General features: G+C 38.2%; 2 protein-coding genes and 1 pseudogene across 5 annotated transcripts; 2 read left to right on the top strand and 1 right to left on the bottom strand.

Moving 5' to 3' along the window:
* Positions 1 to 24,238: 24,238 nt before the first annotated feature.
* c6h4orf33 (chromosome 6 C4orf33 homolog) lies at positions 24,239 to 29,736 on the bottom strand. 3 transcript variants are annotated; one of them, XM_006790593.3, is made up of 6 exons: positions 29,629 to 29,736; positions 28,914 to 29,107; positions 26,595 to 26,655; positions 26,444 to 26,495; positions 26,163 to 26,362; positions 24,239 to 24,750 (listed from the first exon to the last, which is right to left on the bottom strand). In XM_006790593.3, the coding sequence occupies exons 2-6, from the start codon at positions 29,092 to 29,094 to the stop codon at positions 24,654 to 24,656; spliced, it is 591 nt and encodes a 196-aa protein (XP_006790656.1). In that variant the 5' UTR covers positions 29,095 to 29,107; positions 29,629 to 29,736; the 3' UTR covers positions 24,239 to 24,653. The 3 variants fall into 3 exon arrangements, with proteins under 3 accessions (XP_006790656.1, XP_006790655.1, XP_006790654.2); XM_006790592.3 differs by lacking the exon at positions 29,629 to 29,736 and adding an exon at positions 29,434 to 29,612; XM_006790591.3 differs by lacking the exon at positions 29,629 to 29,736 and adding an exon at positions 29,188 to 29,387.
* Positions 29,737 to 29,754: 18 nt separating this feature from the next.
* Positions 29,755 to 47,191, top strand: sclt1 (sodium channel and clathrin linker 1). The gene is made up of 22 exons (XM_006790589.3): positions 29,755 to 29,843; positions 30,253 to 30,300; positions 30,533 to 30,600; positions 32,684 to 32,736; positions 32,885 to 32,957; positions 33,223 to 33,278; positions 33,674 to 33,809; positions 35,649 to 35,771; positions 35,960 to 36,025; positions 36,755 to 36,825; positions 37,297 to 37,387; positions 38,757 to 38,848; positions 39,055 to 39,232; positions 39,385 to 39,483; positions 42,223 to 42,294; positions 42,431 to 42,505; positions 42,647 to 42,789; positions 42,876 to 43,068; positions 43,500 to 43,696; positions 46,122 to 46,200; positions 46,779 to 46,874; positions 47,043 to 47,191. Exons 2-22 carry the CDS (start codon positions 30,267 to 30,269, stop codon positions 47,100 to 47,102), a joined length of 2,055 nt encoding a protein of 684 aa, XP_006790652.2. The 5' UTR covers positions 29,755 to 29,843; positions 30,253 to 30,266; the 3' UTR covers positions 47,103 to 47,191.
* Positions 47,192 to 69,527: 22,336 nt separating this feature from the next.
* Positions 69,528 to 71,646, top strand: LOC148102602 (uncharacterized; annotated as a pseudogene). The gene is made up of 5 exons (XR_015719199.1): positions 69,528 to 70,129; positions 70,409 to 70,478; positions 70,686 to 70,709; positions 70,891 to 71,058; positions 71,158 to 71,646. The product of XR_015719199.1 is annotated as an uncharacterized LOC148102602 (transcript).
* The last annotated feature ends 443 nt before the right edge of the window (positions 71,647 to 72,089 follow it).

Here is a 72,089-nt window from a genome sequence, read left to right as displayed (position 1 = left end):
TATATTTTTACTTACTAAGCCCTCCCATCTTCCAGCCTTACACACAGTTCTCGCAGAAGTTTACTTTTGCAAAGACAGTCACAGCTGACCGTTTTCCTGCAGTTATCTAACTGGGCAGCTACAGTCAGAGTCATGGTTTTGTGAGTGTATGACATGTGTGTATTTGAATGTTACCATCATCAGACATGCATCATGTTGTGCGTGTGGCCTGGTGTGTTCATCGATACATAAACGGAAACACAGTCACACTGAGATGTGAAATGTTTTGTCTCCATGGTGTTCTCCTCAGGGTGCGTGCGTGTGCGTGTTTGTGCTTATGCACACATCTATGACTGACTGTGTGTGTATGTGTGTTATTTATGCTATTTTATTTGCACTCTTCTGCTCTGTACATAATTGCCTGGAAGGGGTTCTGGCACAAAATTAAAATTCACTTTTAAAACCTCCCACTAATGCAATGTCACTCAGTTTGTGCACATGTAATATCAAAATAAGATGCCAAAGTGCACCAAAAGAAAAAAAAGAGAAAGAAAACAGAGGCATGAAAAGCGTGTACCCATACACTGGACTGTAAATCTTCACCTTTAAAGCATCCATTTAACCCAGAGTGTAATAAATCACAAAGTAGTTTTATTGCCACCATCTCCACTCTTCTTCTGCACATATCTGCCTGTCCATCACAGTGTAGCATAAACTCAGCAATATTCAGACTGCTGTTCGACAATTTGAGCCCTCACATTTGTGCTCCCTAAATTCCTTGGGGAAAGAGAAAATAAAAACAAGGAGCAAAAACAAGAGAAGCAACAGACTAAGGGAGACAGGGAGTGAAGGAGAGGCAAGTTTGAGGCTGAGTCACTGACTGACAACCAAGCACTGAATGAATGATCAATAAATGAATCAGTTTGGGGGCAAAGTGTAAGCATGTGACGGACAGAGAAACTGACTGAGAAATAAACAAGCTATTCATACTGAATTCAGAGGATCTTTGGCATGCTCCATATGAATAAATAAAGAGATATGTTTTGTGCATCAAAAAGTCAAGGTAAAGTTAGGTGTCTCACACTTAACGAAAGAAAACATACTATAGGTGCAAGGAAAGACTATTCAATCATTTATTCCTATACTTAGTACATAACATTCTCCATTACACTTTTCCCAGCATATATTTCCATTTGTAAATCATATTAATTATAATGCGTCTAGCTCTTTTGCTTTTTGATGCCCACTAAACATTTACTTCTTAGGAATTATTGGTTACATTTGACCAATAATTCCCAAATTTCTCCTACACATGTATACGTTGTTTTTGTGTTCTCGCCAAGGTAGATAACATTTGATAGAAAAACAGACAAAAGCAGACTCGCCAGCAAAGCTAATTTTCTTATATTTGGACTGTGCAAGAAAACCCACTTGAGAGCAGATAACCAAGTAACCTTGACACCAGACTAACAAGCAGTGTTTCACTGCCCTCTTTGGTTTAAAGTTTCAGACCTCTTTCACCTCCCCTACAGTTTTCCAACTTATGTTGGAAACTGGTGGGCCTCACTTTAAAACTTTCTGACAATTTAATTCACACAGTTCACACAGCAATTTAGCCCAGTGGATTTGCCGGATTTTAACAAGTTTTACACAAGACAACAGTTTTTAACAAGCAACAAGACACAAACTGAACAGATTACACATAGAATGTTCTGCAAAAACAAAAGAATCCCATTGCAGATGCCGACTGTACACATAACATTGTTTTGCTTTTGGGTTTTTTTATCTTCATCTGTGTTATATAATTTTATTCCATTCATTCTATTCCATATAGACCTGTGAGACAAACTCTTTATCGTACCCCTGACAAATTAAGCAGAGTTCTTCAACCAAAATCAAAGTGGTGGTGCTCTTAAATGAAAGCGTTAAAAGGTGTTAAAACTTTTACTTAGAACATTCAGGCTAAAAGCACTCTACATGCCAGTAGCAACACTTGGAGGTTCAGTATGTTTTTGTTAATTGTGTTTTTCTTTTGCTGTACCTGTTAATGCAGAATAAAACATGTATCATTCAGCTAAGAATGTCTAAGCTAGACACATTATGTAATTCCCTCAACAGACACACCCAACCACAAACTGAAAAATCAACTAAAAAGTTTCTAGCGAACAGGCCTTCGAAGCAAAAAGCATGTTTACTATAAATTTGATGTAATGTTTCTTATCGACAGACCTTACAGAAATCTGTGCTGCTGAATGAGTGGAAATTTGGGGTAAAAAGGGAAAATATTAGTAACACAACTTGTTTCACTTCATTAAAAGAAATGTGAAAAAAATCGGTGTATTTATTGATATGATATAAAGCAGATCTAACGTGGTAACACAGTTGTATCTGCTAAGCAGCACCAAGTACTTCTGTTGTTCTGTTGCACTGCTAAATTTTGTGTGCCTATATACAGTATCTCCTGATCAGCCTTACTCTGCACTGTTATCAGTGGGGACAGCTTCTTGCTTATGTGCTCGGCTTAGAAGTTATATATTGTTCTATTGTTGTATCATCAATGCAGTAGTCAATGATTGTTCATCAACTCCTTGGTTGGAGACAGTTGAAAACGGGGAAGTAAAAACTTTTTTTTTAGCTGACAACGGACCAGATCTCTTTCACAGAGCTGCGTGGGTGTGACATTTACACTACTAGGATGCTGGTGATGTCAACAAACAGCACACTAAAAGAATTTCGAATCCTGGTTCACACACTGAAAGGTGAGAGAAAGCGACAGATAAAGGGAGTGCGGGTGGATGTGTATGAAAAGAATAAAAAAACATGACAAGGTGTGAGGGACATTGCAAAAGAGTCTGGGACAGGCAGCAAAAATGTGGTGACAGCTGGAATGTCAAACTGACAGCCTGAGGTCTGCGTATGTCACTGTGTATGTTTTTGTGTGAGTGCAACCGAGCATACATGCATGTCAGGGGTGGAAACTAAATCATATTCATACACAGTTACAAGAAGTATGATTCTCTCATACTTTAAAATCATATTTTTTTCCAACAGTTACGCTTTAAATGAATATCTGGTTTCAACTCTTTCTACAAGGAAACTAAGAAAAAAGACTCTTTTACATAAATTCCTGCATTCATTAAATGTCATCACAAATAATTAATAGAAGACCAAGAACACCTTCAAATTATTGAATCATTTTTTAGCTGTCTTAATTATTTTTTTCTACTGCAGATATGTCTAGACTATTAAGACTAATCAGCCTTCAGACAATTTCACTGTGCTGTTAGATATAATAGTACCTGTGAAGTTATAAACTTATTACACCGGTCAGGGAGCAAATCTCTGTTTTTAGTAAGTATTCGAGATATTCAATACATATGTGTGTGTGTGTGTGTGTGTGTGTGTGTGTGTGTGTAGGTGTGTGTGTGTGTATGTGTGTGTGTGTGTGTGTGCATGCAAAGGGATCAGTAAACTGTAATTGTTTTACATGTTTCAGCAGAATTTCTTCTCTGAATAACTGAAGTGTGCCTCAACTCACCTCATTATCTAGCTGCCACTTGTAGCTGTGTCTACTGATGTCAGCTGATTCCCTTTTAGGTATTAGTGCCAGTATTTCATAAATATTTTTTACTGATGAACCAGGATGAAACAGAAATTTTTGTTACTTTCAGGGTCTTAGAAAGAGAAACTGACCAGCATTTGAAATTCTCTCCTTTATACTGAGCACGCAGACAAGATATCTAACTTGCCAGTAAAAGCCTGTTAAATCTAAGGGTTGAGGAGGGATGAAATAGATGTAGTACTACACACCAACAGCTTTTCCAGTGCAACGGAAAAAAAAGTTGTTACTAGGTCAACTAACACTAATGCTGTGCACTCACCAGGACTGGCATGCATCATGGGATTATTAGCGACCTTGTGATTCACATGTGCTGCTGAAGAATGTCAGACTATGCAAGAGACTGGTCTGGTTATAAAAGCTTTAACCTGTTGAATGTCCACAGCAGTGAGTGACATCTTTGCCCACAGAGCCATTTATCTAGAACATTAGCAGGAAGGTCTGAAATCACATGGTGCACATGTGCACTTACAAATGTGGGGTTATAGGCTTTTAGCTTACATTAGAGGAAAAAAAATTCCCAAGAAAAGCAATGGGTTTGGCAGAGCTTGGTAAGGGTGCAAATAATAGGCCTGTAGAGAGGAATTCAAACTGATTCCTTTAAGAAACATCCATCTAAAACAAACTAGACACACACTAACACAAGTTAATTTTCACAAGGAAATCTTCCCAACCAGGGTCTTCATAAAGCAATGAGTCCGACAAGGCCACGGTTAATAGTCATTTTAGAATAGCTAAGGGGGTTTGTTAGGCACAAGGCCAAGCCAAGGCCTCCTGAGAGATATTGCTTTTAAAATGGGTACTACATATACCTGGCAACATTTCATAAAATAATCATGCAGCAACAGAAAGAATTCAATAGATGAAGGATAACAAATAATTGCTTCTTTCCTATGTCAAGAAATGTAGCTCTTGAGATTTACAAGAACGTTAGCTGCGAGCAAAATACACAAGCACCAACAAAGTCAGTGGGAGCAGGAGTTTCACCTTTGCTATTTGTCACTTTAGTGCAAAAAACCCCTTTCAGCTCCATTTTAGTGACTGTTGTAAAATCAGCTGATCATTCTTAGCATGACCGGTGTCAGTGAGCCACTCAGTGCTCAGTGCTACTAATCTATCTGGTCATTGTAATTATAGCAGCTTTACAACAGCTGTAGAGGCAGCTCAGCCCACGGCCCAGAATTGTCTAGTTCATGGACCAACATTTTTTCCACAATCCTACCAGGAACTTTCTTGGCACAAATCATAAAGGTCCAAAAATTCATCATGCAATAAATATGGCCTCTCTAAAGGTCATAGTGTTATTTTTTTTTATTTAAACTCTATTTTCATTTAAAAAAGTACTTGTGTTTAATGTGTATATGGTAGGAAATTGCTCTTTCAAAATTATGGCAGCATACCCAGGGCTCTACAAGCATTTCACTTAAGAAATAAAAGTGAAATCTAGAAAGTGAATAGATTTTTTTGGCGCACCACTGCAAATATATTAGTGAAGCTCAGGGTATAAAAATTCAGGCAGTGACTTTAAGCCACTGCTGATAATCCCTGTTGCTAGTTAAAATGACAAACAGCAGGTCATGTCAGATCTTACTAACGCACTTCTTACTGAACTTAATGACAGGATAAAAAATGAAACTGTGCTGTTGTTAGGTTTGTGCTCTCTCTGCAAGCTAGCGGAGAAACAGGCTGTGACACAACATGACTGCTGTAATCACTCACAGCCCATCATAGTTTTATGAGCTAAAATGTATTGCTCTGTAAAAATCAGTACAAAGGGAGGAGATTCTTTTCTTCAAGCAAAAATAATCAGGTTATTCGTAAATTTAATACAAATATATTTAGGCTGCTTGATTTTTTTCAGTTTTGTGTTTTTTAGTTTTTTCGTCTATCCACTAAGCATTTCTTTAAGAATGACTTGATTTATAGTTTATCTCATTTTCACTTTGCAGGTTGGTGGCATGATGTCACCTTACAGAAAGAAGCTTTTTTTCTTTACTATTGTTGCTTATGAGAATAAAGTCAAAACTTCAAACTTGAAATGCTATTGTGAGGATAAAGTTAAAATACTAAATAAAATGCCTTGTGTAGAGGAGTTAGTGAAATTGTACTTCAGAAAAGGTTTTAGTAACAAAGAAATGATTCCTCTTTCATCACGTAAACACTGTGTGGTGATGAGTAGAAGAACTGCAACTGGACAGAATGAAAAACTACAAAGTTGGAATACTTGGCCAGATTTGTGCAAAATACAATAGCTGGCAATGGACTGGTTCAAGGATATCGATCGTACGCCCCCGTACAGTAAAGAGGCAGTTTAACAAGATGCAATAAGACAGCTGATGAAGTTGTTTCGCTAACTCAACTCATCTACACAAGTCATTTTTTCAGAGGGTTATCGCAGCCATGCTAGAGGTTTAACTTTAATCTCCACATTTTAACTTTATTCTCAAAATAATATTTTTAATTTGATCTCAAAAAGACATGTTGAGTTTAATCTTAAAATTTTGACTGTATTTTCAAAATGAACAATATTAATGATAACTAATGCGCCCCCAATACTCTGTCATAATACCTGAAATCAGGTTTGTTTGTTTGTTTGTGTCTTTTTTCATCATTTTTGACCACGGGGTTATCAAATGTTTTGAAATGACCCGAAATGTTGAAGCTCTGAGGGTACTGCTGTCAAAAATAGCAATTATACTCTTTTATTGATGAAAAAGTATGTCAGGAAACAGCAGTTTCCAAAGTGAATTTGTGAAAGGTGAGATGAGGTGAAAAGATCTTTAAAGTTAAAAGCTGAGATGGTACTGTAGCTGGCTTAAGAGGGAATAAGAGAAAAAGAAACATAAGCTATTCTTCTAGCCACTTAGCACTGCGTTATAGACAAAGGATTAAAGCAGAGCAAGAAGTTGAAATGTCAGGCTTGGGAAAAACGTGCTCACATTGAGTTTCACCACCATCCTTTTAATCACTGACTCTTGCAGTACTGTGTGGAGCTCTGCCAAGGTGTGTACGTACGAGTGCAGAGGTGCACTTGTGTGTTTATCATAAAAGAGAGAGGCACTTTAATGGAATCCCACATCCATCTCATAGCCGTTCCAAATTTAAATGAGACATTTTCCCTTCCTGCCTTTTAGCGATGAGGCATATTAATAAGCTGGGAAACGATGCTGAAAGGTTAGACAACTTTTTTTCATACAGAGGAGAAATGGTGTGTATTGTCTAAAGTGCTCGGAGGTTTTAAATGCGGGGTCTGTGTGTGGAGGTGGGGCAGAAGGACTCCAGACATTATTCACAGCTGTGTGAATCGAGGTAAAAGGTTGATCAAACACTATCTAGAGGTCCATTTCAGTGGTGACAGTTTTAGGAGTCCTTTCACATGCTTGAACAGTGGCCTCCAATCCAGTCACTTTATTCCTTCTTTCTCCCCTCTCATCTCCTCTGTTATTTTCATATCTATCTCGACCCTTTTTTTGTTGTTTTTGCTTGTCTCCTTTGCTTCTGTTCCTCTGCTTCTCTCAGTCATTATCAGAAGGTGACAGAATGGTTTCACAGCACAGCTCAGAAGCACTCTGCAAAAGGCCAAGAGCAACTTATTCCCTTTTAAGAGAATGCTTGTCATTTCTTAATCTCTCTTAATTTTTACGTTCCCTCATTTTCAGGTGGAGTCAGTGGCAGTGGAAAGAAGCAGCATTCTCTGATGTTGTTTTCGCTTTTCAACAGATTCTGTTATCACCTCGCCTCAGCATACTTGTCATTTCAAACTAGTGTGATTAAAAAGCTTCTGTATGAAGAGTAGTGCTCTTTGATCATTTTTACAGTGATGATCAAGTCTATTCATATACTGTCTGTGCACATCTGTGTTTGCATGTTCGTGTGCATTTACTATCAAAGACTCAAAGGTTAATAACAAATACAAGATGCCAACTCCAGTTAGGCAATTTATAGATCAATTTCTGTGATATGCTACGATTTTGTTTGAAATAAGCAGCTCCACTAATAGACTCGTTACCTTTTTTTTTTTAATTTAAAGAAGCTTTTATACATTTTTGAATTTGTGGCCATTTCAACCAGCAGAACCTTTTACAGTAAGACCTTATAAAATTACTATGACAAATGTGTTCACACTCATTGCCCATTACCACGGTTAGCCACAATGGAAGAAAAACATTTTATATTGAGGTTGCGTTTTCTAAAGGTAGTTTCAAAATTTACTCACAGGCTAGTTGTTGTGTTTGCCAGCCAGTAGATGTGATGATAAAGGGAAAAAATCGGTTATTGAAGTATTTTTTTTTTTTCAAGGAAACAGAGCCTTCTGCGTTAAGAAACGTGGCTGATAAGAGCAGTAAGGCTGAACTTAAATAGCGAAAAACTTTGGCTTTAAAAATCTGAAAGTTACCCCAGTGCTCCAGAAAGCTGGGAGCATAATGAATAGTGCAGCTTTAGGATTCACTGGAACAGTCGTAGGTATGCTCATAATCTAAATGTCATGCAGAATTTTCCAATTGAGAATCACTACTGCTGGAGATTTTCCTCAGTCGTTCTTTCAATTAATTCCATTGCATTCATCAACTTTGTTTCAATCTTCAGCAATTGGGAAAGGTATCCTCCCCTGAATAATTTTCAATGTTCAGATGGCAGGAGAAAAGAACAAATAATAAAGCAGTAATTTTTAGATCTCATACTGATACTTTGCACAAATGCCAGTTATGAGATGAAATCGTGACTGCTGCTTTCATTGAATCATCTGGCATTTATTCCAACAGTAACAGCCCAATGCTCATTCCCTCACTAATCCCACTGTGGTTTGGTGGTCACAAAACTCAAACTCATATCTGACTCCTAACTGGGTCAACAAAACTTTGATACATGCAAACGTTTTAAAAGTACTTTTAACAATACGACAATAAACTAACAATAAAGCATTATTTTTGCTCTCTTGCACAGCGTTACAAGAATACCATCTAGCACCGGTGGTATACAAGTCTTTTAGCAAATCAATATACAGTGACTTTAAACTTACTCATTAAACCTACCAATTACCTGTTGTTATTATTATAATTATTTATTTTGAATGATTTAAATGAATGATCTCCTTCTTGAGATTTGTCTCATTGCAGTGTGGTGAAAGGTTATGGGTGCTACAGCGGACATTTGCCCTGTCTGAGTTTGGGGATAAAGCTGTCTTAAGGACAGACTTGGTGCTGTTGTAGCAGGCCACTCATATTGGCTGGGATGAGGCAATACCTTAAAGCAGGTATATACACCATTCAATTTCCGGATGTCCCAGATGAAAGATCCCCAACATGAAAGAATCATTTGGTCAAAGAAAACTGGGCATTGTAACCATCCTGCAACCAAAGAAAGACAAAATTCTACCAATGAAATGGAACTGACAGCTGCTACCTTATTCTTTATCATGGGAGATCGTCTATAGAGTTCCAGACACCTAGAGCATTTAGCATCACCTGTGGTGGCAGGGCACGTGACAAAAACTGTAGTATCAGGCGGTCCATCCATGTCCACCTACTAACTCTCACATCAGCATCATTGGGGTCACAGTAAACAAGTGCTGATGTTCTCAAATTAGAACAGTATCGAAGTGTTTTTCTCTTGTTCCATTTTCATGCAGTAAAGATATATAATTAGTCCATTACATTTGCTAAGCTGCCATCGTGATAGTTTTAAACACACTTGCAATTACCATCTTTCTTTTTGTTAACCACCAGTTTCAATGTGGTAGAGCACAAATTGTCAACTTACCAACTCATTGCTAAGAAAGGCCTATTTTTGAATATAGCTAACCAATACACACACATTATCATATGCATTCTTAAATATTCAACCGACATTTGTAACAATTAGCAGCTGAAAATGTGTAAAACCAATTGTAATACTTCATTCATGCAGATTATATATGGAATCGGTAACAAACTGGAGAAATTGAGTAGAAGAGGGGTGAAGAGAAAAGCCGTGATGAGAGAAAGAGGAGCCGTAATGCTCTGCTAAGTGAAACTCCCATGCAAGAGACTTCTGCGAAGTCAAGTCAAGCATGTGCCCCTGCTTCATCGCTTATCCATTTATTCGAAAACTGGCGCATTTCAGATTTTTTAATAATTTCTTCCTCATGACATTATGAATAATTTTCTTTCTACATGATTTGACAGAATATTGAATATAAACAGAGTTCTGTGCTTGCTCTTGAAGAGACGCACGATAATCATCTCTAACTATTGATTTTTCACAGTTCAAAAATGCATTTTTTTTTCTTCTAAATCACGACTGTTCTTTATATAGTGCTTTTGCACATCCCTTCCTTCAGTAAAGACATAACTGCCTAATCTTTACTCGAGGCTTTAGATCACACTTGACATACTGTACAGAGAGACATAAACACAGGAGATAGCTAGTTGACAGAGTTAGCAGTTCCATGGGGTTTGGGTAGAATTTCGCAGGGTGCTTTGATTTAATTCTCAGGAGATAATATGACTGAGATTCAGCTCCAAAGACAACGAAAGAAGGGTGGAAAGAGGAAGCAAAAGCAAGAAGAGGGAGGTTAAATATATGTTGAGACAGCTTGTAAGATACAGAGACAAAGAAGAGATGGGACTGTGTATGTGGAGAGACTGACTCAGAGTGAGCTAGCCGAATTGTATGTCTTGAAATCGAAAAGGAAACTGACAGAGAGACTTATCTGAGTGAAGAGGATTTAATCACAGTCCCAGCAGTTAACCAATAACATCATCATCCTATTTCTCACTCTCTGTATCATTTCTTCTATCCAGCTCTGCAGTTTTCCCTGGACACAGACCATTGAGTACAGGCAGCTTCCCCTCCCTCACAGCTTCCCTCTTAATGGAAAACTAAAGGTGTTCTGGCTCATTCCACGTTCATCTGAGTCTAGCGCAGTAACTCTCCAAACGGAGCTCGTTATTCCATTATCACCGGCGTGTGTGTCCACGTATGCGTGTATGATTCCCTTACAAGTCCCAGAAGTGCTTTTTATTTGAGAACAAAGCCATCAGGTGTCACAGTGTGAGATTTCTTTACCATCTGAGTCACAAGGATGAGTCAGTCAAGGCAACGGAGCTGATTGGAAAGACACGTGTCAGACATCAGCTCTCCTGACCGAGTGTCTCATACACAGTCCCTCAGGCAAGCCCTTAAGTGCACTAAAATAAGGCTTCCACTTTAGAGGAATTCTCATGCCCACAGTGGAGGGGTAGCTTAAAAATAATTCAATTATATACAAGTGAGGAAAAATATTTAAAATGCAGGCAAAGGTGACTATTAGGAATAACAAAATCATAATTTTATCTCATTCTCAGCTTTGTGCCACAATTCTTGCTCATTCCTGATCCAGCTTCTCTAAGAGTGTAAGACATGTATCATGTAACAAGGCAGAATGACACAGCTCTACATCAATCACAGTTTGAATACATGTTGATTAAAGTTCCTGAGCATTTTAGCTAATAGCAAGAAAAGAAGAGGTACATGAAGTAAGATGCTTCTAAGACTGTTTCTTTTTTTCTCAGTGGCTTTTATTTTGATTCCAATTTGCGTGATCATAGCCAAGGACGTGAAATGTATAAGGTACTAAACTGTAAATATATGGTTTGCTCCGACACACAAACCAGTTCCTGACACCACAGGAAAAAATTCTAAGACATGTGTCAGATATCATGTATGCTACATTAATTTTGCTACTAGATTATATTAACTGAAAGTGCCGTCGTCTTATAGATGTTATTTTTCACTGGTAATGAGTAAAAGCATAAAAACTGTCATTTTGCCTTTTTTTTTTCTATTTCATACATACTTGTTTACAGGAGAAAAAAATGATTAAGATTATGACTCAGTTTTAATACTGAATATGGTATGTAAAAAAAATAATTGTGGAGTCATATAATGTAGCTATATTACCCCAAAGGACTTAAATTGAATTAATTAAAACAGCGTTAATACAATGTAACCATATGGTCATAATAGCACTAATGGGCTACAGCGATTATATGCTTAGGAGGAATTTAAGAATTAATCACATTAACTTTCTAAAGTAGGGCTAAGCAAATATTATAAAACACTGCACAAATTCTGCAGTATTGCTGAGAATCATTTATATATTACATTGGGCACCATTATGTATTATGCACTTTAAATTAGTTGGTGTCATTTATACTTAAAGCTACTAGTTTCTTAGTTCTGAAGTAAGAAAAACATTCATTTACGGGTTTACTTTCTAAGACAACAAGAAAATCCAACAAAAAAGTTGGATTAACCAAATCTGAACAGATATAAAATTAGATAAACTATAATTTGGTTAAAAATCCAATCCAAATACAGTCCGGATTGTATTGTTTTCCAGATACCTGAACCTACACATACTGCAATTCAGTTAAACATTAAATAAAAACTTCTAGAAGCGCACACCAGCAGAACAGCTATAAACTGTTGTGTCAGCATCTTCTATAGTTAGTTATTGGTATCAGACAAGCTGTACTGTATATGTTTGGGGGCAGAAAGGGCATGGATTTATCTGGGCATCAGCATTCTGTCATTTTACTTTATACCTCTTTCAGGTTGAAACCTGTCCATGTACCGGGTCATTCCTATATTTCAAGAGTCTAAACTTGGCACAATATTTTCCTAAATTATCCATTGGCTGTGGAGCTTGGAACAAAGAGTCCATTAATAATATTTTGAATAAGAACTAGAACTTTGCAAAGGTAAACAATCTTAAAGTGAACATGCCAACATGGCTGCTTTTTCTCTGGCGTCCCCCTCAAATAATTAGCTTCAACTCATTCTCTGTCTATAGCTCTGCATGTTGAGTTTTAACGAGGGTTCAAACTAGTATGAACCTGTCTGAAATAATATAAATATATAAGACCAGTTATACTTCACATATACCTACACTTTGCACTATATTGTAGTTTCGTTGCACTGTAACTGTGAGTGCATATACGCATATACATACCTGTACAAGGTACAGGTTTGCATTCTAAAATGTGATATGATTCCCCTCATCTCACAGTACCAAATCAGAAATTAGAGCAGTTGCAGTGGGTATATTGGTCATTGATCCAGGACCTATTTCAAGTAACCCTTTTATACACGGACATAGGCTGTCCATCACTTCAAAGGTTTATGGAAGCCTTCATTTAAAAAGTGGGTCAGTTCCAGATTGGCACATGGTACGGTCATCGACTCACAGCCTGGGCATGCAGCATGAAAACTAACTAGCAATGAAATACCTCATAGATGATGATTTATTAATTAATTTAAACATTTTTTCTTCTATAAGCCTTTTTTTTTAAGTAAGATTACACACCTCTTGTATATTTGTTCTGTTTCACTGTCTTTGGTACTATAATACATGTAAAAATTCAATGCTTTGTTGCTCTGTTAATATGTCCCATTATTGCTTTATAAGGACATCATAATTCCAGAATAATAAGGCAGTAATTTGCCGGCTCTGATCTTTAACCATTTAACACCAGAAGCTTGAAACAATTCTCACCAAAAAGACAGTGTTTTCAAAACATCATACTGCTTCAAGCTTTTCTTTTCTTTTGTATACAAGCAACACAGAACATTATTTCTTTCTGTCTTTTGTATCGTTGGTGGATTTGAGGCCAAACCACGAGCCTGAGGTGAATTTGACTCTCTAAAATGTTTTTTGTTCACAATAGTCCTTTGTGTAAACACTGAAATACAGTTTTGATTTCTTCAATTCAGCGTTAATATGTGTTTGGAGTGGTTGTGGTGAAACAATCCTGTTACGAGCCAGCCAAAACACATTGAATTATCTCCTTTTACAAGGTTGAGTTTATATAATATTCCCATTGCTTGGTACAGTTGAATTTATGGACTAAGAGAGACTATGCTCCTTTGTGTTCGGCTCGTCTTTTCTTCTGTCCTCTTCCACAAGCCGAGTCTGTTCATCTGGAGGAAGATGAAAGGGTGACTTTTGCTCATTGATATAAATAAATGGAGAGAGAGAAAGGGATGAGGCGAGCCCGTGTAGGAGGGGAGATATCCTTGGGGCAAAAGAAGGAGTAGGAGAGAGGGATGAGCCGACCACAGGGAGGAGAGGAGGTGGAGGGTGAGGGTGAGAGGGAGGTGGAAAATGACGAGAGGAGATATGCATAGAGAGGAGAGAGAAGGAAGAAAGGGCGATAGATGAGTGAAGGGATGCGATAGGCAGGAGAATGGAAAAAGAAGAGAAAAAAAGAGAAAAAGTAAGAAGAGAAACGAGTGATGATGGGAATGCACAAGAACACTCACTTTATGAAAATGAGATTTTCCACCACATGTGGTTACATCCTATCATCAAAGGTCCTACTGATTGACTGCGCATATACTTACACACAGTGTCTGTTCACAAATGTGCACATTTTGTTGCTGCCTACACACATGCATACAGTATACATTTATACGCAAACAGCGTTTGTGGGGATGCGTGAATCGCCTGTAAGCTTGTGTTGCTTCTTACAGTATGTGCGCGTGTGCAAGCAGTTGTAATCTCATCCACCTGTGTTTGGTGAAGTACATTTATAAGAAGCAGTTAACCTTTCTTTCTTGTCTAAAGCAATGGCATCGAGACATTTTATTAACTCTGGCATGTGATATATTACCACACTTCCCACAGTAAGATTACATTACCCCTCCCTCATTTCTCCTCTTATTCCTCTTTGCTGCCACTTCTCCTTATCTTTCCTCCGTTCTACTACTCTTCGCTCCTTCTCCTGTTTTTCCCCCCATTTCTTCTCCACAACAATATATTTATTTATATATTTACTCCCCCTTCCTACCTGATGGCATCCACCACAGTAATTACACTTAAGGGGACAGCAAGGAAAGAAATAATGGGCAGAGAAACACTCAGGGACAGAGGGAGAAGATCTCAACATAAGCCACTTTTTAAAGAAAGACAGAAGGAGACTGAGAAGAGACGTTCCTAAGGGAAACACAGTGTTGAGAGAGACAGAGGAAAAGAACAGGCTGAAAAGCGGGGAGACAAGAAATGGTTTTACTGGGGTTGGAGAGGATATAAACGGTTTTTTTTATCTTGCAATGGAGTCTTCTTTACCAAGTAGGCAATCCTACCTGGTTATCAGTGATGGCTGTATCATTATGCTCTCCAAGATACATATGGGTCTCTAATAATTGCAGCTTTCAGAAGAGATGTGTTGTGAACATAAGAATAGAGGAGTGACTTAAGCATATATATAGAGAGAGAGCTTTTACCTTTGCTACTATAGAAGTCATGTTCAATGTTCAGCATCACTGTTACCTAAACTAGGGCAGCGTCAATTTACAGGTAATGAGGTCTTAGAGGACCATGTGATAGATGAAAATCTATGAAAGGGTAGATGACAGCTTTGAGAAAAGGATAGACAGAAATCACTTTTGGTATAAATGAAAAAGCGTCTTCTCTTCAGTGTTTAAATAGCAGAGAAGACAGGTTTGTGAAAAAATAGCATGCATGAATATCTGAATAGTTCGTGATCATTAGTCTTCATCACTTCTGTGATGACTCTTTTAAGGCCAGAAATGTCATGTTTAAAGAAATAAAAGCAATGCAGTATATTCCCAGCTGTCAAGTATCCATGCAGGCTGCAATACCAAAATGTCTTTTCTCTTTTTTTTTGGCCTTGAGAGAGAGCGTTGAAATTCTTTTAATTTAAATGTAACCTCTTCAAAATACAGTAGTAATATTACATCGGACGTCTCACCAGGGGTAGTTGAAAAACTCTTATAAGAAACCAGAAATACATGTGAAGAAGTAAGAACATTTTGATCATTATGCACACTTTATTCCATAAACTTTTTTTATATATATTTTTAGACAGGCTTGCCTGTTTCAAGGTTTTAAAAGAATGAGAAAGATATGAGAAAGATCACAAAGCTTCCATGGCACACAGATGTTTATCCCAATCTGAGTAAGAACATTTCTGTGCCTCAAACGTCTGCTTATGGTATAAAATACGTGCTGAATAACTGTCAAAACAGACCTGCTTCTTGTGCCTTTTACACAAGAAGCCTAGCACACATTCACATGTGTCATACAATTGTAAGCTATAGAATGAAAATATAAATATATGACACCCAGCTCACCCCTGCAGGCGGTTTATCCTTCAAGCTCGGGTCCTCTACCAGAGGCCTGGGAGCTTGAGGGTCCTGCGCAGTATCTTAGCTGTTCCCAGGACTGCGCTCTTCTAGACAGCGAGTCACCACACCTAGTGCTCTGATTACTGCATATATATATATATATATATATATATATATATATATATATATATATATATATATATATATATATACTACTCTAATTATTATAAACTATAATAATTGCCCAATAATGTTCCCATGTAAATTAGTTGCTTTAAAGTCTTGTTGACCTTAATCAGAGTCATTGGAAATGGGTAACTAAAAAAGCACAGCTTACAATTATTTTAACTTGTAAAAGTAAAACTTCTTGGTGGTTTTTTTTTGGTTTTTTTTGGGTTTTTTTTGGGGGGGGGGGGGGGGGGGTCTGTTGATGTATAACTTACATTGTTATACTTTATTATAAAGAGGGGATGAATGCAAAGTCATGCAGAAGAATGGAAGATTTCCATCATCATGTGGAGCATAAAAGGGGACATAAAGCTATTGAAACTGCATCATAATTAATTGCTGGCAAGTTGCTTGCCTAGCTTAATTGTTGGGAGGAGCCGGCCTATCACATTCATTTAGCACACTCGATTTGGATAGGATTTGGTCCACTGAGAGGCCGCTGCTCAACAGTCCAGTCAGTCACCTTCATAGAGTCTGACACCAGACTGCTTTCCTCTAATTCAAACTTCACATGCAATCACTTTTCATTTTCTCATAAATCCTGTTAGATTTCACCTCCCTCTCTGTACTCCTATTAGGTGATTGTGTTTTAATTTGGAGCAACGAATGAACTATTAGCTGTCATTGACACGTTACCCATGTAATGCTGGAAAGGAGCACAGCAGCTGTGACAGTTTATCCTCGTTCACTCACTCACTGAGCCATATGCACACACACGCTCACTAGCAAAATTAAATGCACATACTTTTGGAAATTAGATTAGTTAAGCTGCCTAAGTCTGACTTGAGACAGACAGAAACACCTTAGAAACACAACACAGAGCAGATGAGGGAGGCTGGTTGCTCTTGTTTCTTATAGACATGTGCTAACACTCTGATCACTTATTCATGAGGTGGCTGAGAGTGAGGGAAACGAGAGAAAAGCAGTGAGTTGTTTTTTTGTGTGAGAAAAGACACAGTTAATTGCAGTTGCAGGAGATGTCAGAGCATTATCAGTGTCTGCTCTGGCATCAGAGTTGCGTGGCAGCCAGATAGAAGCCTTATCAGCAAGATAAAAAGTGAGAAGAGGGTGCGGACACAGGAAGAAGTGAGAGACCGCAACTGATGAAAGGGAAGAAGAAGAAAGAGAAGGAGGAGGAGGAGGAAGTAAAAAGTCAAGGGGAAAAGATGGAAATAAAAGAGGGGACAGTGAAGATTGGAAAATAAAAGAAATTCTAATTTTGTCTTATCTGTACAACTGGAAAGGTTTTATCTCTGAATTCACTCGTCAACATGCTGCTTCTGATCACCCCAGAAGTTTGACTGGTTGCCATGAAGCAAACATCAGCAATGATTTAAAATGATTATAATTAAAATACAAATAAAACCTCTTTATTCGCCTCTCCCCTATTCATTTATTTCTCCTTTGCTAAGCTCCAGTCTTCTTCACATTCCACCGTAGAACAAAGCTCAGATTTGACTTTTAGCATTTATATCCTATCTTCAACTCTTTCTCTCTAAGTTTGCCCTCTATTTCTCTCTCCAGCACAATTTCTTTGTCTTAGATGAGTTTTGTGTTCCTTTCATCTCTTTCCCATTTTTTTCTTTCTGTGCTGTTTATGCTTTTTCTCTTTCAACTCCCTTACTTTAGGTTATTCTGTACCACCTCTTTGTATATCCTCGCTCCCTCTACTGCACTTCAGCTTGTAGTACTCCAATCAAATTCTGATCACATCTTTATATCAAAGATGCCAACCCTCCAGGAGGCACTGCTTTCATGTGATGAAACTTGCTTATAATCCTTTCAAAGCTGTAAAGCTGAGGCTGAATATTAACATTCCACATTATTGACCTTCTTCTTACACAACACTTCTTTGTCAGTTTTCGTAGTTGGAATGTACTTACTGTTCTTAGTGTATCAACTACAAGCTTCAGAGCAGAAATAACAAAATTTATCATTTCCATATTAGGTCAACAGTTGAATTTCACATAGTGAGAAGTGCACATTATCAGTCTTGTATATTAAGATTTCAGCATTTCCCAGCTTCCATGATATAATCCATAGATCCATCCTGCTGTGTCTCTAAATACAAGAGTCAACTTTGATAATGTAATTTCAGTATGAAATGATACCAATAGCTTAGGCCACCTGCCTTCTGTTATTGTATTTAAAACTGTCAAGGATGCAGCTCCACAAAGTATGCAAGGTATTGAGGGACTGTCTTTTGTTTTTATTCAGTGTGCTTTCTGTGATGCTATAAGATTATGTATTTATTTAGACTTTGCTCTTCTTTTCACTAAGTCTCAACAATCCAAGATAAACCTGACATTATCCTTTGTCCAGATTGTGGATGTTACGTCAGCAGCTCCATCAGTTTGCCCAGGACTAAAGGGAAAATTCCCCACATCACCATTTTGTTGCTGAACGCATACTACATAACATTTGATAATATGCACAACTGTCACTTTATGCCACATACTCAGATGTGGCATCAGCATTCATGAACTTTTTTAAAGATCGGCATTGTTGTGAACTGACAGTTGATGGCACAAATTGTTTTGGGAAACTGTCACATATTGACTTTTGTCTTGTGAGCATTACTGATTCTGAGAGTCAGATGCTGTCATCTTTAATATTCAGTATTTTGGGGTTTTTTTTTGTTTTCTACATAAAATATACCATCCTTGAGGGGGAGGAGCTGACCGATCTGCCCAATGTTTGTGCTGCAGCATGACAACAAACCCAAGCATGTAGCCAGAGTCACAAAAGAACATCTTTAGCCACAATAAAAACAAGGAGCCCTGCAACAGATGGTAGGCCACTCACAGATCCCTGATCTCAACATTATAGAGTCAGTATGGGATAACCAGAAGAGACGGAAGACAGCTTGAGGGTAATTTTCTGGGAACACTGATATGGGCTGAATGTTGCCTGGATTGTCCTTGCGTAATACATATACCGATTTGAAGCGAGCTAGTAGAATTGTCTTAACTTCTGAAATGTTTTGCATGGCAAAGAGTTGTGGATTTAACATCAGGCATAACAGGCAAAAGATTACAATACATTTTGTATTGTACAGAGCATTACCCAGAACAGTTTGTTTTGGACTTTGCTGTTCCCTCTGAATTTAAATTATGTGTTAGTATTCTCTTATGCTGCAGCTAGTCACTGTTCAAAAGCAGGTCAATGTTCAGCAAAATGTATTACATATTAGTATCTTGGGTTGCAATAAAAAAGAATTGCTCCACTTCTTATCTACTGATTGTGTATGTGCATCAGTTTATCTGGTGGATCTTGAAATGTCGCCAATTCCAGTGTAGTAAGAGGCAATTAGGGCATCTTAGTAAAGTTGTCACTAAGAAATCTACTTTCTTCTGTTGACTGATCTGCCTAACGATACTGGAAGAATTAATTGAGTCAGTGGAGATAAATGGCTCTGCACTGACCATGAAGTGACTTTCAAACCATTGATTTGTCGCTTATCTTGGCTAATAAGATGCTGTTGCTGGCAATGGTTATTCAGACCTAAGCCATTTTGTGTTAGCCTTTGTCATGAGAAGTTTCTCTTTTATGGAGCAATGTGACTGTACTGGTGTTTATCAAGTTTGAAGTGATAAAAAATTGTTATAGAGTAGGATTTGATGCCTTACTGGGATACTATTTGATTTCCAAGTAGCCAAATGTCTGCTGTACAAAAGGCCTAAATAACGATTTAAACACCTATATGTTAATTGATCTTTCTTTCTTTCTTGGATAATATTGTTTTTATTTGTGTTTTCCAATTTTATAATCTTTCCTAGGAACACTATGTGGTTGACAAAGGTATAAGTGCTATATAAAATGACACATTTAGAAAAGGTGGATATTTCTAAAGAAGGTTTAAGTGCTCATGAAGGTGAAAAATTAAATATAGCACAGTGAGGAGCTTTCAGTGGTTGAAAAGCATAAAGAAGTGAAAGTGACATTCAAATACAATAAGTGAAGGTTTCCCTTCTGCACTTTGTGTTCGGAGACACTCATTTAAATTATAAACTTCATTACTTTCCTCTATGGTGCATTTCATTTAAGAGGTGAGGTGCAGGTGCTGAATTGATGGAATGCACTGAAAGACATTTCAGCATTTTATCTTTTCATAATGCAGCAGAGGCAGCCATGACACCTAACCCAGATAAATACTATAATTATCAGTTCTGCCTCTCACCGCTCACCCGTCTGCCGATCGTCTGTCATATCCATCATGCCTACACAAACACATGCATGCACACAGGGTTTTGATGTGTCAAATCTGTATCAATCACGGCAAGTCAAAGTGAGATTTAGTGCAGCATCCTGCTGGGGCAACCACACTGTGGGAGAGTCCATATTAAACTGTCAGCTGAAGTGGGCCAGATTGTGTTAGGCCAGTCTATCCATTCATCTGCGCTAATGGTTTTTTATGCCTCCATCTATTTCATGAATGGAAGGGTGGTGAGGAGAGAGGAGGACAGGTCCCTGGAGACGAACAGAGGTGAGGAGAGTAGGGAATGAAGAAAAATTGAAAAGTTGGAAAAAAGAAAGCCACTAAATGATTATATAAATAATAGAGTTGTGAACAAAAGCATAGCAGAGGAAAAAAGCAATCACAGACATGGCGTATATAGAACAAATATGTGGTAAGCTTTGACACATAATGAAATTAGGTAATTTTGTTCACTATATGCAATTAACTACGTTCTTATTTCACCATTTGCCACTGTTTTAAATGAGCAAGCTCACAGCTTCTTTTTTAATAGCAATATGGACAAAACAAGGGCTAATGAAATGAAACTGGATGCCATGTACAACAGCTAGCAGAAGCTCTACTAACAAGGCTGTATGGTAATGAGCTTGAGGAGGTGAAAACACACATGCATGAGTGGACACACCCACCCCTCCTCACGCACAGATACACATTACCTCAGCAAGCTCTCATTTTGCAATGACCACTTTTAAGAGTTTGTTGCTATGGCAACACCGTGATTTATTTCCCAATTAAGAGTTAGTGAACTTGTTCGCTTACAACCGCTAATATCACTGCACATAAATTACCTTCAACGCAGTCTATTTCCTATTAAAAACAAAGCAACATCACTATCTTGCATCCTCGAAACGAGCAAACTTCTGTACAAAGAGTTTGCTTTCTTGTGAGTTTATTGTACAGAAACAAATATTCTGTAATAATGTTGTGCTACTTCTAATTGGCAATTATTGTGTTTGCAAAAAAAAAAGGATGAAATTCAGCACGTTTCACATCCAGTAACAACTTTTTTCATCCATCTAGCTAAAAATGAAGATAAACAATATAGTGATGGATGAGAGGTTCAGTAGGCAGGTGGGAATTTAATGGAATCAATTAGGCAAACAGTTGTGATTTATATTCTGTGTTGATAACAAAGAAAGCTTAATTTAGTTTAACTTGCCTCCGTACTGCTATCATTTATTTTTCATGTTTATGATGATAACATATAAATCCTTCTTCCTTTTCATGAAAAAGTGAGCACTGGTGCCTGTCTCTCTGTTTCTCCGTGTCAATGGAGAAACTGCAGGAGTAACTGTTCTTACTATTCTTAATACAGACTGCAAAATGTAAATGCACCTATGAGTATGACTATATAAAAACAAAGAGAAGGACAATGAATTTCTATGTGTCGTCATGTTAGCACGAACAATCTATGGATCTGTAATGGAAAAAAGACCCTTGCTTGCTTAAGATTGCAAATAACGTTCTTCTGTAATGAAACCCCTCTGTTCCTCGTTCTATTTTCTATTTCCCTCATTCTCTCCCACTCTTATCCCTCCTCGCTGCAGTGTTCTTGAGAAGTAGAACTTGTCTGGCCCTCATTAATGTCCTTGGCATTCGCTTGGCTTTGCATCTCTCTCCCCAGCCTCTTACAGCTTCATCCCACATTCTAGCCATGCCATCCTTGTAGCCGCAACACTAGCAGGCTTCAACTGCAATTAGTACTCGTGTCATCACACATTCACAAGCACACACACACACACACCGTAGAAGCATTTAGGTCGAGATATTTTTTGTGTGCACTTCCACCCTTTCCATTCTTTAACCCTGCAGCCCTCTCAGCAATGATGGACTTGTTGGACAATAATTAGACTGAGTTAATAAGCATTCAGCTGGTCCAGGAAAACAAGGGGACGTGTTCCCTTCCATTAATGCTTTATTATAGGCCTATCTACTTTAAACTCAATGGAAGACTGACACTATGTAGCACCAGTGGGGTATTATCTTATTTTATGACAGGTTTATCATTGGCTGTTGTTGAAAGAATGCGGAAAGGGTTGTTTGCTGTTTAGGCATAATAGTACTGTGGTGATTAGGTAAGATAAAGTTCCTCATGAACACTGATCAAAGTTCGCTTTTCTTTGTGTGATGTGGTGTACTGGAAGCCAGCCATAAAAGGAATGTGTACTGCACAGTGTTGATAAGTTCTATCGCTCTGTACAATCTGATACTGTTTGTGGCATTAGCTTGCAAAGGCTACAAATTGTCACAGTATCTCGTTAGCTGCAGTATAGCTCTTTCTTTTGGACCCCTATCGCAGAATTCGTAAAACTAGGCAAAGTCATTACCGTTTTCACTTTTTCAATCTCTTCATTCTTTTCATGTTCTGAGATCACTCCTTTATCCCTCACATTCTATTTTTCATCACAACTTTATCCTCATTCATACCCTCAAACACTCTTTAAACTTGAGGAAATGAGACCCACGTCTTTTGGAGACAAAAAAAAAAAAAAATGAAGTAGGGTCTGGGGTGATCACCAGAAAGTTTTTGACACGAAAAATCACCCTTAAGCTGGTGTTGAATGTTTTAGAGCGAGCTGGTCTCTTATTCTTAGGGGGATAAGACAGCTCCCGTGTCTGCTTGTCTGCCGGGGCTTTGGAGGTAGAGGAACGGCAGCTACCTCTTTTGCTCTCCCCTCTCATCTCTTCACACTAATTAGAGAGAACTGGTTTTAAATCTTAGTGTGGACACACATCCTCGCCCTGCACACAGGTGGGTGCGCGTAGTCATGTGTATTCATCAAAGCTTTTCTGAAAGAGCATGTTTTTGTCGAAATGCATTAAAAAAAACATATTTTAGGTCAACATTTTATTTGTGAGACATGCTCATGCATAGTGCGACCATTCTGTGTGTATGTGTGTGCTCGTGAATATTGTTCAGTGTGGTGGCAAATCACCGCAGGCGATGATAAGGATGAGGCTTAAGAGGTGGGCTCTCCAAGCCTAATCACTGCACCCATTTCAAAGACGAGGATGCCAATTAAAACTGATAGGGCTCAATATAGGCTTTTGGGCTGCCACAGTGAAGAGCAACACTGCCAACATGAAAATCAATCCCCCCCCCCCCCCCCGCCATCTATGGGTTAGGAGATGAGGTTAGCCAGTCAGTGATCTGAAAGGAGTCTCTGATAAATATGCGGGCTCTATAAGGAGCTGCAGTGGGGGCAAGAGGGACTGACTTGGGGGTCATGGAGAGAACACAGAGATCTGTAAGTCCCCAATCACCGTTTGTGTGTGTCAGTGTATGTCGGAGATCTGAAGGTCTGTGATCTCCACTTCAGAAAGTGGGTGGAAAAGTGAGTTAGGGGGGTCTTTGATATATATACTCACTGACACTTTTTTAAGTACAGGTGAATGATGCATATCTAATGCAACCCTATACAAAGTAAATTCCTCTGTACTTAATAAAGAGATCAAATTTCGTAATATTTCACCCTTTCTTGTGTTTTGATATGGTGAAAAAACATGATCTTTATAAAATTAATGCAAACAGTAGTAGAGTTGACAGTGAAGCAAAAAATGTGGAAGAAGCTTTGGTTTCACAGGTGTACCTAATAATGTGGCTAGTGAGTGTATATATGAGAGTAATAAATTCATCAGCTATTAATTATGAATATTTATCTGCCACTAAGATCCATATCATACAGCCGTTTTATGTAAGAAGGGAACTGGGTATTCATATTGGTAAAGTTACTGGAGCAGTTTTGGGAAGAAGTCGGAAATTAAACCATCTAGCCACATAAATGGCATCTATACATGAGGACGACACTGATCTTCATATCTAACCCCCAGGCAAAAGGTGAAAAAGATTTATACCACAAAATGTCAGATAATTATTTTAATATACAGACATGGGAATGAAACAAAATCAAACATCAGACATAAAATTAAAGTGACATCAATCACAGAAAAAGGACAGCAGCAGTATGTAAAAATATGTTATTATAAAGGACATTAATCATAATAATGGAATGACAATAAAGACAAACCCAAAAGAATGCACATTTTCTTTTTTTTCTTTTTTTTTTTAATATCAGCGTCTCAACATTTAGGGTTTAGAATCACGAGGAATTGCAAGGAATTATCTCACTGAAGTCAAACACTTAAGCTCTGCGCTTTCCTCCACTGTACAAGTGTTGTAGGTCACGCTCTGCTCAGGCAATTTGTGGCGACGTCCAATATCTTGCAGTGCATGTTTGTGTGCTTGCACAGATGTGTGTGAAGACTAACGCAATCTGACAAGCTGATAACATATTTCATGTCATATCGTTTGACATCATTAACTAATAAAGATTGATTGCCCTTTGTTCCCTGTCAGAGAGTGTTTATCCTATTGCCCTGCTGCTGTTTTAGAGGATTTTTGTGGATATGTGTCTGCAAGAGCTAAACAGGCAAAGAGAAGGAGTGTTTCTGAGAAGCTTAAGGCTTTCCAAGCCATAGATCAGATGGTGGTTGGACCCAACCCTCTCCCATGATGCTCTGCAGGCGAAAATCTTCGAAATACTCTAGCCGGTGGCTAGAAGACAGAAAGACAAATTTAATATATTATGCATAAAGTAGTGAAATACACATTTATCTACATATAATTTGAAATGACAAAGTTGACTAATGTGACTCTAAAAGGTACAGATTGTGGATTGGACCTAAGTACAATTTGATCTACACCTGTTTTACAACTTAAAGGTGCAGTATGCAAAATCTCATCACTAGATGTCAGTAGACTGCAGTTTCCTGTTTCCGTACCCCTCCCAATTCAAGTGGATTATTTATGTTTGCTGTAGGACAAACATGTTTTACTCAGCCGAGAGAGATCAGAAAAATTTAATTTGTTTTTGCGCGCGCAATATTTAAAAATATTTGGATAATATCAACACGTAGCAATAAATCAGAAAAAAAAGAAATTTGCCAAATATTTTTGCAGTATTTTAGGTTTTTAAAACCCAAGATACCTCAAAAATTCTGGCTGCAGACTACTGTTTAACAGTTTTGAGTGTAGGCTGTCAGTCCGCTGTTTACCTCAGTTTTCAATATGCTGAGTGTCCTAGTCTATTTAACCTGGTGGAGGCTGTAAAACTTTGTGAAAGGAGTGTTATATGAGTCAGTGAACTTCCAGTGAACTTTTCTCTTGGTAAGTGGTGCTGTTGTTGCCAGTTAGCTGCTGTAACCGGCATTAGTGAAACTTGCTTTGAAGTGGATCTAACATTGTTGGACAGATAGCAAATAAACTGTCATACAATATGAGAATGTAATCAACCGGGAAAGCATAATTTTTAGATCCTACATTCGGTTGATTAATATTAGCTTATAAGGAGAATAACCAGAATAAATAAGCATGTTTATGCATGTTTTGTGTGTTAGAGCACTGATTTCAGTTCGTGAAATGAGACTTCAGTTGAGGAGGAAAACCACGAGGTAGAAATGAGGGAGGAGAGAACAGTGGTGAAGAAGACAGATGAAGAGGAGGAGAAAGCGATAATGAAAATATACATTTGCAAATGTTAAATAGTCCTATGGAGTTTGAAAGAGCTATTTATGACATTTGAATTAATAGTAATACCACGAATATGGACAGTCTCTAGCCGCGTATATAAAATGTTATTAGATGGAATGGCGATTTCTATCTTGGCTGCTGTTTTCAAGATGTTGCCATGGCTTCCATAAACTGGCGGCCTCTCCTATTTATTTTGTATGTATTTTATGAATATTTTAATGAATTAGTGTAAAATTCTTTTTTCTTTTAAATTTTCTACAAAATGACTTACTGTACCTTTAAAAGAATATACAAAAAAGGTGTGATTTTGCACATGAACCTCTTTTTTCTGTTGCAAAATGTCTCAATGCCTCACGACAGCCCCACTAAAACACAAAATGTCTGTGCACATGACCAATGGCACATCAAACTTCACTTGTAGAAGTCAGCATACTCACAAGTTAGGCATTTGTCCTTCGGCTATCTCCCCCTTGGGGATGGGATAAAGAGCCTCATATATACGATTCTCTCCTGAGCCGTGGATCGCGTAGGAGTTCATCTTGTTGACATTGGGAGGGAAGTATGTCCAAGGGATGAGAGCCTCACCTGTCCATCTGTCTCCAGTGATCTTGGTGTTAAATACCATGGGAAGCTGTTGCTGGAGAGAGAAATCAAAAATGTAAGAAATATCCCATAAACCCCCAAAAAAAGCCTACGAATACCTCCATACGCAGCCTACCAGGAATGCTTGGCCGGCTCCTGACAGTAGTAATATCAGGTGTTGTCCATGTCTAAAGTAAAAACACAGGGAAGACGTGTCATTGTTCAACTGTGTATAAACATATGGCTATATATACATGGGCAGAGCAAGAGCTCAGCTTGGTACTCACGGACAAAACTCGACTTCCAGGTAATTTTCTGTAGTACTATCAAGGAAGAAGGTCTCTACAACTGATGAGATAAGGAAAAATGAAGATAAGACTTTTAATCTCACATTAATAAACTGCTTTAACTGTGTTATTAACCTTATCAGCACTTATTTTGAAAAAAAAAGACAAAAAAGTAATAATTAAATTATTCAGGTCATTCATTTTTGACTCGGACTTTAACTGTAACATGCAAAAATAACAATTACATAAACTTTTAAATACAATTATGTGAGCAGCACACTCACTAACCTAGAAGCATGCTCTTTATCTACCTAGATCATAATGGGGTTGGTTTCCAATCTATTAAGTAACATTAATGAGACCAAATATGTGGGGCTCATTAAACGGAAATCGAACTTACTTGAGGTCAATTAGAACCAATTGTTATTACTCAGTCTCATTGTGAGGTTTAATTGCTGTGTCGCCATAATAATGATAATGCAGTTACTGTAATGATCCCATAAACAGACAGTCTCTAGTCTCTTCAGCCACAGTAGACTTTATTCATATTATTTCAGCTTGCCAAAGGGCCTAAAATTGCATCCTAGGGACTAAATTACATAATCATAACTGATGGTTCCGTAACTACGGCTACAACAAGCATGGGGACCATAAAAGTAATACATGTACAATACTAAAATCTATTACAATAAGCCATAAATGTGACCTTTTTAAAGATAATGAATTTCCGTTGGGATCAGCCTTATGAAGTCTGGAGCTTGTCGGTTATATAATTGCTGTTTCTCATTTGTTAATTATAAGCGTTTAAAAGAATTGTGCTACAATTAGGGAAAGGTCTCTGAAATATTACGCTTCAGCTAGCAGCTGGTTAGCTTTTGTATATAGCAGTTTAATATGAGATGGGCCAAATGGGAACAGATTAAACAAATAAAACATAACATGTTAATTTGTGAGTTTTAGAGGCGCTGGTGAGCAGGTTTGTTTTCCAAACTGAGGTTAAAGAAAATAACAGTTTCATGGGACTAGTTTCATGTTGTATAGGTATATATGAAACTTGTCAATATTCTAATTTAATATAATATGAATAAGCATACTGTGCATATATATAACAGACTGCATTTTCCTGTCAATAACAAACATCTAAAAAAAGTTGAAATTATGAAACCCAATTAAGTGATTAAAAGGGGATTCTATTTTACATTAATAATTTGCAAATGGGGCTACCTTTGATACTTAAACTAATTAAGGGCGTAAGGCTAAAGGTATTTTATAACATATATATATTTTATAATAGGGCTGGGTATCGTCACTGATTTCTATAACTGTTTCAATTCCGATTCACAAGGTCCCGATTCGATTCAATTTTGACTCAGTCAGAAATATTATAATTCTGATCATTTATCAGTACATATCCATATTTTTATATCTATGTAGGCAATAAAAGCAAAGCTGACACTTGTGAGACTTCATCAGAGTTGTAAGAATCACAGTAGATGACTTTGTCATCTAACTGAGGATCAAAGTGTCAAAGTAACTGAGGATAAAACACAGAAAAACATGAAGGAGATTTTCATGGGGTGGCTTTTTACACCTTTTTACAGCTTTTTAGCAAAGTTACAGAGGTTTTTATTAGAGACAGAGCTAAGCGTTTTGTAATGTATTGACAGCAGGTATGTCAGAGGTCATTTTTGAAAGAAAAAAAACAGTGGCCGATAGCACTGTAAACAACGATAGACTGATGTGTAATAAGCAAGCGAATAATTCAGAAAATAGAAATTTGTGATGGCAAAAAATGTCCTTAATGTACACTGAGAGAGAGAGCTGTGCAGGAAGTGTAATTTTATTGTGGTGGAAACAAAACAACCAAGGTAAGATATTTTTCAAACATGAAGCATAGTTTTGATCTTCTTTTGCTGCTGGTTCAGTGAATTTTGGTTGGAGTGACGAAACCGACAGCTTCAGAATCTGTGAGATGTCGACTTTCAGCACCCGACGACATGTCTGTGTAGGCAACCCGACGGTCGCGCTTTGTGTTTACATCTTTATGCAGAATCTTTTTACTGGCTCTTTTAACCGTTTGCTGTTTTACCTGTTTGGCGGTTGTTGAAATAGTTTTGTGAGCTTTAAGCTGACATTCTGGCATTTCTGATATAAAAAATATTTATATTTAAAAATTCAGGATATCATGAATTCATATCACATTATTCGAACTAAAATCGATTTGTTTGGTTTTTTGCACGGACTAAACCCCTAAAAGCTTGTGTCTTGTGTTAAAAGAAAGGTTGCATGGCTATAGAAGCAACAGACCAATCTACCCACCTTCATAATTCCACAGTCCAGGGAAGGCCTGGCTTGGGGGCCCTGCAGGAGCAGCCGGGTCATTGAAGAATGGACCAGACACCTCCACCTTCAGGCCTCCTAACCCAGGAGAGAAGGTGATTTTGAGGGGGTCATGATTCACAGGGTTGCTGTCCCAAGTGTGTTCGATGTCAAACTGCATTTGCGTGCGAGGACTGAAAGAAAGAAAATCACTCAGTCTTAAAATCTGCTGTGTGAGCAGCGACACAGGGAACAAAGAAGCTACAAAACTTACAGAGATTCACAGCATAGCAGAATGTGGATAAGTGTTATAAACTGCAGTCCACGAGTCACCCCCATGTTTGTTTTCACTGGCTACAGGACAAGAGTGCTCCGAGTGCGCGTGTAATTTCTTTAAATACTCTGCGTTTCACCCTTTAAGCAGTTTGTTATCAAATTGTGTCAAACAGAATAATGTTATCAGTAACAAGACAGTAAAATCATTTTCCTGGTAAAGCAAACGTCCGACGATTACACTTACTTGATAAGATCTGAGATTAAAACGACAAGCAGAGGACGATATTTTCCAACTCTATGCTGTTTACGTTTACATGCAATATGTGGTTACATCTGTATGGAAATGTCTATCCAGCAATTTTTAAACCACTATTTTTGACACATTCTGACGAACTAGAAACCATAATCTCTTTTCACGTGATGACGTTATATATCATACCTTAACAAACAACCGAATTCAAACTGTTATATATGCAGAGTTGGCATTATTGACTTCCAAATGTATTCTACATCTGCTTCCTGATTTTTATTTTTTTAAAAGGAACATCCTTTCGCGTTTCTTGTACAGGCGGAATGATTTTACGGTTGCACAGCTTCTTTTCCATTGGTCCCCGTTTGTTTACTTCAAAACAAGAGGCGGAAACGAGGATTGAAGTAAAAACCTCTATTATGAATTTAAAATTTCAATGCGATGCATTTGCGTATTTTTTTTATGCGCATCCTGTCTCGGAAAATGTGTTTGGTGTTTTGTTGAAGAGATCAAAACACTGAGTTGTTTGGATGAGCTTAGCCGAGATTGATTAGCTGCTTTAGCTAACACGAGCTGCACAAATTTACTACAGGTAGCTAGCTAGTTTGTAGTAAACGTTTCTAGCGGCTTTGTGTCATCTTTACCTGAATTATTACATTCTTAAACGACAGTTTTCTCTTCGTGTTCCGAAACGTTAACTTGAAAAAAAACCCTAGATTAGAGGTGCCAGGTTTGACAGGCTTTAAGTGTTCGTCTTTAGTTTTGGTGGTGGTGGTCATTTTTGCCAGTGCAAATTATTTTGCTTCTCTTTAGACGACACCGTAAGCATGGAGGCAGAGCTGGAGTTTTTGCGTGATCAAGGTGAGACGAAACTTGAAAACTACATGCATATTTTTCTGTTACGCCGTCTAGTCCATCAGTTTTTGCCACTATTCTATGTTAATTTCTTTTTTAAGCCATAGGTGGTCCCTGTATAAAAATCAATCAATTATATGGCGTGCATTTTTTGGATGTTTACAGTCTTCTGCTTGTGATGATCACTAGAACATCTATGCTTTTTTGTGTAAGTGTCCTCGTTTTTGTGTCATTTCAGTCCGCAGGCTAAATTCTGCTCTCAGCCAGTATCAATATGGGCACGGTGCTCTGTCCACATCTTCTCAGGTACGAAGACATAAGATAAAATGGGATATGATAACTCTTTATTGTCATTGCACAGTCATACTTGGTACTATAGTACAATGAAATTAGAAACTGTCCCATTTCGGCACTAAGCACAACACAACACAGTAGACTTCAAAGTGGATTTTTAAAAAGTGCAAAAAAAGTATGACTTAATAAATTAAAGAATGAATGTTTATTGCACATTATTGCCCCCGCCAAAAAGTACAGAGAGATCACCAATCAGGTCAGCTGTTAGCATTGATTAGGGCTATTGCCCTGTTGTAAAAGCTGTCCTTGAGTCTGTTTTTTCCGTGGCCTCAGCAACCTGAATCTCCTGCCAGATGGCAGCAGCTCAAACGCCCGGTGTCCTGGGTGTGTGCAATCCTGTAGGATGCTGCGTACCCTCTTGAGGCAGCAAGTGCTAAACTTCAGGATTTGAAGAGGAAGTCCAGTGATTTTTGGGGCCATATTTAATTACCCTTTGAAGTGCCTTTTTGTGTGCCATTGTGCAGCTAGAGAACCATACAGAGATGCAGTACACACTTTGAATGGAGCAACTGTAGAAGATGATCAGCAGCTCCCACGTAAGGTCATTTTCTGAGGGTTCTCAGAAAATGGAGATGCTGTTGGGCCTGCTTTATAACCTCAGAGGTGTTTGAGGTCCATTGGAGGTCTGTGTCTATGTGGACACTGTAGGGCTGGGCGATATCATACCGTTCACGGTGATACCGGTGTAATTTTGGGCAACGATAGGAAAATGAAATATCGCGATAGAATATGGGTAAACGCGCATGCGCAGTGCCTATGTTTACATACGCACATGGCGGCGACGCAGAATGAGAGCAGCGAAAGCGGATCGTTAAATGAAACGGATGAACCAGAATTGGTTTGTAAAAATGCTGCAACTTCAGTGGTGTGGAACTGGTTTGGCTTTCATCCGTCAGATACACAAAGAAACACTATTGTTGGTAGAGCATGCTAGCGGGCCGTTGTTATTACCGTGTTGTTTACAACATACGGCACACTTAAAATCAATCCTTTGATTTTTCTGAAAATTGACAGTGCCCCTTATAATCCCGTGTGCCTTATGTATGAATTCTGGTTGTGTTTACTGACCTCGAAACAATTTTGTGGTACACGGCGCTGGAAAATCTGTCACATGTTTTAGTACGACTTTGCTAAGCTACGAACCCGCACCACTTGATGGATTGTTGGAGCATTACGGCTATCGTAGGCAGGAGCCTGCGGAGTGATACGTACTGTGCTTCAACATAATATTACCGTATTGTGTGTGTATAACCTCTTTTTAAGTTTTGTGGATATTAAACATGGTTATGCTGAGGATATGTCGGCCAATTTCCACTGGAAATGCCTTTTGGTTAAACTGTCAGCAAGGAATTTTCACTGTTACATTTTTATATAACTTTAATGCACATAAAAAACAGCTGCTTGTTTAAGTGAAAATACATTGATGGGGTTTTTTGCACTAATAAAGTTGTGGAGTTGTAAAGCATTTTGTCTAGTGTCAATTATATCGTCAGTTATATCGTTATCGCAAATTTTCAAATATATATCGTGATAAATATTTTTGGTCATATCGCCCTGCTCTAGTGGACACCCAAGAACTTGAAGCTGAATACCATTTCCACGCCTTCCCCATTGATACTGATGGGCTGCAGCTCAGACTTTTTTCTTCTAAAGTTGACTATAGCTGTTTTGTTTTGGTGGTATTGAGGCCCATATTGTTGTCCCCACACCTGTCTGACCGCCTCTGAAACTCAGCTCTGTATGCTGTCTCATTGCCCCCAGAGATGTGCCCCACCACAGTGGTATCATCTGTGAACTTATTTACGGCATCGTCTGGGTGGGTACTGACACAGTCATGTGTGTGTACAGTAGAATGATCTTCAACTTAAAAACTTATGCTAGTTTAGCTCATCTAAAATTAATCAAGTATTTGGCATCTTCAATAAAAGAAATTGTGATTGTTTTTTTGTTTGGTTTTTTTTAACTAAGAAAAGTACGTTTTTGATACAATTAACTACTGCTAGCCCTCACCCCTTACATGCCTTATGTTTGGTAGGTTGAGGAGGAAAGACGCACCGAGTCTCCTGTGCCCTGGATCTCAGATAGAGGGTCAGTTCATCAGTTTCATACCACTTTGTAGACACGTTAGAGACACGCAGCATTCACTGGAGATTCAGCAAGACAGAGTTATGGTGAACACAACTTTTAAAAAAAAAGTTTTCCCCCAATACTGAAACATCATTTGTCTGTGTTGCAGTATAATGGCTCCTCTGATAGCTGAGTATGATCGGCACATGGAAGAAATGACTGAACAGCTGCAGAGATATCAGGTAAATCAACAAAACAACATACTGAAATAATAAAACATCCTTCTTCTGAAATGTTCGAATACACAGGCGTGTGGTGGTGGGTGCTTGATGAAGTGATGTGATTTATAGATTTAAGTCCTTGAAATCTATTAAACTGATAATTCAGAAGTCAAAGACTTTGACAGAGGTAGCTGGGAAATAAATATCTTAATCCTGAGATTTCTTGGTCATCTGATGCATTAAATATGTCGGGATGTTATCAATGACTCTCAGTGTTCACGTACAGACACAGATGACAGATGTCAAATTGAAGTTGGAGAGGGTTGTCAAGGAAAATGAAAGGTAAAAAAATATATAAATCCACTCATGTTAATATATAAAGAAGTTGGTTGCACAACAGAACATGACAAATGTACTAATATTTTCAATAAGTTAAAGCTGTCATAAGATATGACATTATTCAGTATTGTGTGTGTGTGAATTTGTTACTTGAATTATTTTACATTCAGTGGCTGATTGATTTTCTATGACCTACCACAAATCAGGTTGCTGTAATTAGTGCGCTCATTTGTCTAGTAATTAGAGCTTTGATTAGAATTCTGGCATCTTGACCATTTGCATTCCAGCGAAATAATTAACCTAATGAAGGTTGTTCTATTTTATTTAGCACTTAAAACTATGCTGTTAATTTATTTATTTATGTGACATAACATCTTAAGTCTGAATACTTTTTCCAGGCTTCATGCAGAGCTGAGAGAGTCTGTTGAGAAGCAGCTTCATGCCCTGCCCACAGCTTCAGGAGTAGAGGGCAGCACATTGGAAGAAGATGCGGTCATCAAAAATCTCCAAGAACAGGTCCAGCTGTCTGAACAGGTTGGCATAAATGTCCGTTTGATATGTCTAAACGTTTGTAGATTAAGACACACTTTTTTTTTTATATAAGAAACACATCGTGTGTGGGGCCTTTCTAGCCTGTGTGTATATCCATCAGCTTTTCTGCACTCTTCTGTTCTTAAACACCAGGAATTAGAAGCTGACAGAGTTTTTCAGTACGCTGAAATTTCTACATGTGTTTTCCAAAACTTGAAAGCAAGCACATGGTGTCAAGAAATGCCAATATTGTAAGGACGGAATTCATATTTAACTTTAGAAAAGGGAATCATCTTAAACTGTAAAGTGTATTAATCTAAATTTGCAACTCGCTCAACCCTGAACATTTGTAGAATTCTTGCTATAAAAAGGAAAGAATTTAGAAAATTCATCCTAACTGTGTTACAGAAGTTTATTCAGTTGCGTCATACTTGCTGTTTATTCTATTTTTCAGTCCATTTCAGCTTGATGTGGCTAAAGTCTGTACAGACCTTGTGTCATTAGAAAGCCTCCTTGTAGGTCTTTGCTTCGAAGGTTATCTTGCTATAAACTGAATCTGTGACTATCCAACTTGTCTTCCTTTAATACCTGCCTTTTTCTCTCTCTTTTTCTCCTGATAAGATTTGACAGTACTGCTTATCAGAGTAGGGTGTAGTCTTAATCATGTATCCAAGGTTGTAGTAACAGTTTGGTCCAGTAAGGTTAATTGTGATAATTTAAGTTCTTTTCTGCATAAAAGCTGTAAGTTAACAAATTCCTTAATTCCTTAAATTTTTTTGTGACCATCCCCCCGGGTCCAAGTGTAGCCTAATTCGCAGTGTGGTTGTAAGCAATCTAAGATCAAAAGAAACTACATTTTTAGAGCTACAGTGTTTAGTTGATTGTTTGATTGAATGCTAAATGGGAAGTTAATCCGCACCAATTTGCAGGTATCCGTAAAAAAGTCTTACTTCTTAGCTGATGCTTTTTCAGCGTCAGGGTATGCCAGTTTTTTCCCCTACTGTATGAGAGCTGCCCAGATGTATTAGGGTTTTGTCTGTTCATTCACTGACCAACTAAAAGTCATATTTGCCTCGGATACAGGTTAAACTAAATATTCAGGTGATCGACTTAAAAATGTAATATTATAACAATAATAAAGCTTTTTATTTTTTTGTTAAGTAGCACTCAGAGTAAATTTTTAATGTCTGTGAAGCTGAAATGTATTAATGGGTATGTTTATTTTGTATGGACACTAAAACCGCAACAGGGCCTTGGCTGAGCTGGAGTGCAGCTGGAATTTCGCTGGATGCTGTGAACATTCATCGTGACTGGAAGTTAGATCAGACGATCAATATTATTTTGATCTCTGTGGATTCAGTGGAGAGCACAAGGAAACAGCCACTCTGGCTTTGTCAGAATTGCTTTCTGACAGTTAAACATTTGTACCGTCTGTGTATTATTATTTTTTTTACATATGCAACATTGGGAAATGATACATAATTCTTTTTGAGTAGTGAGTTCACACGTTTGCACTAATAACTGAAGACAGCAAAGCCTTCCCCAGCGGCTCCACACACTCTTTTAATGAAGCTGTCATTTTTGCACTTTTTAATAATTCTGAACAAAACCCAGGTCATTTGTTTTGGATTCAGTGGTGATTTGTTATCCCGCTAACAAGATGCAACACACATTATTTAGAAACCATTAGTCGTCTTTGAGGGAGAAGAGTTGTTTTTTGTGTCTGGAGTAATGATCTCTTGTGAATGCAGAAAGATGTTTGGTATTCTTCTTCCAACTCCTAGTAAGAAAGTTAACTGTGTGTCAAAATGTGGGTGGATATTGTTTGCTGTATGTGTTCAGGAGCGGACGCAGGCCATGGAACTGTGGCAGACCACAGCCCAGGAGCTGGATCGCCTCCAGCAGGTCTACCAGAAGACAATCTCTGAAGGACAAATCCATGACTCCCAGAGACAGCAGCTCAAGGTTCAGTATTCCGAAATGGAAATGCAAAGTCAGACCTTGATTAGAACAATAACCTCTCACCGCTAGATGGCGCTATTATCATTGTAATCAAGTTAATTAGAGCACTTTGGCCTTAGTTAATGTGGGCTATAAGGATGAGGTAATTACTGTTAGTTAACTTGACATGAATGCCCCTTTTATCATCACAGGATCAGCTTGTTCACTTTCAGCAGCACACATACAAACTCCAAGCGGCCAATCAGAAACTGGAATCGGTAAGTGACGGTTAATTAAAAGTGTGTTAAATCGCTGCCTCCCAATTAGCCACGGTATTGAAATGTTCTGCACTTCTCTGAAATTGACCCTGCTCTAATAATTAATCTTTTAACTAAGCGAATTGGTTTTCTAAATCACTCCTGTAGTCAGCCAGAACTGTCAGGCTGTATAATTGACTGTCAGCTCACCTGGTAATCCTCTAACTAGATTCTTTTTAAGTCGTACTCTCTGCTCTCCCTCTGTCGCTCTCTCTCTATCCTACAGTCACAGATAATTCAGCGCTAGAGATTATTTATTTATTTAGAGACACGACTGACCTGTATTTGGGCTTAACCTTGCTCGGAGATTAAGGAGTACAAAATATTGTGGATTTTTTTTATTCACACAAAAACTTGTGAACGCACATACACACACGCCAGGTGCTTGGTCACAATACACTGTATAAAGAGATTGTAGAGTAATACTATATCCCTCTAATGCATTTTTAATGGGAAGGCAAGCTTTAGGCTCTCCTCCCTCTGACTGTTCATGCAAGCAGCCTGTTTCTTTCACAGCATGGAGAGTGACTGGCTTTGTAGTAATCACTGACAGAGACACCTCGGGGTTTAATGTAAAAGGACACTGAAAAATGTATTAGAGACAAGGTTGATTTGGATGTTGTTAATGTCGGAGCTGTGTTTGCAATCATGCCACACAAACGGCAGTCGTGTCTCTCTTGCCACACACAGACAAACCAGCAGTTCCTGAAGACAGTGACAGAGCAGAGCACGGAGATGGAGGAGCTACACAGCCAGCTCAGGTAACAGGCTACTGGCTGCCATCAGAGGTCATGTTCTGTTAGTGTGTAACTACTACACAACATGCTACACTGGACTGAAAATCACCTTCTCCCATGTCCTGTAACTTTGTGTGAATTGAAGTTGTTTCATAAATGGAGGTTATATTTGAGGAAGAGCAGTGTGAAGTAAAAGTCTCAAAGTGTCCCATAACACGACATCTCTACTCCAGAGTTCTTTTAAGTCTTAAAGTTTAAATGTATGTTTTAAGCTGTGAGCTTGATATTTGCCAAAAAGACATCTTTTCAACTGACATTTAGCAAAAATGAAGAAAATGAGGGAGTGGGGGGTTGTTTTGTCTTGTTTTTTTTAATTGTCAAAATATATTTTTCAGTTTCAGCAATCCAGACAGGCTGCTATAAATTCTAGATGACAGTTAGTCTGCTATTTAATTTGTGTTTTTTTTTTTTTCTCCTTTCTCTGTCGTTATGTAGGCAAGCCAAAGCTGAATTGAGGACAGCCACAGCCAAAGTGGATGAAATGACCAAGCTGTTGCAGAATCTCCAGGAACAGATGCAGAGACGGGTTAGAAAAAAAAGAAAATATAAATACATATATTTGCCTAATTCATGAATATTCATGAAAAAAGACCAATACTTAATTTGTTTCAGGAGCATGAAAGGACTTTTGATTTGATCAGTTATAGTTGAGATGCTGAAAATATTGCACTCTGCATAGTTTTTGTTTTTTTGCTTAATCCCTCAAACTAAAGCTGGAATTCTGCAATTTATACTTTTTTCCCTTTTTTCTTTTCAACATATAACTGTAAGTTGGCCGAAAAAATGTCAGCCTATCTGTTTTAATAATCTGAAATTAGATTCCTGCATACTTACAACTCTATTTTGAAAGACAGATACAGTTATGACCTTACATTTAGACAGTGTGTCTTTGCTTTGATTTTAAATTTTAAATCAAACGCTGCAGACTTTCAGCTTTAATTCAAGGCTTTTGAAAAAAGTACTGCAATAACTGTTTGAACTGAATTACTGACAATTTTTATATATAGTTGCACAAATGTCTGTTCCCTGATTATTACATGAAAAGTTAAATTAATTCCAACTGTTGAACTTGAAGAATAACATCTAACCAAGTCAAGAGGATTCTCAAACAGGTACATGTTTGCATGTCACTGTCAATGTCTATGATCAAGAGGAAGACGGTAAATACAGAGGGTTTACAATAAGCTGCAGACAACTGGTTACACTAAAGTATAGGAAGCCCACATTAGTCTAAGAAAACATTTAAAAGAGCCTGCTAGGTTCTGAAAATAATGTTTAGACAGATGAAACTAAGATTAACTTGCGCCAGAATGATGAAAGGGTAAAGTATGACGGGGGGGAAAAAAACGCCTCATGAGCAGAAGCATCTCTCAAACACCGTGGAAACTTGATCACAAGTGAGTTAGGGATGTTGTTATTGCTGATACAGTGTTGAATGAGCAGAGAAATCCTCTTTCTGGATCGTGCTTCACTGTGCTAATGGATAATGATACAAAGCACACTGCGAAAGTAACAAAAATTGAGTGTTCTTCAATGGCCTAGTCAGTCACTTGATCTCAACCCAACAAAGTTACTGATGAAAAAACTAAAAACAGAAAATAACATAAACTGAAGGCAGCTGCAGCAAGAGCCTAGCAGAGCATCTCAAGGGAGGAAATGCAGCATTTGATAATATCCATGAATATTGACTTCAGATGGTCATTAACTCCAAATGATTTTCATTCAAGTACAAATAAAAACTCCATTTTTTTTTATTTAAAATTGTTAGTTTATCCAATGACTTTACTAAAGTGTAATTCAGTCACATCTTGATCTTTTTGGATGGAGGCAAAATTAAAACAAAAATGGTGTCCTTGTTCCAAACTCTGGACCTAACTGTATGCATATGTGTTTAGGAAGAGGACATGGCTGGAGCACGGGGCCGTGAACACGCAGCAGACAGACGACTGCAGCAGCTTCAGGCAGCCCTGAGCCAGCTGGAGACCCGGTCAGCCCATGTTAAACTGTTGGCTTTCACTTGCTGGCTGTCAGCTAAGATGGAACAGTGGTTGAGATTAGGAAAGCACTGCCAGCGTATTGATCTAATAGAAAGTCATGGAATTTTACATCAGTGCTTCAGTGTTTATGGGGTCAAGCAGTAGTTTTCTGACTTTCTTTCTGCTGCTGGGTATTGTTTCTTTTCTGCAATCGCAGGCTAAAAGCTGCATCACAGGAGGCAGAGGCAGTTCGCAGAGAACAAACTGTGTGGGAGCGAAAGGTGGGGGAACTCCAAGCACGTTGCACCAGTCTTGAAGAGGAGAAGTATGAAGCCCTGTCTAAAGTTCGAGACAGCGTTCAAGTGGCCGAAGAAGCCACATTGCACAAAGACCAGGTAAATGCAGTTACTTTGGATCTTTCAGTGTTTTATCGCGTTTGTTTTAAACGGCAGAGTCGTCTTTTTGACATATTCAACTGCATCTTCTAAATAGTTTTCAGATCTCTCCTCAATTATCTATTTGTATCTGCCTTTACTTTTCACTTCAGGCCCTGTTAAGAGAGAAGCAAAAGACAGAAGAGCTGGAAAAGACAAAGGAAGCAATCAAGCAGTTGATCTATGATGCTGCAGTCCGCACCAAGAAGGAGGTACACGGTTAATAAATGGCTAGATGAATGCTTCTCCTAAAAATACACTCATGTAATTTGATTCGTGTGTGACTAAAGTCTACTTTGAAGAAAGTTGCATCATTACCTAAAAGCAATAGATGACATCAGGGTATTTGCTGCCAAATCTGTATGCTTTCTTTCGAAAATGGCAATTCTGAAAATTAAAGAAAACCAAAGTTTTTGATTCATAATTAGTTTTACAAGGAGAAGTGCAACCTCCAACTGTACCTTGTGCTTAGCCATACTTTTTTTCTTTTTTTTAACATATGAGGCACTAAGCTGAAAGCAAAGCCCTGCTCTTTACCCTGTGTAACCCTGGAGACATGGTGATTAATGCTCTGTTAATGGATCTTTTTCATCAAGGCCTTCAACTGTTTAATCCTATTAATGTAGAATGGTATGACTGAAGCACTAGCTGTCATCTTAGTCTCTTGCTGGCCCTCAACATGGGATGATATTCTAGAGATTAAATGTTGATGCTTTTAGACTTTTTCCAAATCATGGGGCTTTGCCTTTATCGTGCCTTTGCTTACCTAGCTTAAAGGTAATTTTGTCATTGAAGACAGTTTAAGTTTAAATATTTTAGTCAAAGTGGGTCAATGTTTTCTTTTCTTTTTTTTTTTTACCTTAATCTACTCTGTCCCTCATTCTCATTTAAGGCAGTTCAGTCTTAAGATAAGGTCATGTAATGAAGAATTACTTACAGTTGAGAGTCAGACCTCAGACTTACCTGAAGGCATGAGAGCCACTTGATCTGATAAGTGTGAGGGAAGAAATTTTCAAAAATGGAGGCCAGAGATTACAATTAAACTGTATTCACAGTCAGCTTGCATGTAATCTGTTTTTTGACAGTTTGCAGTATTGTTTTTATGTGTCTTTAATATGCAAGTACATTATATACTTGCATCAGGAGGGATGTATATGCAGGTGACACAAAGAAATGTCCATAGTTTAAGGCTATGTCCACACGTACACGGGTATTTTTGAAAACGGAGATTTTCCGTTTTCGTTTAAAAAAATAATCCCGTCCACACGTAAAGGCAGAAATGAAGGAAAACGCTGCTAGGAACATGCCAAAGCAGCAGGTGGCGCTATATTCCTAACCGTGTAGAAATGTTGGCCAATCAGAAGTCTAGAAGCCTCGGTGGGAAAAAGTAAACAAAGCTGGGGCATAGAAGCAGAACCGAGTCGTATGTGTGGAGGGACAGTAACTGTGTGTGTATATGTAAGCATTTAAACACTGCAGAGAGTACAATTAACAGTAACAGTATTGTAGAAATTCATTTCACTGAAACAATAACGTGGTGCACAGTGTGACGTCAAAAAAGGCGCACACCTTTGACGTTGCGTTTTCTCCGTTTTCTCCGTTTTTCTCGTCCACACGTAAATGAAAAAACGGAGTTTTAGAAAATATCCACCCTGGCCCGAGTTTTTAGAAATCTCCGTTTTCAGTGACCGAAAACGCCGTTTACGTGTGGACGAAAGGTGCAAACGCATAGAAAAATCTGCGTTTTCAAAAATACCCGGGTACGTGTGGACATAGCCTAAGGCTATTGTTCTTGATTATGTAGCGAAGAATATCAGTTTAACAAAAGCAAGCAGGTAACACAAATGTAAACAATGGCCTGATGGTCCTTTAAATGTCTGTGCAGAAGAAAATGCTTTTGATAATTTTCACTTTAACTTTCTCACTTGAGATTTTGATGGGAATGGCATTTGTATTTAATACTTTTAGTGACTTGTCAGGAAGTAAGGCTGTGATGACTTAGCAAAATTTTTAAGTCATCCAGCCAAGTGATCGGAGCTTACGAGCTGTGTGAGGTGTCTGTCCTTCCACAATGGAAAGGAATCGCTACTCTTTCAAGAGTATTGGTCAGATTGTAGTGAAACTTCACCTTCTTCACCTCCCACTGCGCTCAAGATCACTTTTATTATTTGTTTTTTTAATTTTTGAATTGTTATGGATTGTAAGCCAGATGAGATGCTATATCACTCATGCTCAGGTTACCAGCAACACTACTGTGTCTGGTAGCCAGTCTCTCTGTATGTTATCATGGCAAAATGTAGTCTTTGAAACATCTACTTGAGCAATAAATGCCACAAGGACATTTTTGAGGACGACATATTTCTCAAGGTAGCTGCGTCCAAGAACTCACTATACTGCCTTTGTAGCTGCTGTGATCACTTGCAAGATTTTCACTGAACTACAAGGAAAGCACATAATATCATAGCAGCGGCAACACTATAAAGTGTAATTAAGAGTTTGCAGCGATTGCTCCATTTTTGGTTGCTATAGTTATTGTTTTTCTGTTTGTTTTATGACCTTTGTCTCATTATTATCTGCTGTTTCATATATACATAAATCAAGTCAGTAAATACATCACTATGTTGCTGCTTGATGTTTATTTTCATCTTGACTTTTTATGGTTTCAATCTTCAGCAAATCTAGTTTGATTTCAGTGTACTAATATATATGACTTTATCGTCCATGCATTGACTCTTCTTCCTTAAGTTACCAAATGTGCTATTGAAAAGTTAAAATAGGAGTAGTCAAAGCAAAAGTCTAAACACAGACTGCTTTTCCTTACTTATATCTGCACTTAACTCAGATGGTTAAGTTCAGGAGTTAAGCCTTTTTGTGACCATTAAAAGTCAGTCTAAGGGGAAGGAAAAGCAAAACTCCCCATATTTGAGCTTTATGGCTTTATCTTTTAACAGGTGGAAAATGTTCGCAAACAGTGCAATGTTCAAATCCACCGAATGGCAGAGGAGCTGTCTGCACTGCAGCTGGTAAGAAATTGTCCAACTAAGAGGGCAAACTCATTTCAAAATCACCATAAATCCTTTCATAGCGTCTACCTGTCCACTCATTTCTGTCTCCTACCAACATTTTTTCCTGTCTCCTCTTCTTTCCGACTCTGTCTAGGAGTGTTCAGATAAAGAGTCTCAGATTGAAAGGTCCCTGCGAGAGAGAAAAGCTGTAGAGGAGGAACTGGAGAAGGTATCTGAATTTATCAGGGGAAATGCAAGAAAGACACTGCAAAAAGTTGTTCCAGTGTTTTGATAATGTTTGATTATGTGGTTTTGTGAATGTGCTGAGGCACTGCTGATCATTTTAATAGTCTGCTGTGTTTCGTGTCAGGTATATAAGGAAGGCAGGGCAGAGCCAGAGTTCAGGAAGATTGATGCCCTTCATCAGAGGTGTCTAGATGCTGAGAGGCAGAGGGAAGACATAAGTCTCACTCTGCAAAGCACGCAGAACAAACTTAAAAAGATGGAGATGGAGTAAGTGCACTATAGGTTTGCATCGGGTCAGGTTTAGTGCTCTGCTTTTACTTTGCTCATTATTTCTTCCAATCTTTTACCCGTAGGTATAGCGAGGAGCTGTCACGATGCCAGGAAGAAGTGCGACGCCTGCAGAGCTCTCTGGCTTCAGCCCGCAATGACTGCATCGATGTCAGCGAAGAGCGGCTGCAGCTGCAGCAGGAGAACTTTCAGCTCCGCAAGGAGATGGATGAGTTGCGCAAAGCCACCCTGCAAGTCCAGAATAAGGCCAAGCAACAGGTAAATGGGAAGGATGGGAATCGATAATGATTAATAATCCAAATTTGGGAAATTTGGGCTTCCTATGGGTCTTGGAGTTCCCATAATGCATTCTAATAATAACGATAACAAATTGCAACCCTGCCTAATAAATTACAGCATTTAAGAAAAAAAAATATCAAGAGTTAATTAATTAAAAGTTTTTCTAGCCTCATGACATTGTCTGGGATAATTTCTGAGGTATGTGTAAAATCTGTGAAATGGTCCTTTAAATAAAGTGGAATAATAAAGTGTTATATTTTTGATTAACTGCTGAAAAGCCTTTGACAGTAGTAGGATAGCTAGATATATAGCATAAAACAGGGTTTACACACAAGTGATAATGTACCATTACATAATTTATTTGACCATTTAAAAAGAGTTTGAAACTTTATATAACCTCATCCCTTCAGGTTTCTAAGTTGGAGCAAGAGTACAGCTTAAAGGAGCAAGAACTGGATGCACGAGTGAGGGAGCTGGAGGAAAGCAGTCGAAGTTCTAGCGCTGATCTCACTCGACTTCTTACAGCTCAGCAGAAAAGTACACAGCGATGGAAGGAAGAGGCCAAGAACCTGGTCCATGCATTTGAGACTAAAATCACAACCCTTAAGTAAGACTTTTGAAATTGTTTTTTTTTTTTAAGATTACTAATGCAAGGACAGAAGGGCACAAAAAGAAATGTGCTTTTAAACTAAAGGGTTAAAACTTCACAACTTAAATGTCAGATGACTTACAAGAAAAAATGACTTTGTACAGGACTCTGTCCAGTCCTGTACAAAACAAAGTACACTCTTATTGATTCAATAGGAAGTAAAAGGGAAATAGCAGCCACGTGCTCGTTGTCAAGTACACTTGATTAACTGATCAGCAAGTGTGACCACCTATATAAAAGCAGACGTTTGGTCAGGTTGGTGGTCAGGTGTGCCTTAACATAATATAACAGTCTTCCAAGGAGTGGATGCCTTGGCAAGTTCACCTGAGCTCAAACCATCAGAAAAATTGGAATTTAAAAAAAAAAGAAGAAATAAAAAGTAACACAAGAGCTACAACTCAAACTCTGCAGGCCCTAGTTAGCATGGCACATGTTAAAGTTCATGAGAATATAATTAGAAATAGAATGAAAAAGTAGTGCTTGTTTGTTAAGGTTTCCAGAAGTAAGCCTCTTCTGTGGACACTTCTAGGACTGTGTATTCCTGTGAAACCTTTTTTCACATGACTAACTTGCAAACTCTTCTACACTGACAACTGTGAGTGTGACTTGACTGGGTAATTACTATGTACTTGTGCACCTCAGGAGTTGTTACCTGACACTCTTTCCTTCCTCACACTAAACTAAAGTAATTAGTTCCCATAATGCTTTAGGGTGTTGAGGTATATTACCTATATTTGTTTACATTTTAGCATGGTTCTATGAAAATTAGGTATTCTTCCACTTAGGGCTGGGCTATATCATACCGTTCACGGTAATACCGGTGTAATTTTGGGCAACGATAGGAAAATGAAATATCGCGATAGAATATGGGTAAACCTGCATGCGCAGTGCCTATGTTTACATACGCACATGGCGGCGACGCAGAATGAGAAGAGCGAAAGCGGATCGTTAAATGAAACGGATGAACCAGAATTGGTTTGTAAAAATGCTGCAACTTCAGTGGTGTGGAACTGGTTTGGCTTTTATCCGTCAGATACACAAAGAAACACGATTGTTGGTAGAGCATGCTAGCGGGCCGTCGTTATTACCGTGTTGTTTGGAAAATACGGCACACTTAAAATCAATCCTTTGATTTTTCTAAAAATCGACAGTGCCCCTTATAATCCCGTGTGCCTTATGTATGAACTCTGGTTGTGTTTACTGACCTCGAAACGATTTTATGTACACGGCGCTGGAAAATCTGTCACATGTTTTAGTACGACTTTGCTAAGCTATGAACCCGCACCACTTGATGGATTGTTGGAGCATTACGGCTATTGTAGGCAGGAGCCTTGTGGAGTGATACGTACTGTGCTTCAACATAATATTACCGTATTGTGTGTGTATAACCTCTTTTTAAGTTTTGTGGATATTAAACATGGTTATGCTGAGGATATGTCGGCCAATTCCCACTGGAAATGCCTTTTGGTTAAACTGTCAGCAAGGAATTTGCACTGTTACGTTTTTATATAACTTTAATGCACATAATACACAGCTGCTTGTTTAAGTGAAAATACATTGACGGGGTTTTTTGCACTAATAAAGTTGTGGAGTTGTAAAGTATTTTGTCTAGTGTCAATTATATCGTCGGTTATATCGTTATCGCAAATTTTCAAATGTATATCGTGATAAATATTTTTGGTCATATCGCCCTGCTCTACTTCCACTTTTATATAGATGTACTGACATCTGTTACAGAATTCCTGTGTCACTAACATTTTAAAAGATATTTGCAAGCAACTATTTGATAAATAGCAGTAAATCTGCTTAAAATGTGAGAGAAACAAACACAGGTGTAACATCCTGTGAGGCATAGGTCATGGTGAATTTAAAACTGTGCATTCTTTGTGTTCAGCATTGGCACAGTTATGACTCAGATGGGAGCTTGAGTACCTTAATTGCTTCCATGAACTGTAGGTCATTGCCGGTGCCGCTATTGACCACGCTGATAAATGGGCCAAATGGGCAGGTCGAAACTTAATAACTGAGCTAAAGTTGGTTTCGAAACATCAGTGTGCAGCTGACCCTTTCACCTTACACAGCATACTTTGCCTGTATCTCTGGCTGCTTCTGGTGTAGAAAAATTTGGAACAGTGGGTTGTTTTAAAAAATGAAAAAGAATGAAATTGGAAAAATAAATATTTAATACAGCAGTCTATAAAATGAAATAAAAACTTTTAATTAAATGTAAAGAAATATTCTCAGTCTGACACTTTACAGTTTTATCTGTAACAGTGAAACAAAGTTTAAGTAACAGATGCATTTCAACAGCAGCTGAAACAAAAGTTGACTTGGCCCTCACTGACAGATGGTTGGACTCGTCTTTTTAAAATGTTCATTTCAGGGCTGAGCTGAATCGACAGAAGCAGCGTTCACGTGAGCTGGAGGCGCAGCTTCAAACTGACCATGACGCAATTTCTGAGGTTTGAGCGACACACAAACACACACTAGAGATTATTGTAAGAGAAAAATGAAACTGGCCATTTCTCAAATAATTCTTGTATTATATGTGAATGACTTTTTCTTTTTCTTTAAGCCTGTTAATAGGTGTTAGCCTCTGCAGATGTCAGGCCTTCGCAGCAGCTAAGAAAAATGTCAGCGCTCTTTAACAACTCAGTGATTCTAGAAGTTCTAGGAGTTTCTGTTGTAGAAGTTGCTTTCATCTTATGAGCTCAAACCTGATGTTTGAGAGCAGTTTTTCTCACATAATGCACAGATGCAGCAAGAATAATTTAAAGAATGTACCATGAACTGAAACAGCTTGGGTTTGTTCAGAAACAAATGAATTGCACTGATGTTGTCAAGATTTTGCATATTTTTAAAATGCAAAGCTTGCATCTGTGAACAGCAGCCTGAAAACAAGTATGTCTGCGGTAATGGAAAATGATAATTCCACCATATGTTCCTTGGTACTTTAGTACTTTAAAAAAAGCAAAAGGTTTAACACTGAGACATTTGTGTTTTACTCCATGTGTAACTAATTGATACATGTTTTGTGCAGTACGAGAAGCAGCTAGCGGAGTATCAAGAGAAGGCTAGTCGTCTCCAGAGACGGCTGACGCAAGCGGAACAAAGGGCAACTACTGCTTCACAGCAGGTATGGGTAACTAATCTAGTGTGCTGGTCCCTGTGATGGGCTGCCATTGTGAGAGTTGTGCTAGGAGAAATATGTGTTTTTACTATCCCTTTGTTGTCTGATTGAAAACTGATATTATTTGCGGTTGTGCTCGTTTCATTTTACTTTTTGTTTTTTTTTTTCTAATAGCTGAATAGGTTGCAATCTCAGCGAAGAAAAACAGCCTCGGTGGATCTAGAGCATGTCTAATGTGGTACAAGAAAGTACTGCTTTCATGTTTTCCATTCTTTTTGTGAATTTTTTATTTTGTTATAAAAAATAAAACTAATTTAAAATAATCTTTTTGTGTGGGTGTGGCGGATTTATTAATACTTACATTTTTGTCATGTGTTAAAGTGTTGATACTTTAATATTGAGGCTTTTTTCCCCTCAGATTTGACTCATTTTTTTTAATGCATATCGTTTTTATGTTCCACTAACTATTTAAATAAAAAATGAAGCGCTTTCTTCAAAATAACTTCCTGGATGTGTTTTAAGATGGGTACCGAGTAGCAAAAGTTGTTTATAGAAGGACTTTGGTGGCACCACAGGCTGTATGTAAAGTGATCAGATCCCATTTCAGTTCAGTTTAATTTATATAGCACCAAATCACAACAGTCCCACGAGGCGCTTCATATTGTAGGCATACATGTAAGAAACCGTACATTTTATGGTTTTATGCAGTAGCCTTTGTGCACTTGTGTGTTTCCTTTGTCTTCTACAATAAGGGTTAGCTGTTATATCAGTTGCTCCCCTGTCCATCAATTATAGGGACATGCCCAGAGATTTGCCAAACCTCAGCTGTGAGAAATTAATATACCGACAAAGATTACTGATTGATTGAATGACATGTCCAGTCCCAAATTGTCTTCATGGGCTCACATGTCACTATTATAATTGCATCTGCAGATATTAAATGACAACTCCTTAGGGCAATTTTACAGATGAAATACAAATTCTAATTCCTTCTCAGCAACATATAGATGAGGGGGAAAAGATAACCTAATACATTATCTCAAAAGTGTGTGAACTTCATATCAGTAATTATACAAATATTATATAAACTGTAGTAGAAGTTGCATTTACATTTCTCTGTTAAATATTCTGTTTTGCACCCACATATGAATCAAAGCCCCTCAAATGTTTCTTGATCTCAGGAAAAAAAGGCCTGTCCTTTGGTGTAAAACACAGCAAGGGCACAGTTAACGTAACCAATAAAACAAACAAGACGCACTCTGAGAGAGGAAACTTCTGCCAAGTCAGCTCGCTCTGGGCAGTATTTACTTTTAAGGGATTAGTATTATATTTTTTTATATGTTCATTTCGTTTTCTTTGTTCTTTTTAAAAAATACTTTAACATTTTTGTAGTGCATTAAAAATCGGATAAGAGTAGCATGACAGATAGACATGTACAAGTAGGTCATGGATAATAGTTATTAATTTGTAAGTAACTGGACATAAATAAGTTAAACTTATAATATATAAAGTACATTTCTAAGTAACTAGATATCTCTTTCTCTTGAAAATACTTTTTTTTTTAAAAGATCTAACACATTTTGGGGTCAACTTGGAAGAAGGGCAGATATGAAATGTAAAAGTGAGATCAGAGGTCTCTGGATGCAAACTATAACGTGATATTTAGAATCCACATATACCAATCATCATTTTGTAAATGTTGTCAATACAAATTTTTAATTTTTAAGGATTGTTTTAAGTGGTCATTACATTACAAATCATTTTCTTTATGTTGACAATACACAACACAGAATCGTAGTTTCTAGGTTATACAGCTTTTTGTCAATTTCCAATGAGTAACTCAATGAATTAACCTTGAAGACCTTGGTGGTTGAATCAGAAACAAAATACTTTATTAATCCCAGATTAAATTTTGCAAGCCAAATTTTAATGGACTGTTAACATGACTACACTATGCCCCTGCAAGGTTTTATCAGAATTCACTAAAATGCTACCAAAAACATAACCTACTTGGCAGATAGGTTCATGGTAATAACTTTAGTGGTGCATACATAGGCAGGTTGGCTATTTCTTCCTGCATTTTACTAAACAAAGCTGTTTTGGCTGCGGAGTCACATTTAGCACTCTATCAGACATGCCAGCTTTCTTTCAGGAAATTAATATTTATAGGAGAATATACATGGATACAAAAAGGTATTCAAGAAATGCCCTATAGTTACCCCATGTTGATGAAGCACTTCTAATGAGTAACACACGTGTTTACTATGCTGTCTCATGGTACCTCCAAAGATATCCTTATCTTGGGAAGCACAGAGGATGTCCAGGTTGTATTGCGTAGCACTCTTATGCAGTCTATTGTAAAACGGCAGCATTGTTTCAGATTTGTAATTGCGTATCCTTCGTGCCTCTGTGTTTGTTTTTGTGTGAAAGTACTCCTGGATGACAGCATTATCAGTGCGTGTGCAGTAGCCTCTTCATGCTTTGTAGTTCGCATCAAGCAGAGGGTGGACAAATTGCTAAGACAGCTGATCCTCTTTAACCAAACATTGGTAAAGGCTATAAAAAAAGAATAGATTGATCTTTAATTTAGCTCTAAGTGATTCTTGTCTTAGTAGTAAAGGCTTGTATACTTTTTAAATGCAGATGTGCTTTGATTCACATTGACTCTACCCTTAAATGCTAAACAGCAGCTCTCCCTAGTGGCTACAGAAAAAAAACAAAATTGCAAAATATATCCATTTTCAAAGTTCACTGAGTTCAGTAGTTGATGTAATGGAACAGTTCTGTGGTAACAGTGTCCTGTCTTTTTATTAATTTCCAATACATTCTTAATTTTCTGTCTGCTCACATTGTCCCCACTGTCTTCTGTTACAATCTATTTCTTATCTATTTCTTATTTTCCATCCTTTATTACCTTCTCTCCAGGATGATTGACTCACATGCCAAAGAAACTGGTTACACCTAGGTATCTTTTTGGCTGCAGACATCAAGAGGCAACTGCCTGCTGAGTCAAATATGTTTCTCAAGGTTGGGAAGTCCTGGAAAGAGATTGTGACTAAAGTTAATAAGATACCGAATGACCTTAAAGCAGCCACACAGTGTGGTATTTGACCAAACAGAATGCATAGAAATCAGGCATAGGCATGTTAATGCTGAAAGAGAAAGAAACATGAAAACATATCCATTTATGCAAGTGAATATATTGAGACAGCACACATGCCTTGTTGATATCCCAAACAGATCTGTTGGCGACTTTTTAGTGGAAAATGCTCTTTTAATGAGCTACAGAAGTGTCTAGAAGCTTACCTGGAGTCCAAAACCATCATCTTTCCCAGGATATTCTGCACACATCATTTGTTTGTTACATACGACAGCAGCAGACCTTTACAAAGTACTCTTTTTTTTATATTATTGAAACATTTTCAAACAGCATTCAATCTTTTTTGTTTTTACAACCCCATTTCCAAAAGTATCAAGATGTTGTGTAAAATGTAAATAAAAACTGATCTTTGAAAACATAACAAATGTTTATCCTGAGAATTTTTTCTATTTTTATGAGAAAATTAGCACATTTTGAATTTTATTGCAGGAACATGGCTCCAATAAGTTGAGACCAGGGTAACTGAAAGCTGGGAAAGTAAGTAGTACTAAAATAATATAAAGTATAAAAAAATAGCATCTTTAGTTTCTCAGAAGTAAAGTAAATGGAGGAGTCAGCTGAACGGCAAGAACACAATCCGGGCTATTAACACCTATGCCCTGCCTGTGATCAGGTACCCTGCTGGGATAATAAGCTTGCCAAAGGAGGAGATAGAAGCCACTGACATAAACACAAGGAAGCTCCTGACCATGCATGGATGGTTTCACCCCAGGTCCAGCACTCTGAGGCTGTATGCTAAGTGGAAGGAAGGAGGCCGGGGACTAGTGAGTTTCAGGACCACAATCCAGGATGAGGCAACAAACATCCACAAATGCATCAGGAAGATGGCTCCAACCAACTGCGTGCTCAGTGAATACCCCAGGCAGCAGAAATCCAAGAAAGAGGAGGAACCATCATGGAAGGACATGGTATGTATCGCCGGCAGATAGAGGAGGTGGCTGATATCCAGACATCCTTCCGGTAGCTGGATGAAGCTGGACTGAAAGACAGCACAGAGGGACTAATCATGGCAGCACAGGAGCAAGCTCTGAGCACAAGATCTATCTACCACACCAGGCAAGACCTCAGGTGCAGCCTGTGTAAAGATGCCCCTGAGACAATCCAGCACATAACAGCAGGGTGCAAGATGCTAGCAGGCAAGCCATACATGGAACGCCATAACCAAGTGGCCGGCATAGTATACAGGAACATCTCTGACAAGTATGGACTGGAAGTCCCGAGGTCAAAATGGGAGATGCCTCCAAAGGTGGTGGAGAATGACCGAACTAAGATCCTGTGGGACTTCCAGATACAGACGGACAAAATGGTGGTGGCTAACCAACCAGATATAGTGGTGGTAGACAAGCGGAAGATGAAAGCCGTAGTGACTGATGTAGTGATACTGAATGACAGCAACATCAGGAAGAAGGAACACGAGAAGCTGGAGAAGGGCTCAGAGAACATGTGGAGGGTGAAGGTAATGGTGGTCCAAGTGGTAATTGGAGCACTTGGTGCAGTGACTCCCAACCTAGGTGAGTGGCTCCAGCAGATCCCAGAAACAACATCGGAGATCTCTGTCCAGAAGAGCGCAGTCCTGGGAACAGCTAAGGTACCGCCCAGGACCCTCAAGCTTCCAGGCCTCTGGTAGAGGACCCAAGCTTGAAAGTAGACCGAACAATCAGCCAAGACTGCAGGACCAGACTGACCAACCTGTGCACTGCCTGGATTTATTACAAGAAGGCCTATGAGTCAATGACCCACATATGGATCCTGGAATGCCTAGAACTATAAAAGATCAACAGGACCCTAAGAGCCTTCATCAGGAACTCAATGGGGATGTGGCGCACAACACTAGAGGCCAACTTCAAAGCCCATAGCACATGTCACCATCAGGTGCAGGATCTACCAAGGAGATGCTCTGTCCCCATGTATGTATGTATGTATGTATAGATAGATAGATAGATAGATAGATAGATAGATAGATAGATAGATAGATAGATATTAATATACTGAAACTTACAATTTGAAAGCTGCAGCCCTTTTCAAAAAATGGGTCAGTGGTATTTCTTTCACTGCATTGCATCACATCACTTACATTACTCTTCTTTTGAGACCACTAAGGCCAATTGTTGTAGTTTTAAAATCAGTCTTTTGCTGGATTGTAGCTTATCTTTTTCCAAAACCTCCCTGCTTCATTAAGAAATTATGGTGCTTAACAGATATAAACATTACCCTTGCCATGCGTGTGATTGCAACCCCATATCATCATGTTACCTCTTGCACTTATCATGAGTCTCTCCTGTTGTCCGGAGGATATGACGGTCATGATTTCCTGATATAATATCAAATTTTGAATGGACAGTTTTCAACTTCATCTTTCTCCATCTTAAATGATCTCAGGCCCTGAAAACACAGGAGCTTTTTCAAATTTTAGATCTTTTTTTCTATTTATTCCTTTAATGATGGCAAGTTTTAAATAGCATTTGTGCTATATGCTGTAATTTTCACTTCATATTTGTAGTTATGTTTAATCTATTGACACCTGACTACTTGAAGATCATGGCCAATTATCATCATTTTTTTTCTTTAATTCAGTTATGTACTACAGAAATCTGTAATTCTTTACATTTTACATTTAAAGAAAATAGAAGAAGATTATTCTTAAATTCTAACTATTTGCACACTCTGCTAGTATTTATGCTTTTTCTCAGACGTATAGATTTTGCTTCTTATCCAGTGATTAGCTGCTAAAGATTCTGGCTCAGACACATAACCTTCAAGCAGTGCAGGCTCACCACAGGAAGTGTTTTGATGCCATTACACGACTAGAGTTTGCTTTATTGCCCGAAGAACCCTCTGGTGCTCTAGAAATGGTGGGTGCTGGAGAACAGAGGACCATATATAGCAAAGACATCCTGAATATGGCCTTCCCTGAGGGAGAAAAGGTCAGGTTTGAGTAACCTTCACACTTGTGATCATTATTCTCTGACTGTGTTTTATTCAGCCTGTTATTTTCTTGTTCCAGTCCTTACTAAAAGGGTAGATAGAAATTGAAAAAAAAAAAACCTTATATCTCATAAAATCGCTTATACTCATCTATCTGGCAGATTAAAATCCTTAGATTGGACCACCAATTGAGCTACCAGTTGCTGTTAGGTATCCAGTAATTTGAAAGCAAGAAAAAGCCTGCGTGCACATCTTTCAAGTGAACAGTTTTGCATAACAGTATTATTAATTTGAATAATAGTCATCCTAATCATAAAGTTTATGTAATTTTTAATTGCAGTTGCAGAATTTTAAAGAATTATTTTGCATTATGCAAGAACTCCTACAAGCAGCATTTAAAGCAAAAAATGGACATTCCCAGTTTTAATTTGTACCCAAAATTAAAACATTTGAAAATGAAAAGCGGTATTGTCACAAAAACTTTGTTGGCAAGAGTGTTATAATTGACAGCTGTTTTCTGCTTTGGGTTTTTTAATATTCAGATGAAGTCCACTCTCTGCTTCTCTGGAAATTACAGTATATCATAACAAGACACAACAGATGTAATCAAATCCTCATCCCCAAGTGATTCTGCTGCTCTGTGCATGAGGGAACGTCGAAGATTGACTTTGCAGTGTGGAGGATGCTAGGTTTTCCTCACAGCAACAGCTTAGCAAGGAGGCCATTACAGCCTACCAGGTGAAGTCTACGGAGGAATAAGTGGTGGCTGGATACCCATCGCAGATACACACATAGAACACACACACACATATACACAAAATTTGTGTGAGTGTGTGTGTTCATTAATCTATGTATCTGTGATTAGTGGGATGGGTGTCCAGTGTGTGTGTGTGTGTGCTTACTCTTTGTTTATACGAGATTTTAATTTCACTTTGTTTTTGCGTCCACCAGGTGGTGCTGACCATATCACAGATGATGTAGGGCAGGGACGTGGAAACACACTTGGAGAGAGACCATGACTGTTTGGCAGTACAAATTCTCACGGTGCCTTCTTTATTGTGTGGTTAAATTTTAACCTGACCGATCAAGCCTGTACATTTTAATGACATCACCACTGACATATATGCCATGTCGTCACCATCGATATCCATGCCAGGGACATTGTCACCTATCTAGTTTGGGAAAAGGTACGATAGTCCAGCATCAGTTGACCATTGATAAACGCCTGTTCTTGGCTTAATATAATACGTATAATACGTACAAGATTTAACTGGAGATTTTTCCTGTGATCAGTGTAACTTAGGTTTAAAACTTGACTTGACTCGAGGCTTTCTTTTGATTGATATCAGGTACAACTTGGACCTGAATGGCAGAGACAACTATCCTTCAACTGGGACATGAACTTAAACAACTGTGTAGCAACAATTGAGCTGTCCACATGCATTTACGACTATGAATATCTGGGCTACCTTCCTAGGATGGTTATCACACCACTCGCAGTAATAGAGAGCCAGTCGTCCACAAGCCAAAAGGTTGGTGGTTATATCCCAGTTCCTCCCAGTGCATCTATCTGAATGTAGAGTTTTAGGTTAAAGTGGTTAGGCATAGAAAAAAGCACTTGTGTGAATGGGTGAATGAGGCTTGTAGTAAGAAAATGCTTTGAGTGCTCAAATAGAGTAGAAAAGAGTAGAGTTCCAGTTCTAAGTATCTAAACAGTTTTCCATTTTTTTTGTTTGGTACTCTGCTTAAAAATGTGAGAGATTAAAGAGTCAAATATAACAGAGCACAAAACAACTAACAAAATCATCATATATTATTAGTAATAGTTAATCAACATATTCAATAGAGATATTTATACAGCACATTAAAATGCAGAGTTTACAAATTAGTTTGACAAACAAGCTCAATCAGAATGATGGTGAATCCAATTAGACAGACTTTGAAGTCTTTATTGCATCTGATTGTAACAACTTTCAACTCATATTTTAGGATTATTGTACTGCTGAATGTACCAATGAGAGTTTGTTAATACATATATTTGCTCTGCTTGCATTCTGTTGTTTTGCTCAACAGTTAAATCATCTGTACATGTTACTGTACACCTTCCATCGGCAGACACACATACCAAAGCTATAACAGAAGCAGTTTTGACAGTTGCGATAGGTTGCTTTGTCAAAATTTAACACATATTAAAAGTGCTGAAATACAGGGCCTGGAGAAATAAAAAAGGTGCAACTGTTCAGCTTCTAATAATGTGGACTATATCTATTGATACCTGCCTTACACTGACTGAGCCTTGGTTTAAAATGACACATACAGTTGTAAATAAAGTATTACTGATGTAAAACTGGTTGCATAAATTACACTTACATTGTGGCACATTTTTGTAAATGCTTCATTTCGACTTCTTTTGAAGCCCATGCAGGTTAGGGTTTCGAGTAAGTTTATTTCTGTCTTTTTCAGTTTCATAGAAACATGTATCCATTCTTTTTCTGTTATCTCTTTTTGTCAATACAAGAATAACTTTGAATGGACTATATTGCAAACATATGTTTTTAACAGAGTGCTGCCTGTGACAGTCTGACTGAATCTACTACCATGTACCATTAGATGGCACTATTGCTTTGTGGCAGTTAAACTATATGGTCGTGTGCAACTATGCAGCATTAATCTTTCTTATTTAATGTAACTGTTCTCTATTGTCTGTTTACCTCTTGATTAGTAGCTGTTTGAGTTACGGGAATCAGTGGTAGGAAATCAACTGTAGCTATAATAGATAACATGTATTATTAAGACAATAAATGTTTTGTTTATTTAAATTTGCATTAATTAGAGTACATTATAAATTTAGTACAGGACCCAAACAATGACTCTGTCTTACAAAATAGAAAATTCAAAACTTAAGATTCAAGCATACTTGAATATTTGAAACCTACTGTGCTTTTCATTTAAGGTGCTATTCGATTATTTCTCTTGCAGTTCAGATAGGTTGGAGTCAGTATTGCTGAAAGCACATACTGACAAGACAGCTGGGAAAGCATTCTCTCTGTCTTCTGTAGTTTGTTATTGTTAAACAACACCTGAAGTAGATTAAAGCTGGACAGGTGTTTGGATTTATCCAGGCTGGAATCCCATTTTTCGTCCAGATCTTCCTGTGTGGCTTACCAACATATAGGGCTATCTGTAATACTTTATTCGACTGTCTGTGAGACAAGTGGAAATTACTGATGCCTCACACACACACACACACACACACACAAAGCTGTGCAATAGCTTCTTTGAAATATTAAAATTAGCAATTGAATTGCAGGTATTTGTATTCAGTGTGAGTGTCTTGCAGTTTTTCTAGTCTCAGTTTTCCACAGACAGATCTGTTTTTAATCAATCACAATATTGTACAGATAATGGGGCGGTTCTTCAGTGGGCTGGCTCTGTCAGGAGCTTGGTGTTGTTTTGACAAATTTAACCGAATGAATATTGAAGTGTATTCTGTCATTGCTCAGCAACTCATAAACATGCAAAATGCCAAAGCTGCAAAGGTACATACAAAACAAACGCACACCTGATTCTGACTTATGGCTTATAAATCAGCATTTCAAATGATTAGCAATTATTATTTAATGTTAAGTTTGTGTAAACTACTCAAACTTAAAGTTAAATTAAAAATAAAATATGGCATACCATACCATATATCTCTCGGTCTAGTTCAGGACACACAACTACAATCATGGGGAAGATTGGTGACACACTGTTGCTGTTAACACACTCAACAAGGGCGGTAATGGGCCCAGTATCCTTGCTGGTCTCACCCCCATATATGGCACTGCATGCCAAAAAGGATGTCAGACTGCAGAGACACAAAGCTCCATTTAGGTCGATAGCAGTTATGATTCCAAACTGTGCTCATATTGCAGAAGTAACTGGCAGTTTTAGTGTTATCCTAATTTCTCATATATACTGTGTCTCTATAAAATGATTCATCAATTCATTTTTCTTTGATCTGTTTTATTGACTTAAGCTCAGCTGCATCTATAATCGCTATAACTGTTTTTCTGTTCTCCATCCAGGTGATTTTTTACCCAGAGGGATTTGGGTCCAGTATCCTAGCAAGGAAAATGACCCACATGTACAAGCTGTGCTCAGAGCAACTGTGCCAGCAGGACCACTCTGACTTTGGGATGAGAGCTGTCCAAATCTGTTGTGGTCATGGCAGGGTCAGAGCATCACAATGGCACATGTGCATTCAATTATCTAGGCAGACAGACGTCCGCCTTTTCAGCAATTTCCAGTGTGATTGCTGTGATTTTAACACACACATACACATGGATATGTTGACTATATTTAGCTTTTGTGTACCCTGAAGCTAGATGTACAGAATGTTTACAGTGAAACCTTTTTTTTTTTATTTTAAGTAGATAACTTGTTTTTTGGGACAACATGCTATAGTCCACAGCAAGAACAGTGAAATTATATTGATGATGACGCAGATTAGCAGCTAAGACCTTAAGATCTTCCAACCCCTTTTACATTGAAGCTCATTTCTCAGCGTCATTTTCACTTTGGAAATTCATTTACATAGTTCAGTGCATGTCATGGTTGAATAGTGTGACATAAAAGGAGATAAAGAAATGTTTAGAAATGGGGAAAATGCTGTTATTTATGTGTCTGGGTTCTGTATAGGACTGAATGCCTGCTGTGTGGCATAAAATCTTTTTTTTCTCATGAACATCAGCTCCACATAGATTTTACAATGTGCACTTCACATTACCATACTCCTCAACTATTTTGTGCCAGAGAGAAAAATCAAACAGTTCCTGAAAAATGAAAAAAAAAACAAAACAAAACAATTTTACAGCCAAAATTACAAAATAAGTCCTTCAGGAGTGTATGAATTTTGGTTGTTAAAGAGTTAAGAGCCATTATCTGTCTTTGATTTGCCATTACCTTTCTGAGTCTGCTTGTCCCACAATCAGTAAACATTCATATCTCGCACTTCAATTATTTTTACATTTCAGTTAAGCAAACTTTTTCTAAATAGCGGAATTTTATTGATTTTATTAATATCTATAATGAGGGTTTTTCACTGATTTATTTTAACACTATAACATTAAGTTAAATATATTTAAATGAATTCACCAGCTACTTTGGAAAAGATGCTCATACAGGCTCTTTTGCAATGATGTTCTTTTTTTTTTTTCAAGCAGATTGGCTTTAAGATTTAATTCCATTTTGATGATTATGGTTATCAAATTGATGCAGTTATGAAGTAAAAAGCATGTGAACTGAAAATTATGGATTGTAACTCAGTATGACTAATATGAAGCAAAAATATAACAAAACAAAAAAACTGTTTTTTAAAACCATTTCCACTGTATATCAGTTATTTGGAAACTTTTTATTTTTTTAAGGAATAGTAGACATTTAGATATGGTAATGACACAAAGAAATACATATAATTTATAATGTTTGTTCTTAGGACGTGACACGCTGGCAGTCTGTCCAGGCTGTACCCTCCCTCTCGCCCTATGGTAGCTGGGAAGCGGAAGAGAATGAATGGATGAATGATGATAATGTTCACTGAAGGTCACTGAAGAGAGATAACCCTCAACATTAGTAAGAATGTGGTTATTATTAGAGCACAGAGACTCAACCGGACAAAGGTCTTCACTGATTATGTTGTGCTGTTTGTTGTTTAAAAGGAAACATCACGGAAAGACCAATAGTTGGATGAAGCTGGACTGAAAGCCAGCACAGCTGCACTAATCAGCACTGGAATGAGCTACAAGCACAAGAGCAGTATAGGCTGGGGTCTACCACACCAGGCAAGACCCTAGGTTCAGGCAGTGCAAAGAGGTCCCTGAGACAATCCAGTACATAACTGCAGGATGCAAGACGCTATCAGGCAAGGCATACATTGAACGCCATAACCTGCCAGAGTATACATCAGGGGTGTCAAACTCAAATACACAGTGGGCCAAAATTCAAAACTGGAACAAGGTCGCAGGCTAACATTAATATTTATTGAAAAAAAAATCTTCCTCCAGATTTAAGAATGAATCTCTTCTTATGGACTCAAACAAGTTTTGCTGAAAAACTGAATATGGAACAAGCAAAGCTTAATACTAAACAATATATATATTAGCTGCATAATACCAGTAGGCCAGCTCTAATAATAATTTGGTATGGCTTCGTGGGCCAAATGTAATTAGGCTGTGGGCCAAATTTGGCCCGCGGGCCAGAGTTTGACACCTATGGTATACATAAACAACTGAGTCAAGTATGGCTTGGAAGTCCTGACATCAAAATGGGATAATCCCCTAAGGATGGTTGAGAATCACCATCTAAAATCCTGTGGAACTTTCAGATACAGACAGAGAAACAGGTGATGGCTAACCAGCCGAACAGAGTAGTGGTGGGCAGGCAGAGGAAGAAGTCCATAGTGATAGAAGTCGCTATACCAGTTGATGGCAACATCAGGAAGCAGGAACTTGAGAAGTTTTAAAAGTACAAGGACAAAAACTAAGAACCAAGAAATACCAAAGGCTAAAACTAAGTACAGCCCCTTTTCCTGGTTTTATGGTCATTTGGCCTTTAAATCTAGATTTAAAAAGCCACTTTGCTCTTGACATTTGGGAGAAACTATGTTTGATGTTTGACGCACTATCTAATATCTTCAATTTTTAAAAAAATTTTTATTCCATAGGTTCGTTTTTACAGTGTAGCCAAATTATTGTTGGTTCTAGCTGTTTTTCTTTCATAGCATAGTTCTGCACCCTTGATTATAGTCCAAGCTCAGGGTATTATTTACACATCAAGCACCCTTTTCCCATTTATATCATGGCAGTATTCAGTGTGTGTGGAGCTGTGAATGTGTTGTCCTCTATGTGTATTTACTGGTACATGTCTTCCATGCATTGCAAGACACAGAAATTCAGCATCAGTATAAAGTTTGATGGCAACCCATTGCATCAAAGTTAATGGCAGCAATAGCCCTGAGCCTTTTGTGACTTAACTTCACAGCAAGAATGGGTCATCTGTCATATCAATCTTCAACTCTCTCTGTCTCGCTCTTTCTCTCTCCCTGTTTCTTACTGTTTCTAATTTTTGTTTATCTACTCAACCTCTCTATTTTGGTTCCTTTAATCAGTTTTTGACAAACATATTTTAAGAAGTGACTTTTCTTTTTTTTTATTTAAGTGTTGCTTTAGTAATGCTCTCTGTGTGGAGGAACTAATTAAACTTTCATCAGTTGTGTGGAGTAGTTGGAGTTCATTAGAGTTTTAAATTCATTTTCTATTGATTTTCTTGTAGCTATTTTTACTGGGAGACTCTCTCTCATTGTCTTGGGGGATAATTGTGTATTTATTCTAATTCTTTGTGTCTTGTCTAACACACTATACCTGATGAAGGAATAGTTCAGCCTTTTAGTAAATTTAGGGTTTTTTGCTTTTTTTGGGAGAGGTTAGATGTTACAATGTAAGTCATTTTCAAGTTTAACCGTTATCTTAGTTAAGCATTGAGAAAAGAAACAGGGGGAAAAACAGATACCAGGTAGTCTAAGTATGCCAAAATGAACATGTTTAGTTTACAAAATATGTAGATACTGTAAATATAACCGTTTATGTTGAATCATTGCGCTAAGCAATTTATCAGGTGGGCATCAAAAAAGTAACTACTCTGTCTTCTTTGCTGGAGGCTTTGCTCCTGGGTAACAGAGTGCCAGACCTCAATATGGTATATTTAACACAAAATGTAACTGTCATCTTTTCTATGATGCCTCAAAAAATCAGTCATTTGGTCCAAACAACAATTTTGTAAAACAGATTTGACGATCAAATAAAATAGGTTTTAGGTTTAGGTTTTACTTAATTTTTAACCATGTTGTTACTTACTAATTGAGATACTTTATTTTTTGTACCTATTTTTGTTTGGGTGGCAGAACCCCAGGCACCTCACTAGTGTACTATATCAAACCTTTATATTTTTGCTGCCTTTCACAGTTATCAGAGATCAGTTTGAGGACAACAGCAATGGTAAGGTATGGACCTGTGCTTACATCCACCAATACGTACAGAAATTGTTGAGCTGAAAGGAACTGCATGAGAAAAAGGCTTAATGGTGGTTCAAACCAAAGATGATACTTTTGGTGTTGGAATTCAGAGTTAAACTTTGTATGCAATTATTCATGACAGTGTTCTAGAGATATTTTGGGTGACTTGAAATTTGTGCTAGCTGAGGCTCTCCTAACGGGATTACTGTCTTCCTGTCTTCGTCGACTTCTCTGCTCAGACTTTCTCTGTCTTCAGTTTTCCTGGATTCTATGACCAAAACATGGTTTTCTGGAAGGAGATCCAGGAATATAAATAAGACGAGCTACACTAAAATAAGACCTTTGAAAATATGTATATATGTGTATATATGAGACTCTGGTTGCTTGGAGTTACCCCCAGCTGGTTGGTAGTATCTGGTACAACGTCCCCTCTTTTAGAATTCTGCAAACAGTGTAAACAGTGTAAAGATGTCTTAGATAGACCACAAAAAGGAGCATTCTGAGATTTTGGGAATTAAACAGGTTTGCCTTTGGACTTTGACAGTCCTAGATGCACAGCTGGGCTAGACTAGCTAAGCATCAACCTTTTGTTTTCTATATATATATATATAGTTCCCCAAACTACTGCCTACAAGTAGACAAGTTTTAGAACTCATAGAAATCTCTCTAGACAGATCTAGTCTGGATGTCTTCCCTCTTTCCAGTTTTTGAGCAAGGCTAAGCTGTTTAGAAACTGTATTTACCTCACAGAGATAAAATGGAAATCAATGTCCTCATCCAACCGTAGAAAAAATGTCAGAGGGCCTTTTCGGCTGAGCACAGCCTTCGGCCTTTCTGTATCTTTAGATTTATTTAAAAGTGTAGATATAGCTCTTTTGTTTTTGCTTTTACTTAGTCAGCATGAACCTTATTTGTTTTGTTTGGTGTTTTTAATGAAGACTGCCAATTTATTTAGGAAACCCATTTATCTTGTGTGCTATGTGTGAGGTTTTTTTTGGTTTGTTTTTTTAAGGAAGTTTGCTGCCTTAACCTGTGCTACAAACACATGTACATGCACCACAACTGATGCTTCCTTAGATTGCTTTCTTAGATTTTTTGAACATTTCTGGTCTGTCCTTAAGTGCTCCATATCAGTTGAACCTCAAATTGAACATCGTTTCATTTTCATTGGTGACATGTTGTCAAGAAAAAGTAAAACACTGTTAGTCTGATGTTGGTAAAAATGTGTATGGTTAGTAGCCTTCCTGTGGAATGTCAGGCTTTAAAGAAATTAAATTAAAAGAAATTTAATTTGTAGTTCTAAATAAACTATAAATGCATTTAGGACGTTTTTTACTCACTTTATGTCTCTTCCACGATGCTATTTCTCTCTCCAACAACGTAGGTTACAATTACATTAGCATGACCAATTATGCAAATTAGGTGATGACGTCATTTAGCGACTTCTAGCGACTTTTAGAACAGCCAATAGCGATTTTCCTTACTGAGGAGTTGGCAACACTGAGCACAGGAACGGAGCAGGAGGGAGAGACAGAGAAAGAGCCAGGGACAACAACCAGTGTTGCCAACTTAGCGACTTTGTCGCTATGTTTAGCGAGTTTTCAGACCCCCTAAAAAAAAGACGTGAAAGCGCATATCGCTTTTACTCTCAACAAGCAGCGGGTGCTGTAACGCAGTCAGTTCTTCTTTTACTCTTTTACTCTTATGCTGTTTTGTGGATCACAAGATTTAAAACTACTTATAAACACACACACACAAAGTAACTCCACCAGAGTGCCTATTTTGGGTCACTTTTGCCGGTCCAAGCCCGGGTAAAGGAGCAGGGTTGGAATTGTGACATTAAAAAAACAATAATTGCTAAAATAAATTTAATTTGTAGTTCTAAATAAATTCTAAATGCATTTAGGACGTTTTTTACTCACTTTATGTCTCTTCCACGATGTTATTTCTCTCTCCAACAACATAGATTACAATTACATTAGCATGACCAATTATGCAAATTAGGTGATGACGTCATTTAGCGACTTCTAGCGACTTTTAGGACAGCCAATAGCGATTTTCCTTACTGAGGAGTTGGCAACACTGACAACAACGTCACATTAGAAAGGTATAGTAATCATCCATCCACAACTATTTTCAGTTGCAGATGATAAAGGATTCAGAAAGTTTATTCATGCAGGCCCATATGACAGAGAATATGCATGTTCTTTTTGTTTTCATATTTTAATTTATATTTAATTGTGTTGTGGTTTGCAGTGTTTTGTGTTGTTTCACTTTAAATTTGTAAAAGGAAAAAGCTGAAAATTTAAATAGTTAAAAGTTGAAATGTGAATGGTTGATTTTTGTATTATATGATTTATTTATTACATTTTATGTGGAGTGAATAAATAAAAGCATATTTACGGTGGCCCCTAGAGACAAAGCACGTACAAACTTCAAATAACGTACGAACTCTGAAGCACGTACAAACCCCGAAGCACGTACAAACTCCAAAACACGTAAAAACACGTACAAATTCCAAAACACGTAAAAACACGTACAAACTCCAAAACACGTACAAACTCCGAAGCACGTACAAACCCTGAAGCACGTACAAACTCCAAAACACGTAAAAACACGTACAAATTCCAAAACACGTAAAAACACGTACAAACTCCAAAACACGTACAAACTCCGAAGCACGTACAAACTCCAAAACACGTAAAAACTCAGAAGCACATAAAAACTCAAAACACGTACAAAAGACAACAGAAGTGCTCCAGAATGCTAGGGGCAGTGTTGAGGTTTTGTTACCTAGTGGCTACACAAGCCAGCAAGTACCAACGGCCGAACTGAAAGAGCCGGTTCTCTAGAAAGAGCCGGAAATCCCATCACTAACTCTTAAAAACCTCCCCTTCTCCCTAAACAACCAAATGTCACATGTTGCCTTCTCATTTTTTTTGATTGGCTGACATGGTAAACTCTAACACCAATAGGGAAGGTGTGTTTTTTCTTTTTTCACTCGCAAGCGGAGAGTGTTTGCTAGCGCTGTCTGTAGAAAACGCTGTTTTTACTGTTCTTCCTGCTGTAAACACCACTGTTTTGTTCAGAAAAAAACATCGCGTGTATTTTTAATCATAACTCTGGTTTTACGTGGCCCATCGACACAATTCAAAAACTGGTATATAGTTTGAAGTCTGCACTTTCGACCCAAGTTGAAATGGAGACTCTGACATGCTGCATCTTGTAGCTGTGTCGTCTTAAATTGGTCATGTAATTTTGACGCGCTGGCGCGTCCAGCGGCCCCAGAGGGTTAACTTGGTTAGAGATCTTTTCCTCAGAAATGTAAGTTTATTCTACTTGAAATTGCAAGGACAGTTTCTGCTACCTGCTTCTACCATCCAGACCATTGTAGAGGAAATACAAAACATACATGAATTGGGTCAGTCATATACATTGGATAACCTCAATACTAGTGATGTGCGATACCACTGATTTCCTTTCCGATCCGATACCAAGTAATATTCAGGGTGGTATCGACGATACTGATCCGATACCGATACTTTGTACAAAAACTTATTTTATTTATTGTATCTCAAATTATAGCGTCATAATGATTACAGGACATCAGATTACTTGTTCTTATCACTTAATAACGCAGAGTTCATCACATAGAAATAAAAAAAACTGAAGTTGTGCGCTATTTGAACACATTGCCTGCCTGCAGCACTAAAAGACTCCATGAGAGACGTCTGTCTCGCTGTAGCAGCACCTGTCCTCCTCCTCTTCAGTTCGTCTCAACATACGCTCGTCATATTCTGTGATATGATTTACTCTGAGGTGTTTGACAAGGTTAGTAGTGATGGGTCGTTCGCGAACGAAATGGCTCTTAGAGCCGACTCTTTGAAGTGAACGAAGCGAGCCGGCTCCTTATTGGGAGCCGTGAGTTTTTTTTTTCTTTCTCTCGCCCTCTCTCTCGCCCTTTTTTCTGCTAAACTCCGCACGCGCAGCCTGTACTTTGCGCTGGGCAGAGGGGGGAGGGGCGTTAGTTACACTCGCAGTAGCACAGGAACAGAGCCAGAGAGAAAGAGAGCGAGGGACAACAACGTCACATTAGAAAGGTATAGTAATCATCCACTATTTTCAGTTGCAGATGATAAAGGATTCAGAAATCATGCAGGCCCATATGACAGAGAATGTGTATCTTCTTTTTGTTTTAATATTTTAATTTATATTTAATTGTGTTGTGGTTTGCACGTTAAATTTGTTTAAAAGGAAAAAGCTGAAAATGTAAATAGTTAAAAGTTTAAAATGTAAATAGTTGTTTTTTGTATTATATGATTTATTTATTACATTTTATGTGGAGTGAATAAATAAAGTATATTTATGGTGGACCTTAGAGACAAAGCACGTACAAACTCCAAAACACGTAAAAACTCAGAATCACGTATAAAACACAACAGAAATGCTCCAGGATGCTGGGCGCAGTGTTGAGCTTTTGTTACCTCGTGGCTACACAAGCCAGGAAGTACCAACAACCGGATTTGGTGTGTGGTAGTAACAAGTAAATGAAGTTTTTTTTTTTAATTATTTGAATAAATATAAGTGCTTGTCTATAAATACACAAACCATACACATATGCTTTCAATTGTGTAATTTAAGTGATCTGGGTACCTCTGTTTTGGAAGTTCAGTTAACGCTAGAAATGTGTTCTGGAGTTTGTACGTGTTTTGTGTCTAGGGGCCACCATATATATTTATATATAAACATATATAAATAAAACCACTTTTTTTACATTAGTAATTCCTTTTCTGCATAATTTTATATTATTGTTAATGATTAAATAATTAAAGCAACAAAACAACCTGAAGAGCCGGTTCGGAGCCGAAAGAGCCGGCTCTTTTTAGTGAGCCGAGCCGAAAGAGCCGGATCTCTAAAAAGAGCCGGAAATCCCATCACTAAAGGTTAGTGATGTTGCCACAACCATACATGCCAACCCTCCCGAATCCAATCCCGTATTTCAGTGCCCCTCCCGAATTTCTCCCAATTTTCCACCCGGACAACAAAATTGAAACACCATATCGCAGAATTTATAGCGCGGCCCAGCCAATTCCAGTTTCCAACAATGGCGGCAGCTGCTTAGTTTTAATATTACTCTTATTTCTCTTTCTGGGTCGCAAAAAACTTTTAACATATTTTCAGGTGAGAATGTAGCCGTGTAAACTTCAAATATCTGAGCTGACCGACACATCGTTTTCAAACCCCCGCGGTCTTTCTACTACTTGGGTTAAACATGATATATAAGTCACTTTGATAACTTAAAAATGTTATTGTTTGGCTTTTTCAGTGTTTTATTTGTTCGTGAGTAAATCGGTTTGGCTGAGATTAAAGTTATTAGATTAGATTAAATTAAACTTTATTAATCTCCCGGGAGGGGTCCTCCGGGGTTTTCACACAGCTGAATAAACGTCAAACAGAAAACTGATTAAACAGAAGTGTGAGACAGTCGAGAGTTTACATCAGTGCCCTGTTATATTTTAGATAGCAAGGAGCAGACAGCAGAGTTTCACTCCACCGAGGGAGCCTGTGGCGTACTACCCGGCTTTCTTTAGACCGCGAAGGCCGGGTCCTCAGGTGGAAGCAGCCTCTGAATTTGGACACCCCCGCTGTTTCCAGGCCGGCCAATAATAACGGTGACATTTAATGTATTTTATCTGATAAATAAACACTGTAAAATGTACTTTGAATGTCTCCCTAATTCTGAGGTCTCAAGGTTGGCAAGTATGGCCACAACACCGCACTTTTTTGCCACATGTATCGCAAATCACGTCTCAGCTGTTTGTGGAGGTAAAATAAGTCCGCACATGACTCCAATTACGCTCAGCCATTGTTGTGAGTGCGCACGCCAGCGGCTGCGAGACATGTAGTTTCTTTCCACTGTGTTCCTGTTAATGAAAAACTACAAATTTACCCTAAATTACTAAAATATCGATATTTTAATGTGAGAATCGATTCTAGAACATAAATGATTGGTATCGGAGGAATCGATATTTCAGGATCGATCTGCACATCACTACTCAATACACTCCTAAAAACTAACACAACATTGTCTGACGAGAGTATTGCCAAGCTCTGTGAGGTGGTCAAGGGATCCGATCTGTTTTCCGCATGTCATAAAGGGCCAATGAGGACAACATACTCCAGAGTACAGTCCTTCAAAGAAATGTTTAACTATGTGGAGCCCATGAAAATTTTTTTAGGACAAAGCGAGAATAGGACTGATCAGTTTGCATACTATGTACCTCTAAGAGAGACTTTGAAATGTTTGTTAAACTCTGATTTGTGGCAGAAATGTGTAACAGGTGAGCAGTCAGCTGACTCTTCATCAGATGTACTGTGTGACATTAGTGATGGTAGGATATTCAAAAGTAATAATTTTTTTGACTCAAATCCATCATGTCTCAAACTACTGCTATACCAAGACGCCTTTGAAGTTGTTAATCCTTTAGGCTCTGCAAAGACAAAACATAAAGTATTAGCTGTTTATGTGTCTGTTGCTAATTTGCCACTTCATGTTCGGTCTGACACAGACCACATGTTTCTTGTGTTATTATGTCGAGAGAAAGACTTCAGAGAGTTTGGACATGCAAATGTGTTCTCTGAATTACAGATTTGAAAAAACTTGAGGAAAATGGCATAGTGACATCAGATAAAACTATAGTCAAAGGAACCTTGTTTTGCATTGCTGGAGATAATTTGGGCTCACATTGCATTGGTTGCTTCTGTGAAAACTTTAGTCGTACACATCATTTCTGTAGGTACTGTCTAATGACACGATCTGATTTTCAGAGTGGCGACCCAAATCAGTGTGGTGCAGAACGCACCAAAGAAACATACAACTCTGCTGTTGAATGCCTCAAGACTGAAGGTATGCCATATGTGGAAGGAGTAAAGTTTGAGTCAGTTTTCAACTGTTTAAAATATTTTCACATCTGTTAGCCAGGTTTGCCACCTTGTTTAGGACATGACATTTTTGAGGGCATTTTGTCATATGATGTTGCGTTGTTTCTTAAATATTTTGTGAAGAAAAAACTATGGTTCACTTACTCCGTTCTGAATCGGCGCATTAAACAGTTTAAATACTCAGACACTGATGCCTCTTCAAAGCCATGTGAGGTTAGTCCTCAAACAGCTAAACTCTCAGGACAGGCAATACAAAACTGGAACTTTTAAAGGCTGTTGCCTCTCCTAATTGGTGACAGAGTGGAAGATGAAACTGATGATGTGTGGCAGTTGCTCCTTCAACTGAAATATATTGTGGACTTGGTTTGTGCTCAGAAAATTTCTGTATCTCAGGTTGCATATCTTGATATTCTTATTCAGGAATATTTGGAGTCAAGGAAAGTTCTATTCCCAGAAAGTAACTTGAAACCAAAGCATCATTACTTGCGGCATTACCCAGCACTGATTCTGAAATTTGGGCCATTAATTAGACTATGGACAATGTGATTTGAAAGCAAGCACAGCTATTTCAAAAGATGTGCTCGAAACTTGAAGAACTTCAAGAACCTCTGCCTTACACTTTCTGAACGGCATCAGTTATTGCAAGCGTATCTTTCAGCAGGATCAATGTGCCAGACTGCCTTGCAAGTTAAAGGTGGCACTCCGTTTTACCCAGCACTATATAGTAAAGCCATTCAAGATGCTGTCAGACCATTTGGATTTACAGAGAAGAACACAAAGGTCACAGTTGAAATGGCGTATAAGGGAAAAACATACAAGAAAGGACATTTCCTTGTCACAGGCAACACTGACTTACTGGAGTTTGGTGAGGTAGTGCTCATTTTAATAAAAGATGACACTGCTCATTTCCTAGTATCAGTCCACATAACAGAGTTCCTTCCTAACTCTGTTAGGAAAGACACTGAAAAGATGTGTCTGAACATCAACGCCTTGGCTAATTTCTATCCATTGAAATCATACATGAAGGATGGATGCCAATTAATACCGTTGAAACAGTGTTTTGTCAGACTGATTGCTTCCATAGCCTGATATTTTGATATTTTCATTGCTTTGTTTACTTTCTCATATACAGAAATGGGTGATATGGACCAAAGCAGCATACATAATGCCATTACAAAGGTTTTGCCCGACCTTGCACCTTCAGTTCTTGATATTGTTGTGGAGACACTGCAGTCATTGGGTGTAGAAACCACTTAAGATTTTGACTTCGGGGGGGATAAGTTTCCAGAAGCTTTGCTGCAGTGTTTGGAGAGAGGGAAGAGGCCAGCGCCAAAGTTGAGAAGAGAAATGATCCGTATTGTTGCTTCTGAAATGATGAAAGCAAGCGCATCTCCGAGTAAGCAAGCTTCAACTGAAGTAGCCAAAAAACTGATTGCCAAGTATCCACAGTCACTGCAAGATATCATAGAAGGCGATGTGGTGGGAACAGGGTATCACTCACTGGTTAAGCAGTTACAAGCAAGAATAGAAAATGTTAAGCGGTCTTCAAAACCCAGGAAAAAGAAGCGCAAGGAGTGTTCAGATGATTCGTTAACAGATGAAGTCCCAGCTGAAAAAAAGGCTGCTGTTCAGGACACATATGGTTGCATCAAGTGGGACATGAAATTCATGCCAGTGACTGAGACGACAGAAAGTCAGAAGGAGAAAAAAGAAAAAATGAAGAAGCTTTATCGTGAGACCAATGTCAGCCTAGATGAGGTGGAAAATCTCATGAAGTGTACTTACTACTCTCAACGCAAGGATATAAACAATGGAGAAGAACTGCAAACCCTGTTGGAGGAATGGCCTTTCTTGTTCCAGGAGGTTGGAATGGCAGTCCATTTCTACGAGCTCGCTGGGGTTTCACTGAAGGAGACTTTCCTTAACAGTCTGGAGAAAAATGGAAAACGACTGCTCGACTTCATGCAAAACACTTGTGCTGATAAGAGCAAAAGGGTTTTGCAGGCTGTCACAAAACTACAAATACTTAGAGGACAGTTGCAAGGCTGCTCAGAGGATGTTAAGGACATGGTCCTTCTTCTCCTGTCCTATTTTGATGAGAAAGAGGAGAATCTATTCCATCATGTTGAACAAACATGTCTGGGACACGAGATTCAAATGGAAAGCCTTCCTGTCATGGTCCCTGTGCCTCACCAGCTGATCCTGTATTAGGCAACATGTTTTCTCTCTCTCTCTCTTTCTCTCTCTCTCACCTGCCGGGGCGGTGCTCATTATGGGCTCCCGCCCCTGGCCCACGCAGCTGCTGCCTATCGGGATGATCGCAAGGCCGATTTAAGACGGCAGCACTGTGTCACTCGTCGCTGGATCGTTGAGCTATCAGTGTCAGTCTCTCAACCATTAGTGAGTTAAACTCCGTAAAGTTGTTTCCGTCTGTTCGTCATTAACCCCCGTCTCTGTGTGCAGATCTACCCCGGACCTTTCCCTGCCTGCCTGTTTCCGTGTGGACGAGTGAGTGGATTTGTGTTTCCCCAGTGTGGGGAGTGAAGAGAGAGAGCCTTTGGAGTGCGTCTGATTCCCGTCTTTCCCCTCACACACCCCGGAACCCTGGACCCCCCTCCCCTCCCTCCAGCACGTTGTAAATAGTATCACCTGGTGTCGTTGTGTAAATAAACTGATTGTTAACTCTGCAAAGATTCCCGGTCTGCGCCTGAGTCCATTAACTAAAACGTGACACTTCCAGTAACTCCATGTATCATTGTGTGCGGTAAGTTGATATTCAGTTATCTTACTTCTTATCCTTTACTTTTAAGTAAAGCTATTTGGATTTGTTTTAGTGATTTACAGTTTTAGACTACTTTAATTGAGAAAAAAAATGTTTGTCAATTTTTTTGTAAAATAATGACCGATGATGAGTTAAGTATTTCTTTCATTTATGTTCTTTGCAGGATCTTCTTGCTATTCTTCAGCCCGATTCATGCTAGCTGTAGACCGTAAAGTTGTAAATAACAACATTCCCACCTTCATTTCTGCCATCTGCTTGATGTTTGGAAGTTACTACTGCCTCAATATTCACTATCCTGTGGACTTTGCTCAACACTCAAGTTTCTTCAGAGGTAAAACACACACACACACACACACACACACACAAAATCATACTTATGAGTAGCACATTCTTTATGAAGAGATTGATAGTTGAATTTGTGCTTAAACAGATGCTGTTTCAACATCAATCCAGAAAAGGGCACAAAGGTGGAAACAAAGAAGAACAAGAAGCAACTGTCTGTGAACCCAAGAGTGATCACTCTTATTGCAGATCTTTCAGACCACGAGTGGCGAGAGACATGTTAAAAATGGACTTGTACAATTTTGTTAAGTCTCAGTTCTCACATCACTGGCTGTGTGACATCTTTATTCTAATGTAGCAGTTAGCCACTGGTTTTAAAGGTTTTTCTCCTGTTCTTGTTTCTGAAATCAGTTCTCTGTTTTTATAAGAACAGTCTTTTAATTTTATTCTGATTTGTATCAATTACATACCTGGTTTCAGATGTTTAAATTTGTGGACATTTTTCCCTTTTAAAACACAATTAACATACTGAATATTTGGAGAAATTAATGGATCTTGAAGCATTGACAACAATTCTTACATTTTAGGGTCAGTAAACTTGAAATAGGTCAATGTTTAATTTTGTTGAATGTATATTATTCACGGACAAGGTCAATTTTTTGTAATTATCATTTTTGTTTTTTGACACTGTTATGAACAAATTTATTAATCTGAGCAATAAATAAGAGGTTAACAAAAGAGTAGAAATTTCTGTGCATTGTGATACACATGAGTCCTAGCACTTTTTCTTCAGAAAACTGAGCAGGTCTGGTTTTTCTGACAGCAGACAGGCCCTTTCTTGGCTTATGGTGTCCGCCAGCAGTTGAAAGGCAGAGTTGTGTGGGAAAGAGCAGCATGACTTAGTGACTTTGTCGCTACAATTAGTGACTTTTTCTGGTGTTATTGGAGACTTTTGGAGTGTCTGACATGAAGCATCTATCATTCTTCTACTTCTACTTCGTCTCTAATTTTCTCTCCAAGCAGTGGAGCTTCTGTGGGCTCTTCTCCCATCCCAGAGAGCTCACAGGCGGTCAGTACTCA

This window comes from Neolamprologus brichardi, chromosome 6 (assembly GCF_056152115.1).
Source record: "Neolamprologus brichardi isolate AB-2024 chromosome 6, ASM5615211v1, whole genome shotgun sequence".
In the NCBI taxonomy this organism is placed as follows: Eukaryota; Metazoa; Chordata; class Actinopteri; order Cichliformes; family Cichlidae; genus Neolamprologus; species Neolamprologus brichardi.
Note: the sequence above shows the minus strand (reverse complement) of the source record. Positions and strands in the feature narration are given on the sequence as shown.

Bases quoted from the DNA above. Each gene is read 5' to 3' on its own strand.
- c6h4orf33 (XM_006790591.3), bottom strand. From the start codon at position 29,252: ATGGGGGTGACTCGTGGACTGCAGTTTATAACACTTATCCACATTCTG. The intron at 29,108-29,187 runs GTAAGTTTTGTA...TCTTTCTTTCAG, and splicing joins CTGCTATGCTGTGAATCTCT to TCCTCGCACGCAAATGCAGT. The intron at 26,496-26,594 runs GTGAGTACCAAG...TTTTTACTTTAG, and splicing joins CTGGAAGTCGAGTTTTGTCC to ACATGGACAACACCTGATAT.
- sclt1 (XM_006790589.3), top strand. From the start codon at position 30,267: ATGGAGGCAGAGCTGGAGTTTTTGCGTGATCAAG. The intron at 33,279-33,673 runs GTAAAAAAATAT...TACTTTTTCCAG, and splicing joins GTTGTCAAGGAAAATGAAAG to GCTTCATGCAGAGCTGAGAG. The intron at 46,201-46,778 runs GTTTGAGCGACA...TGTTTTGTGCAG, and splicing joins ACCATGACGCAATTTCTGAG to TACGAGAAGCAGCTAGCGGA.